Source organism: Mesocricetus auratus, unplaced genomic scaffold (assembly GCF_017639785.1).
Source record: "Mesocricetus auratus isolate SY011 unplaced genomic scaffold, BCM_Maur_2.0 Super-Scaffold_100003, whole genome shotgun sequence".
NCBI lineage: Eukaryota > Metazoa > Chordata > Mammalia > Rodentia > Cricetidae > Mesocricetus > Mesocricetus auratus.
The window spans coordinates 71,529,438-71,601,526 of NW_024429188.1; the positions used below are offsets into that span (position 1 = coordinate 71,529,438).

At 40.4% G+C, this 72,089-nt stretch overlaps 1 protein-coding gene across 2 annotated transcripts; it reads right to left on the reverse strand.

Annotated features, from left to right (window-relative positions):
* Positions 1–2,774: 2,774 nt before the first annotated feature.
* On the reverse strand, positions 2,775–50,425 carry Sytl4 (synaptotagmin like 4). Of its 2 annotated transcripts, XM_005072502.4 has the most exons (17): positions 50,293–50,425; positions 24,927–25,115; positions 24,483–24,698; positions 24,239–24,348; positions 23,894–23,996; positions 19,121–19,222; positions 18,584–18,659; positions 18,177–18,255; positions 17,961–18,064; positions 17,136–17,231; positions 15,896–16,074; positions 15,564–15,666; positions 14,419–14,580; positions 9,917–10,025; positions 7,485–7,584; positions 6,565–6,773; positions 2,775–4,420 (listed from the first exon to the last, which is right to left on the reverse strand). In XM_005072502.4, exons 2-17 carry the CDS (start codon positions 25,034–25,036, stop codon positions 4,272–4,274), a joined length of 2,007 nt encoding a protein of 668 aa, XP_005072559.1. In that variant the 5' UTR covers positions 25,037–25,115; positions 50,293–50,425; the 3' UTR covers positions 2,775–4,271. The 2 variants fall into 2 exon arrangements, with proteins under 2 accessions (XP_005072559.1, XP_012970627.1); XM_013115173.3 differs by lacking the exons at positions 6,565–6,773; positions 7,485–7,584; positions 9,917–10,025.
* Between the last annotated feature and the right edge of the window lie 21,664 nt (positions 50,426–72,089).

Sequence of the window (72,089 nt, forward strand, 5' to 3'; positions counted from 1 at the left end):
GGCTGAGAGAGCATCCCTCTATTTGGAATGGGCTCCCAAAGATAATTCATAAAGCATGGTAAACACTGATCTACTACCCAAGGCCCCAGTGATTTCTATGGCCTCCTCACTGTCACTACATTCATGGAGTATGGATCAGTTCCCTGTTGGCCTCTTAGCCATCAGTCTGGGATTCAAGAGCTCCCCCTTATCTGATCAGCTGTCTTTGTGGGTTTCACCATCATGGTCTTGACCCCTTTGCTCATCACTCCTCCATCTCTGTCACTAGGTTCCAGGAGTTCAGTTCAGTGTTTAGCTGTGGGTATCTGTCTCTGCTTCCATCAGTCACTGGATGAAGGTTCTAGGATGGCATGTAAGGTAGTCATCAACCTTACCATCAAGGAGGGGCTATTAATGTAGTCTCTCCACTGTTGCTTAGTTTGCCAGTTGGTGTTATCCTTGTAGATCTCTGGAGATCTCACAAGTGTCAGCTATCTCCTCAAGCCTATAATGACTCAGTCTATTATGGTATCTCTCATCCTGCTCTCCTCTATTCTTAGCTCAACTCAACCTTCCTGCTCCCCCATACCTTCTTCTCCCCTCCTCTTATCCCCCTCTCTTTTTCCTGGTTCACTCTCCCCTCCCCAGATGTTCCCAATCTGCTCAGGAGATCTTGACTCATTCTACTTCTCTGGAGTATCACGCATCTCTCTTGGGAGCCTCCCTGTTTCCCAGACTCACTGGCACTGGGATTGTAGGCTGAGACTCCCCTGATCCATATCTAAAATCTATATATGAGTGAGTACATACCATGTTTGTCTTTTTGTGTCTGGGTGACCTCACTCAGGATGGTTTCCTCTAGTGCAATCCATTTACCTGCAAATTTCAAGATTCCATTGTCTTTTTCCGCTGAGTAGTACTCCATTGTGTAAATGTACCACATTTTCTCCATCCACTCTTCAGTTGTGGGGCATCTAGGTTGCTTCCAGGATCTAGCTATTACATATAATGCTTCTATGAACATAGGGGAACGGACATCCTTGTTGTGTGAATCGGCGTCTTTTGGGTATATGCCTAAGAGTGGAATTGCTGGGTCTTGTGGTAGACTGAGTCCCATTTTCCTGAGGAATCTCCATACTGGGAAATCTCACTTTTAAAAGGCAAAACAAGAAGTGAGGCAGTTACTTGGTGGAGTGGAATATGGGAAAAATGGTCAAACTGGGAGGGGGAAAATTCATTTCTTCATCTTACCCTAGAGAGAAATACTGGAGCTTTGAAAAGCTAAAGGCAAATCATAGATCGGAAGAAGGTGAAATACAATGAGCTCATGTAGGAACATTCTGGTCAGAGCAAGGTTTGTGATTCCAAAAGCAAAGACAACACATTGGGAAGGATAATGCTCTCATTTTCTTCATACTTCAAGCGGCAAGCCAAGACATGCTAGCAGGTCAATAGCCTAGACGACAACACAGGGCCCTACTACCTCCTGCATAAAGTTCCCAGCTGGGCCTGACCCTTGCATGTAAATGGTCCAAGGAACTGAGACTTAGAACATCTTTAGGGGTTTTCTTTTATTTCATTTGGAATAGCCAACTCAATCTTGTCTTCTTTTGGTAACGTTTTACTATAACCTCCTTTGTAGTCCTTTATAGACTATGACTTAAGAAATCCAAGTAGGGCCGGGTGGTGGTGGCACACGCCTTTGACCCCAGCACTCAGGAGGCAGAGGCAGGTGAACCTCTGTGAGTTCAGAACTATTACACAGAGAATCCCTGTCTCTGGGAAAAAAAGAAAGAAATCCAGGTAGGGGAAAGAGACAGAAGCACCCGGGGCCACAGCCAGTCAGAATGGGACTGGCATGACAAAAGTCATTTAATTCCTGACTATGCAGTTCCCTTTCCACTTCCCCTCTCCTCCTGTTCTCTTCTCTGTCCCTCTTTCCCTTTTTGTCACTCTTCTCCCCTCCTTCCTCCCTTCTACTCCCCCCCATCTCTTCTCATACACAGTGTTGTCACTGTGCTGGCTTAGTAATATCCAAAGCATTCTTATTGTCCTCCTTTGCAAGTTAATCTTAGTTATCTAAGGTATTTTTGGAGAGACGAGCATCATTTTGTTTGATGCTTTGCCCTTAACAGATATCATTCTCATAGAAGACAATATGGTAGAGTCAGGCCTGGATTCAAATTCCAATTCTGTCACATAACAAGGAGTTCATGTTTAATCTCCTTCATAAGGTGTTGGAGAGAGTCAGATAATATCATGCAAAACCTTGTATACAGGATGTATTTGATTTTTGCAAATATGCTTTTGCACAGAAGCCAAGAATCACTTGAACTGTAGCTAGAAAAATCAGAGCTCTATTTCAAAGGTGAGTTGTACAGCATCTTTGATTTAGCTCCTGAATCCAAACAATGGGGTAACTGAGGAAAAAAATCCCGACCTCTCAGAGAAACTGAGTAATCTAGAAAGAAATGCTGGTAGCCTGGAAGGTGTTGCCTCATGTCTGTGTGAACATCTCTCTTCTTCTTCTAGCAAAGGACAGTCTACAAAACCAAGGGCCAACTTCTATTGGCATCTGAGAGGGAAAAGAGTAATGCTACTTTTAGATTTCAAACATATAGGACAAGGAATAAGGACTCAACAAAGATATCAGACAGCAGTGTGGGAAAAGGCAGATTTTCTTCCAGTATAGTGAGGTGCATTTATTATTCTGGTTCTGACCTTCAAGCTATGAATGGAAGTGGCAATAATAGTTCAAGGCATCAGAGACTAAAGCATCTGCTGAACTCAAAGTATAAACACTCAAGTGAGAAAGCTTTATTGAAACACACATGCATGTTGGGGAGGAATGCCAAAGAACAAGTATAAGCCAGGACTCTTGAGTTAGGCTTCCATTACAGTATCAATCCATGTTGAAGGGATCTTTGAAAAACATTCTATCCAATTGACACATATGATCTTAACTACCCCAGCTGCCTGTAATCCAGGGACCTTACAGGAAAAGTCAATTCACAGCTGACTTCATTAACAGGCATTTCTTCTCTGGCACAGACACCTTCCACACACACCTCTGTATAGATAGACCACTATGAATGAAAAGTCCAGTTTAGAATAGTGAGTAGCAGAAAATGAAAGCTTGTTAGATCTCTCTTTTAAGTCTCAACACACTATTCCCCTGTTACCCGTAGGTCAAATTTAGGCAACAACCAAAAAAACGGGAACTGAAAATATGTTAGATCAAAAGTCAGAATAGTTGGGCGATTCCATCCATGTTTTCATAGGGTGGTATTAATCCCCAGCCTAGGCGAGCACTGTATGGTTTAGACAGTCTTTGGCCCTTCTGGCTGAAACAGAGGTATACAGACTATGTTCTATGTAGCAGCACACCCTAGACACAAACTTAAAGAAAGCTATAGTACATGAGAGTGAAGATGTCTCATCTTCCTTTAGGGAAATAAGGAAATCCCTCTTCAACAAGTGCGGTAACAGTTGAAAAGAGAGAACTCAGAATGGACTGTGAAAACTTTATTCAGAGTCACTCAGAATGGACTGTGAAAAACTTTATTCAGTGTCACTTAGACCTTCTGGGATCAGCTAGTAGGTCTCACATGGCATGTTAATGTCTCAGTGAAAAGGCCATTGCCTAATTAAAGTGATTTTTCTAAAGTGACTCCATTATAAGGGATCCCCAAAGGTCTGAGAAGGAGCTGGGGAATTTTCACTGCATTTCAACGCAAGGTGGAAATTGCCTAAAAACAAGAAAAGCTAAAAAGCAAGTTCTAAAAATATATCAAGATAGATGATGAGATAAAAAAACAAACTGGAGGGGAAGGACTGGCTATAAATTCCTCTCCCACAGTGTACTGTCTTTAACAAACAAACCTTTCTTCCAAGAGCCTTGGCCTTTGATCTAGAACCACAAACTAGAACTACTGCCAAAAGCAGCCATACTTCCAGGGAAAGTAGGAGCAATGATAGCAAGATAGAAGGTAGAGAGTTTCTGTAAAGGGTTTTTAAACTTAATTAAACAACAGAAAGGTAGAGGCAACTATGTACTCTGAAAATGCACTAGACTATACATAAATAAAAACCATTTGAAAAGACCCTTATTCTTGGGCTGCTTTAAAGGGAGGAACACATCTGTGCCGCACTATCTAGCAAATTAAGATCTGCAGAATACATGTTTATATAAATACATGCACACACATTAAATTAGCAATCTCTCCCTGTGGTTGCTTAGCTTCCTTTGGCTTGGACTGACCAGGCTTGCACCTGAAAATAAAGATAGCGACTCAGACACCCAGGTTCTGTTTGACCATTGAAGAACGTAGCTGCAGAGTTCCTTCTGCCCAAGACCCTGGGTACTGTTGCATCTTCTGCCACAGGCTCACTTCTTCACCAGTCGAATCCATCCAGTCCACCACTTCGCCATTACTGATCCCTGAGGAGAAACACCAGAGGAGGCTGAACACAGTCCTACCACTAGCCCATCAGGGAGAATGGGTTATATAGCAAAGAAGGACAACCCAAAAGCAACAATGTGCAGTGAAGACAGACTGCTGGGGACAGCAAGCTGAGTTTACAAATACTTGTGCCCCAGAGATAATCAGGAGATTGCAGGTTGATGAAATGGGACTTGCAATGGCACAATGTCAATAGGGGATTGTTTTTAGTGGCTTTTTCAGAGCTCTGGTATCTGACAACCCATACCAGAACTGCTACCCTTCTGTCATTAGCAATTTTACTTAAATTTTTTAAAGAATAGTTTATTGCATACACAGTAAAAAGGCAATGGGCTGTTTAATAACTAGAGTACACATAGGCCCTTAACATATTTAAAAATTTCAAACCTTCTCTCTCTCTGGAATCCTGGCTGACCTTGAACTTGTGGCAATCTTCCTGTCTCTGCCTGCCAAGTGCTGAGCTCAGAGGCATGCATAACCATTCCCAAGCTCTGAATACCCTTCTCTATAGCTGTAAATTCTGGGCCCAAAGTTAGCATTATGTGATCTTCCTCCTCAATTTTTTGTATAGTAATTCATTCATTCAATGAACATTTCCTAAGTGCCTACTCTATGCTAGTTTGTGGATGCAGTGTGAACACAACAAAAATGTCCCTGACCTTAGGCAGCTTACATAAGAATAGGAAAGATAATCATTATAAAGTTCCAATGTAGGAAGTAACTTGGCATATTTGGAGAGCAAAGTAAAAGCTATGGTGATTGAAACACAATGAGTGAGCGAGAAAATGATACAGGAAGGATAAGAAAGGAAGAGTCCAGATTATGTGGGGTCTGCAGACTTAAGAATTTCTGAGATGGGAGAAAGTCACCAAAGGATTTTACACAGGGACATGAAGTAGCTTACATGTGTAAATATATTATAGATGCTTTCTGCTAGTTATTCATACACGATTAGTAGTTGAGGCCATAAGAATGAATCTAGCAGATATGTTCAAGCAGAGCTGCATGGAGCTAAGGAAAGCTATGAATTTGGCCCAACACAAAAATCATAACTAATTAAAACAACGAAGTTCTTTTTACTTTGTGTGATTACTTGATAACCAGATTGCACAGCTCCTGAGTGTAAATACTGTACTTGAAAATTTCATGATATCACAATGTCAAAAGGTTGGATGGGCCTGATCAAGACTATAAAAAGAGAAAAAAAGAGCATCTAAACCCAAGCCCAGAGATCAGCATCATTTAAAGTTTGAATACAAAAGTACAGAACAAAGAATCCATGAAGGAAATTGAGAAATGGTGTGATGGAGTCACAGGGAGTCAAGAAGTGGTAAGAATTTCAAGAAAATGGGAGTAATCTGCTCTATTACGTAGTTCTTGGGAATCCTAGAGAGATAATAACCTCAGTTTGGCAGGAATAATGACTCAGAAGAGTAGAAGTATAGCTGCCATATCACAATGGACTGAGAATTGAAGGAAAGGTCAGGAAACTCTTTTTAGAGTGGAGGGAGAGTGTGGCCAATGGAAGATTTACTGTTTAAACAAAATTAGGCTGAGCATGTTGGTGCATGTGCACTATCTGAGTACTTGAGTGACAGAAGTAACAAGTATCAGAAGTTCGAAGCCAATCTGGACTCTATGATTCCCTGTCTCAAAACAAAGAAAGAAACAAAGAAGTAGGTATCACCAAAGCATGTGTGTGTTCCCCTTCAATAGCCAAATCAAATGAAATCGATCATACAGAAGAAGCATAGACTACAGACAAAGAACCACTGAGAAGCGAGGAGTAAGTCAGAATCCTTGGAGAGTAAGGATTTGCTGACAAAGGACCCTTCTCAGTACACCAAGATAGAAGACAGGAATCACAAGTCAGGTATTTACGTAGCTTTTTGATCTTCTTTTGTGGGAAGATGATGATGTTCTTGACTTTCAGGATCACCTTTCTGTACATAGGCCTATCAAGTAGCAGGAACTCAGTAAGTACTTGTTGGATGTTTTCATAAAGGAAGAAAATTTCTGTCAGAAAAGATCTTTATATATCATGGAGGGCAAGAGGTAGGAAGCGTAAGATAGACAAAAGGCCTTTGAGAAAAGGTGATGATCGGATTGAAGGGAGTCTCACCAGTGCCAACACCCAGCCTGACCCCTCCCAGGAAGTCATTGCTGGCCAGGGGCTCCCGGTCCCATACAGTCAGTTCCAGGCACATGTGTTGTAGATCTTCCAGCCTCACACCATTGTAGACAAATGTATGGTTGTAGTGGGGATTCAGGGTCTTCTTCATCACAGGAGTTTTACGCTTACTGGCCTTGTTCCTCATGGGAAGGAGGTATCTGGCAGAGGGTGGGGAGTTATCAACACCTACTCAATCCGGCGATATGCCTACATTCCCCTTGCCCCTACCACAGGCCTAGCCCAGGATGGCAAGCCAGCACCCAGGTCCCAGTGTGCACAAGCCCTCCTTTGAATGTGCTGATGCAGATTTCCCACTACTTCCACTAGATTATCCACTCCTTTAACCTGGAGAGAAAATGAATATGTTAGCCATGCTCTGGCCTATGTTCCACCAAGGATGGCTTTAAACATGTGGTTCCACTTCTCTCATACAAGGTAAATGAAACAATTACTAATATGAATTAGCTTAGTCAACCATGACTTCTCAGGGAGTTTAAGTCGGTAAATCACCCCCCACTATAGACGAAGCTTATACTACTTAAAAATTATGAACAACAGAGCCTTGAACCCTGAATCCAGTCAGGGACCATGGACTGTCCATCTAGGATTCAGGAAGAGGACTAGTCTGAGAAAGTCAGGCCCTATCTGTCTATCGCCCTCCTCTTTGAAAACTAGCACCACTGTTGAGACCAAACTGATCTCAGACCAGTGCAAAGGTAGGGGTGGAGGTTTCACCATGACCTAATTTCAGAAACAAAGCTGAGGCTGGTAGGACAAGGGCAGGATCTACAGAGGGAAATTCAATTGAGTTCCCCGCTAACTTGCTTGTCCTGTGTTATAGATGGTTAGGTGCTGGTCCAGGGACTCACCCCTTGACAAAGCTGTCTGAAGTCCCTCCTGATTTGGCAGCAGTCAGGTTCTTGGCTTCTTTGATCCACACCTGGAGTTCTCCCCCTTCCCCACCTTTACCTGTAAGGGATGTCAGCCATTGCAAGTGAGCCACCACACCACCACGTGTGCCCTGCGCTTTAACCGTATAGCACGTCCTTTCCTTGCTTTGGAATACCGCAAACTCCTTAACTGAATCGTTCCTGTGTCCTGTGTTCCTAGCACAGTGCCCGGCATCAGCAGTAAGACCTCAATTAATAATCCCAACAGCAACAAGTGCTCATTGCAAACTTGCCGAGAACTACCTTAAGCATTTAATGCCCCCAAGTAGTCCTATAAGATACACACTATGATTGTCCTCATATTATACATGAGTCAACTGAAGCTCCAAGAGGCAAAGCTGCCTGGCATTTGCTAAGCAATTACAGCAGGAAGGAACTCCTCTGCTGAGTTCTTGACCTCAACCCTCACCACACAGGCCTCACCAGAGCACCATCAAGTTCTACCCTCACTTACCACCTTAAATATCCCTTTCCCTGGACTGATGCCTTGCCCTCTGTCTGAATACAGGCTAATCTTACTGTTTCTTTAAAAAAATATCTACTTGCAAAGAAACCTCCCTTCTGGATCCTGTTCTCTGCCTTTTTCTCCTCTCACCATGACCAATTCCCCTGACTGACAATGACCATGCTCATCATGCTCATCACCTCTGCTTCTCCATCTCCTTCACTCAGCCTAGTCTCTTGTGAAATCAGAGTTCACTAATGTCTTCCAGCCCAATCTTAACAAGCTGTGTCTTCTCAGGCATCATGTGGCCTGGCTGCCTGTAGTGTTGAGAGAAGCTGAGAGTTCCTGGCCACCTCTTCTTCAAACTCTTGCTGGCTTTTTAACATCCCGATAACCCTCTCCTTCACTGACATTTTCCATCTCTTCATCCTTTAAAATATTGCTGTTCCCACAGGTTTGTTCCTTGCTTCTTTTCTAGTCATTTCTGCACACCCTCCTTGGGACCTATTGATCCCTCAAATTTTCTACATTAAACTTTGCTAAAGGCATTTTGTTTTTGGAAAAAAAGAGCTTTGGTTTGCCATTGCCAGCAGACCAAGTTTAACTTTTCACTCAAGGTCTTTTTCTTTTTCACTTGGCTCCAGACTCATCTCCAATCCCAGCTATACTCATACACATACACATTCACACCATAACTCTAGCTCTACTATAACTGGGAACATACTCCTGATAGCTGACCTAAAACTACATTTACCAGGCATATAGAGAATGGGCTTTTTTTGGACACAGGGTCTCATGTAGCCCAGGCTGGTCTCAAATTCACTACTTAGCTGGCCTGATGATAACCTTCAATTCCTGACCCTCCTGACTACCTCCGAAGTATCAGTTTATGCAACGTTCCCTGCATACAACAGAGGCCCTTATACATGCTATGCAAGCACGTTATAAACTGAACTGTATCCCCCGCCTATACTTTTTATATAGTTTTGCTTTTCTTTTTGTTTTACATTCTCATTTTTTTTATGGGGCCTCACTTTATAGCCAAGTCTGGCCTATTATTTAGTATATGACCTATCCAGCCTGAAATTTCATGGCAATCCTCCTGACTTAACCTCCAAAGTGCTGGGACAATAGCCATGTACCATCTCATCCAGCTACCAAGCTCTTTAAGAACCTATGCTAGTCCTGTTCCTTCTTCCAGAACTGCTCCTCTCTTTCACCTTCCCTTCTTTTGTACCTGGTAAAAATCTCAAAGCTCACACCGGGCAGTGGTGGCACGTCTTTAATCCCAGCACTCGGGAGGCAGAGGCAGGCGGATCTCTGTGAGTTCAAGGCCGGGCTGGACTCCAAAACAATATAGAGAAACCCTATCTCGTTAAACCAAAAAAAATCTCAAAGTCCAGTCTCAATATTACTTCCTCAAACAAAGCTCTCTCCATCTCCCTCATAGATGGGTGGTTGGGGCACATGATTACCTTTCTGAATAAATAAAACAAAACATGTCCTCAAAGGACAAGTACCATATCTCTCTCATCTATGTATCCCCAGTCATCAGCACCATGCTGGCTATGTTAGTGACTCAGCCCTGCACTCCCCATAGTTTACCATGCCTTCCAAGCATCTTTCTCAGTCACAAAGCCCCGGTTCTCTTCTGCCTTCTTAGTAGCTTGACACAGATGGAACAAGACCAAATCACACTAACAGCTTAAAAGTCATCTACAAGGAATGTCAGCACCAAGGCATTTCCTTCCAGTTGAGAGAGGTTAAAGGCTTCCTTAGGAAGTGACTCCTGCCTAGAAGATCCAGGAAATATCCCAGCCTGCCTTAGCAAACGAGCCCATACCAATCTTTCATGGACCCTGTACAGAAGCTAAGAATTGAATTCAGGGACGCAAAGAAAACTCACTCTTTTTCCGGTCACCTCCAACAGGGAGTTTGGAGGCTGGGATGTATTTCAATGAAACCACCAACTCGCCTTTGTGTGCTGGCAAGCCAGGTGAGGACTCAGCACTGATCTGAAACATAGGGAAACCCAACAAGTGAAATCAGGTCCCCAGGAAACACTGGGCCTCCTCCTGAGAGGGTTACAGAGTTGTTCCCATAGGTGGCTGTAGTGGTACACCTCTATAATCCCAGCCCTGGGCAGGCTGAAGCGAAAGGATCACACGTTTGATGGCAGTCTAGAATACATAGGTAGCCAGACACTATCTCAAAAATAAGGAAGAAAATAAAGAAATAAAATGAACCCAAGAACAGGCTCTTGGCCTGAGATGGTCCCTCTTTAATGGCTATAATTCTACAGCAGCTCAGTATCATGTATTCTGGGGATATGGCCACTAGATTCCACAGGTATGCCAACAAGGTGGCCACACAAACTTTCAAAAGAATGAATGACATATCATTAAGAATCTTGCTACCAGCATTGTTAGTAGGGGCCAAAAAGTGGAAGCAATCTTAGTATCAGTGAACATAAGCAGGGTTAAGAGTGATTTTAACATCTTCATGTGACATGGGGCATGAGGTTATCAGAAAGAACACAAGCTATCTCTGATAGCCCAAGTGCAAGTTAAGAAAGGTCAATGCGAAAAAGAAAGCAGTCTCCATTCCTCTCCTCAATCATAGCTTGAACATGGGCTTCCTCTTACAATTTAGCCAGTTAAAATGGAACCAATGAGACACACAGGGGAGGGCCTAAGTCCTGCTCCAAATGATATGACAGACTTTGAAGATCCCCCATGGAAGGCCTCACCCTCCCAGGGGAGTAGAAAGGGGATGGGATAGGAGGTCAGTGGGGGTCAGGGGAGGAGGAGAGGGAGAGGGGACTGGAATTGCCATGTAAAATAAGCTTGTTTCTAATTTAAATTTAAAAAGTCACCAAAAAAATGGAGCCAATGATTCCAGTCATGCTACCTATCCTTGCTATGTGTCAATTGTTCCTAGAAGTGTTGCTGTTTTTTAATTTCAAATCCTGGTTGAATATAACACATATTAGTTATATGCCTAGAAAATATCCACCTTATAAATGTTGGGTAAAATAATTCTAAATCTATGATTTCATTTATATCCTAAAATAAGACTATACTGAATTTATACTTTCTGAAAAGGGAAAATATAAAAGGTATATTTACTGTTAAGTGAACAAAACAAGAAGTAAAAAATCTATCTTATATTAAACATAAACAGAAAATGTATTAAAACTATACATGTGAACTATACTGTGTAATGTATTTACTACTATCTGTAACATAGCTCTTACTATTTGCCAGAGAGTGTTGTTAGTAGGATAAACATATCATTTATTTAATACTTAGAGTAATAACTATGAAATTATTTTATGGGCTACTGAATAAAGAAACAGAGAGGTTAAGTCATTTTCCCACAGATGTACATCTAATAATTAGCAGACCTACGATTCAGATTCAGACACACTGGTTCCAGAGCCCATGCTTTTTACCACTAGACTGGACAAAAAAAATCCAAAAAGTGAAGAACAATCTAACAGCAGGGAGAACAGACTGGGGAAAGACAAAAGACCTTTCCTACTTACCCTATCATCACCAATAGTGTCCTGTTTGTGAAAAAGAGACACATCTGATTTTTAAACGCAAAAAGTACTTTAAAGGGTGGTGGGAGTTGTACAGATTTGGAGGTTAGGTACTAGTCTGCTACACAGGTTTTAATATTTCACAGTTTGCTTGTTTGCTTCAGTGTTGAGTGCCAAGCCCAGGGCCTCACCCGCTAAGCATATACACTACCACTGAGATATATCCTCAGCTCCTGACTTACATATTCTTAGTTAAGAACCATCACTAGAACCAGTGTGCCAGAATCTTATTTCTGTTCATCCTAGAAAGGCCAATACAGAGCATAGTACCTAGTTTACACAGGCATCCCATGTTGACTGGATGAATATAACAATGAATGAACATATGTCAGGGACAGAAAGCAAGTAACTCTGGGAGTCAGAACAACTTCACTCTCTTGGCTCACGTGGTGTCACTTCCTTTATGCTCCAGTTTTCCCAGCACAAACTGGCACAATCTAGAGACGCCCTTTCACCTGCCCATGTTCCTTGAGGTTGGGCTAAGCTAGGTTCTCACCACTGAGCAAACTGATACTGGTAGGTATAATCTCCTATGTTTCAATAGACTTACTGCAGATCCAGAATATATAAGCTTAACCTATGGGGAAGATAAACAAGAAGTGGGAGGGGATTGTTAGCAAGAGAAAACAAAATAACAGCACATGGATTGTTGGAGAATAAAAAAAAACCTTCCAGAAACGTTAAATATAGATTGCTGAAGTTAAAAAGAAACACATAATTTTTAATTAAAAATTTTGTTTTAAAAACCTGACTTTATGATAGCAATATAGCTTCCATATTAAATAACACTATGGTAGAATAATCTGATAGAGTTTTAAATATAAGATATAAAGGGAAATTTCAAGTTACTAAAATCTTTTAAAGGAGACAAGATGGCATTTTACTATGTAACTATCTACACAATTTATTACTTCCTAGGTTGTTGACTTCGGTGAGCTCTTAAAATTCAGAGTTTAGTATTGAGTAGATGGCAGGTTTGTTCCCACAGCACACTTTCATTTTGTTGAAAATATTTCCAAAGAGCAAATACCCCCATTTTGATGTAAGACATTGTTTTCATGGCAATTCAAGGTGGTTTAGAGTGACATTTTCAATATAATTACATAAAATCCAGGTCACTGGGAAAATGATTTTCATAGCAAATGCTAAGGTTCTAATAGCATGTTTTACTTTGATAGTAATTGCTTTCCTGTTTTTATGACAATTTATTAAAGGGGGAAAATGTAATGTCACTAAATTTTCTGGAAGGCAACAGCCCTCAAATTACTAGCTGTACAGCCCTCTGACTCAGCTGTTTCACCACTAGGGCTTTCTTTGACAATTACATTCCCCAAAGGAGGAAAAGACAGGGGATGGGGTGGGTCAGAGTCATAGCACGTGTTTAGCATATGTGAAGCTCTTGGTTGGACCACCAGTAGTGAACAAAAGATATACAATAGCATAGTTTTAAAAAATAAACAATTTAAGTACCCAATGGTAGGAGACTGGCAAGTAAATGTATAATACAGAAATGTGAGAGAACATTATGTAGCAAGTAAAATAATAGATCTGTAAGTAATGGCATATAAGGATGCCTATGATAAATTGTTAAAATCAAGATCTATATCTATATATAAATACATATATATGAAAAACAAGAAATATGAATTCACTTGAGTCAAAAAGAATACAGTATATATGCATATGTATAAATGGATAGATAGATAATATATATAGAAAGACGATAGATAGATAGATAGATAGATAGATATGCTGCTTAACATAAAAATTCTAGAAGGATACTTAAATACTTGTTAAGAATGGCTATAAGTAATGAAATTTACTTTATTTTCACATACGTTTTATTGTTTTAATTTGGAACTCTATATATAGATCATTTTATACTTTATATTCTTAGCAAGGTAAAAGTTCAAAAATGTAAAACAAAACTAAAAGACAAGAATGAAATGGAACAGATAAAAATAAATCTCTTCCACATCAGGCTCACTTCCTAGAGGCAGCTCCATTCTAAGTTGCTAGACTAACTTTCCACAGATATTCTATGTGCTGTTCATTGTTTGAAACATTGAAAATACTGCTATAACTTGAAAAGAAGTTTGTCTTTGATTCATTATAATAAATAGGAAATTGCAGTTAAAGTTCTCTGATGTAGCTCTTTTATCGTAACCAGAATTTCAGTAAGCTATGAAATAGCTGTCATGTGTTACATATTCAAGAATGCCTTGCATTCAGTCCTGCAACAGGGAGTCACACTGTTACACCATTTTGTAGAAGACTAAACTGTGGCTCGCAGAAGGTAAGTGGATTCCCAGTAAGATTCTAATCCTGACACACACTAAGCTACCAACCACTATGATGCCACCTTACTACACTAAGATCTGAGGTGCCCTTGCTAAAGTAAAATTCTCCTGGCCTGTGCACATAACCAAGAGGACAGCCATTGCAGATCCACAAATGGTCTTGCTTCTCACTTCTAAAGCAGGATGTTTAGCTTGGAAAGGGGTGCAGATTAGGATACGCTCCAAAGGTTAGATTTGAGAGGAGGTGCAAGTTAGGATGTCAGGATTCCTTCAGGTTCTGCACAGTTAGCAGGAAAAAGCTTAGCATGCAGTAGCTTCCTGAAATTGCTCCTAATTGCCTTGCAAGAGCCTCTGAAATTACTGCCAAACTCAGAAAGGCCAGCAGGGTGTGGTAGAACTCTACAGAATACCACATGAAAAGCTACTTCCAACCCAGACCAGCAGAGGCCACTGCAGACAATCCACCTGGGAACCAAGCTGGGGAAGACCTCTAAGGCAGACTACCTTTCCATGTAAAGGGAGGCAATGATCCAGCTTCTTATCCAGCTTCCACGAGTCCATGTGGACCTCCGCCTCTCCAAGGAAAGTGTTTCTGCCAAAACGACCATGATGCCAAACAGAAAATTGCAAAGTCCGCTGAGCCAGAAGAGATTCTGAAATCTCATACTGTGAAGGGAAAGAAGCAGCCCAAGGCGGCCAGTTAGGAGCAGCTCCTCAAAAAGTAATTCTTCCAAACCCTAAGCAATCTGTCCCTGTGGTCTGTCAAATGGTTTCAGTTCCTAAGCACTCTGAATTGCTCCACTCAAAGCTTTGACTTCTCCTCTTTCACTAACCCCAACTTAGGAAGCCAGGGGAAATTTGATTTTTCTCGAGGCTATCCGCAAACAATTGCCAAGGGGGCCTTCCTTTTATCTTCAATTACTTCTAATTTTTATTACATATTGTGTGTGTGTGTGTGTGTGTGTGTGTGTTTTCTGTGTGTGTGTATGCAAGCACACACACATATGTGGGTACATGAATGTTATGTTTATATGTGTGCGCACGAGCATGCCATGGTGTGAGTGTGGAGATCGGAGGACAGATTGTGGGAGTCAAGCTGTCTCTTTCTACCATGTAGATCTGAAGAACAGAGCTCAGATTTTCAGACTTTACCTGCTAAATCATCTTGCTGGCCCTCAAGATATAATCTTTCTAAAAAGATTATATATTTATTTTGTTTTATGTGACTGTGTGCCTGGGTATATTTATGTGCATTGCATGCATGTAGATGCCCACCAAGGCCAAAATATGACATTAGATCTCTTAGAAGTGGAGTTACAGGCAGTTGTGAGCCACCACATGGGTGCTAGGACTTGAACTCAGATTCTCTGCAAGAGCAGCAAGAGCTTTTAGCTGATGAATCATCTCTCCAGGTCCTCAAATGACTTTTTAAAAGGAGCTATGTGATCATGTGAATTAACAACCTCACAACAACCCAAGGAAGCCAAACTCACATTTGTTCTCTTCCCCCAAGAGATCAGAATATGAATAGGTACCCACAGTTAATCGTCAGGCACAGACATGGTCATCTACCCATGTTGTAGAGACACAGTCACACCACAAAGGCACAAAAACAAAACAAAACCTCCCCTCTAGGTTCAGAAACATACCCTAAAGGTCTCATCATATAGTGGATTGATGGTGTCCCGCTTGATGCTGGTTTTTCTTTTTCCTTGGCGGGACTTGTCAGGCAGAAGGTAAGTCTTTACGTATCTAGAAACCAAAGACAACCAAAATCACTTCTTTACTGCCCTGCGAACATACGTTGAAACATTATGTAAACAACTTCTTTCTTGGTCTTCCCAAGTCCTAAGCCCTTTAGTATATCATATTTCACTACTCTATAAGCAGAGAAGTGATAATTTTGGTTCAAGATTACCCAGACAGATTCTAAGGTCTACTTTTCCCTGTCAAAGTAATACTCAGGAACCCAAGCACTCACGGGTTAGAACGCTTCTTTGCTTCATCAGCATAGGCTAGCTGGTGGCACTCCTTTACATGGATTATCAGTGTCTGTGTTTTCTGCTCAAACCTCAGAGAAAAGACGATCTTGCCAGTTACAGAGATGTTCCCAAAATCACCAGCTTCACTATAGATACTCATCATGCTGCCAATGGTGCTCTGACGGGAAAGCAATAACAGAGGTCTAAGGAAGATGCACTCCACATCCCCAATTGCTCCCGTCTTCCCTCATGATGAAGCCAAAAGTCTCAGAAGGGCCTGCAAGGAGCCAGTACTGCCAATAGTCTTTTACCCAGAGGGCAAGTCAGTGCCAATGGCACATCCAAAATTGTTTGGGTCAGTAATTCATCTCCTGGCACACACAGACTCGTAGTGTCTCTTTCCCCCTCATTTTACACAATCTATTGATGATTTTCCCCATCTGTAGAATTGTGAAAAGGAGTAAGGAGGTAAGGTACAGCTAAGCCCATCTGTGGTGTGTGTTATGTATGTTGCAACATTGGCTAGAAGGTGTTAGCTACCAGTTTAAAATGGGGCCTTAGCTATCTACCTTCTATGTAGCAATATATAGAGAGGAAAGAGATTGGGCAAGAACAGAGAGCAGCAGGAGAGCCACCACTGGAAATATAAAGGCAGCCACCTCTCTGGTAGCAGTCAGGTATATGAGGTGAGCTCTACATTTTCTTCCAGTGTGAAGGTGAAAATTAAATTACTCCTCTTCCCAAATCTGTTCGCCTAAATAGAAATCTTTTTTACTTGTGATAGATATAGGCCCTGATTGGCAAAAGTCCCAAAAATGTTCATGAGGCTGCTTCATATTGTACCCTATCCAGACCTTGGTGGCAATCTGGCAAAGGTCTTTTCTGTGCCACCTACACGTGTTTAGTGTAAGAACAGGGGACAGCTTAAGATAATGTGGTCTTGTTTACTTCATGGCCTGGTTATCCTTTCAGAGGAGTTACAGATACTTTTCACAAGCCATGGTAAAAGAGTGGCCAGAGTCTTCCGTCCTTCTTGGAGAACCTCCAGATCAGAGGTTCAGGAAGTCATCTAGAAGTTACACTGAGCACCTAAGCTCTCAAGTGAGGATAGGGAACAAAGAAACACAAGCCCCTTACCTAGGAAGAGTGACTAGGTCCTGAGTCTGCTCTAGGCAGGCTGGCTCTTCTTTCCTCCCTGGTACCCCAGGGTGAAAAGGAGCAAAAGCACATAGAACATACCATGGAGGAGCCACTTTGCATGCTGCCTCTGGCCAGCTTCTGGCGATGCAACTTCACCAGATGGTCAATATCCTCTTCTTCCTCCTCTTCTTCTTCCTGGAACAACAGAGACTTGAGAGTTAATAAAAGCAAGGTTCAAAAACCAATGCCTTTCCTTCAGTAAGGACCAAAATTGGTTGCAAAATCTCTGAGGTTTCATGTGAATATATATATACATATCCTTGTTTTTGATATATCCACATATCTCAAAAGAATATAAGTATTTGATAATTTAATAGGAGATTACTAAGTATCACATTTGAAAACCCCTCTAGCCATCTTTTTGTATACTTTTAATTTTATTATTATTATTAGTAGTAGTAGTATGTATATTCTGTCATTATCATCATCATCATTATCATGTGTATGTATTCAGCCATGCATTCATGGCACACATATGGAGGTTTTTCTCCTTCCATCTTAATGTGGGCTCCAGGGATCAAACTCAGGATTCCAGGTTTTCACAGAAAGTGCTGTTGTCCTGTCGAGTCATCTCACTGGTCTTCTCTTTCTATTTTAGCAAAAGGAGGTATTAATTTGAGTAGCCAACCATATACCCAAAATGTGACAAACAGTAAGAGATAACAAAGACAGTTCTTTAAGCAAATCAAGAAGCGGTACTACTTCAGAAATTGGGAGAAATGTGGGTCATTTCACCTTTCCTAAAGAATTAAACAATTTAGAGTACTGAAGCCAACTCTATATTTAAAATTTAATATAGTGACCAAAGGAAATGTAAGAGTACCCACCATATCTGCACACAAAGGGAAATGTAAGAGTACTCACCATATCTGCACTGAGACCTGGTACAGATTTGCTCCTGTCTCCCATGATGCCACTTTCTTGTGCCGCATCCTCTGGGCGAAGGTCTATTACAGACTTAGTGTATTCTGGGTGAAAGACCAAACATTTACATCAAAAGAAGCCTTCAGTACTCCATACCAAGAGCCCAGCAAAAGCACTCAAAACATGAGCCTCATCTAGCCATGAAGGGAAGGCTACCTGAAGGTCTCAGGGGTTTTCTGGTGTTCTTCTTGAATATCATGTCACCCTCGTCATTTTGGCTCCCTGGCTGAACTTCCTAAAAAGGAACAAGGACAAGGATATAACAAAAGACCAGCAGGTATACCAAAAAAAAAAGAATAGAGGATACCTCACAAACAGCGTATGGGTCAGATTTTAACCCAACTATGACAAACTTAAAGATTAATATAAAATCTATGTTCACACACATTTCAGCCAAGACCTTTGAAATATTTCCAAATGAACCTGAGGTAAAACTTTTAGTTGAATTCCTGATTTAAATTCTGACTTGAGATAAGAAGACAGTTGTGGAGGAAGGAGGGAGGGGAGGTGGGAAACAGGAGGGAGGAAGGAAAGAGAAGTAAAACCAAAAGCCTTCAACTTACCTTTTCAACATGAGATTTGGGAGCAGTCATCTTCTTCCATTCTGGGAAGAGTCCAGATTTGTCGATAGAATCTCTCCTAGAAGTATCAGAAGTTAGAACTAAGTCATGTCTTCCCCTTCCTCTTCTATCCAGGCCCCAAAGCACTAGCAAGGAAGGTGAGTCACTGTCATATTAACTATAGCAACCAAACTGAGACGTCACGTTTCACATCCGAGTCAGCTGGAAGGAGTGCAGAAGATCAGGCAAGCAACTCTGCACACACACAAATGTGCACACCACCTTTCCTAAGGGACCATAGCGGAATCCTCCACAGGGCAGCATCCAGGGGCAGTTAGTTCACTCCAGGAAGCTGTGCTCTGAGCCATAGCGGTGGAAGTACTAAAGAGTGACTCCTGGTGACATCGGAGGAAAGAGTCACTCAAAAACCCAAGGACAGAAACCAGGAACACTCAAGGCAGAGGAAACCTGCACCCTGACGCTAGAGAACAAAATGAGCGCTCAGCATGGGCAGAGGTGAGACAGATGGGGAGACTCCACCTGGAGGTGCTATCCGAGTCAGCCGTGTGGCTATCCAGACTCTCGCTCTCAGCCTCCAGAGCGCTTGTTCCACTTCTCGGCTTTGGCACTTCAAACAGCACACTAGAATAAAACCAAGACCTGGCGTTTACACTAGAATTTTAAAAATCTGCGTTTTACGGGAAGTGAACTCTCCCGCCTCTGGATAGGTATCTTTCCCTCTGTTCCATAGTAGTAACGTGAATGATTTTTGAACATAAATGCGAGTCGATTGTACAATGATTGGGCTCCCACCTGGGGTCTCACATGTGCTAAACAAATGTTCTCCCACTAAGCTGCATTCCCCAATGATGTGAGGAGACTTTGCAAACACTTAAGTCATTCCCCATTCCTGCAGAAACTGACTTCTGGCGCCTCAGCATAACATGAAACTTCTAATGACCTGCCCCTTCTAATGTCTCCAGGTTCATATCTCACCCTTCACTCTTCTTCATACTCTACATTCCAGAAGACTAAGACCTCCTACTTTCTAATTTATCTCAACCCTGTCCTTCTTTCTATGGAGACCAGGCTGGTCTCAAACTCACAGCGATCCACCTGCCTTTGCCTCCAGAATGCTAGGAATACAGGCCTGAAGCACCACACCTGGAAGTAATATTACAGCCCCTTTCCCTGATTTCTTTGGGATGTATTCATTAATTCATTTATTTTATATATATATGAATGTTCTGCCTGTATGTATGTCTGTGTGCCATGTTCATGCTTGGTGCCCACAGAGGGCAGTAACAGGGCATGGGATCACCTGGACCAGGAGTTACAAATGGTTGTGAATCACCAAGTGTTTGCTGGGACCCAAGCCCAGGTCCTCTGCAAGAGGATCAAGTTCTCTTACAGCTGAGCCATCTCTCCAGGCTCACATAGCATTGTTCTTAATACTTGAAAGGTAGAAAGAGTCTAAATGTTCATCTACAGGTGAAGAGATAGCCAAAATTTATACAGCAATACAAACGAATAGTGTTCATTCGTAAAAGAACATAAAACTCTAGTATCTACAGCAGCACGAATGAATATTGAAAACTTTTATGCTAACTGAAAGAAACCAACCAGAATGTCCACAGTTTGTATGACTTCATTCACATGGTAAATCCAGGGTATTCAAATTAAGGGCTGGAAGAAGTAGCAGGGCTAGTTAATGTATAAGGGCTTTGGAGTGATAGCAATGTCCTGACAATCAATAGCTGGGATGGTTGCACAACATCCCAAAATTCCCAATATTCATGGATTGAACTTTACAAAATCGAAAATTATGGTTTAATGTTATATGAATTTTACCTCAATTTGTAAACAAAGAAACATAAAGAAGCAATAAAATCATAACATTGGTCCTGGCATCCTCTCTCTCAAATTATAGTCTTTACAGCTGTCAGTGAAGTCTTACATAACTGGCTTCCCATCCATTTCTGTGTTTATTTCCGTGTACCTACAACCCCCACAACTCAACTCCAGATTAGACATGTGTCAAACTCGTTCTGAGTTCTTTAGACCTACTGAGTTTTCTGTCTACAATGCTTCTACTCTCCAAATACTCTCCATGTTTGCCCCTACAGTTTTTTCAAATGTCACCTGACTATTTAGACTTGCCCTAACTATCCTGAGGAAAACAGCATATGTACACACATGTGTTCCTAGCACTCCACATCCCTTCACTCCAGCTCATTTTCTCCATCACACTTGTCAACATCTGACAGACTATGTATTTGATTATTTGCTTTATGTGCTCCCTACTCCCAAATCTACAATCTACAAACAGGGACTTATTTGTGTACACCATGGGATCCCAGTGCCTAAAACAATATCTGGCACATGGTAGTCTTTCGCATACATTTAGCAAGTACATGAACAAAAACAAGGCTACCAAATCTATACTATCTCAATGTCTCAGCCAGTGGAGAATAAACTTTCCAACTTGTCAGGTGATGTTTGAGATAGGTCTGTGCAAACAAACAGAAGGAGCCGAGCTGAAATCTTAGCATATACAGGAGGTGAAACAGAGGTCATTCTCAAGAAATGTACCAGCTTTATCAAATGAGACACAGCAAGGTGCTTGGTTTTCTTTTCTTTACTCTAAAATCATTCTTTTGTCCTCACTCGCTGCAAAGTGAAAAGGAACTTCAAACAATCATTCCTCTAGAGACACTATTCAACAATGGCCCATGGAGTGTTTGGTGCTTGTATTTCTTTTCGTTTTTTCCTCCCTAAAGATGAATACGTTCTGATCCTGAACTGATGTAAACAACCGTAGGGCAAAAAAGCAATTATTTGACATCTGTGCAGTAAAAATAAACTCAGAGATAGGAGTCCTGGTCTTTATCTGTATGATCTCAGGTAAACCATTTATCCTGCTTTCTTTTCTATAAAAATAAAAGGGTTGGATTCAATTATCTCTGAGGCTCCATAATTTTATGTAAAAATCACTTATGCTCACTCAATCTGTTTTCATGTTTATAATAAATAAGAGGCTTCTCAATCCAATGAGACAAGAGGTCGCAGACAGCCAGAAGCAGTAGATTTCAGAAATTGCATTCTGACCAGTGATGTCAGATGCTTTAATCAAGTTCAGCAAATAAAAGCCATTTTTAACCTTAACTACAAAGGAATAAGGGGGCCTCATCACCTGGAACAGATGACTCATGCACCCAAGGCTATCTGATAAAATCACAGTACATATATACAGTCAAACAGCACACAAGCAGAAAAACGAATGAAGAGCTCTGGTGTTGGAAAAGTGCCTGTGTTGCAGTTTTCTGCTGTTTTTAACTAATTGGCACAAATCAGCTGTACGTGCCTAATTACGCACGCTGATGATTTCTGGCAATAGATATGCACTTCAAAAGCTACTGCTACAATTAGTTAAGGAACATATTAATCACTCTCCAAAGTGCCTTCATGCCCCTTAGCAACCCCTCCTTTCCCTTCTAGGCCCTGGCTCCAGGCAAATGTTGATCTAGTTCTGTTGCTAAAAATTAGTTTGTACTTTCTGAAAATTTATATAGCAAAATCATACAGACTCATAAAGGGAGTACTCTTTTTTGTTTGGTTCGGTTTTTGTTTGTTTTAAAGTGTGGCCTCGCTGTGTAGCTCTGGCTGGCGTGGAATTTGCTATGTAGACCATGCCAGCCTTCAACTCAGTGACCCACCTGCCTCTGCACCATCTCCTAACTGATGGAACCAAAGGTCTACATCACCATACTCACCATACTCAGAACATAGCTACTTTTTTGTTTAGTGCTTTTCACTCATTTGTATTTTGAGATCCAGTCATGATATTGTATATATCAATAGTTCATTCCTTTTGTTAACAGATTAGTACTCTGTGGCTAGTTTATCCATTCAGCTTCTGGTGGGTTCTTGAATTGTTTCCAGGTTTTAGCTATCATGATTGAAGCTATTGTATACATAATAAACCCTAAAGACACCACCAGAAAACTTTTGAAACTGATAACCACCTTCAGCAAAGTGGCAAGATATAAAATTAATACACAAAATCACTAGTCTCTCTATACACAAATGAGAAGCATATTGAAAAGGAAAACAGTTCCAGTCATAATAGCCTAAAAATACATTGGAATAAACCCAACCAAAGATATGAAAGACTTCTACAATAATCTTGAAACACTGAAGGAATTAACTGAGAAATATACTAGATGACGGAAAAATCTCCCAGGTTCATCAGTTGAAAAAAAATCAATATATGAAAAATCAAATTGTGAAAATGACTATTTTACTCAAAGCAATTACAGAGTCAGACAATCCCTACAACAGTTGTAGGCTTTTCCCTAGGGCCTCTCTCTGTCCCGCTGAGCCTTGGGCTTACGATCAGGTTCACAATACCAGGCCTGAATTCTTTCTGTGGAGCAGTTAGTTAGTTATCCTCATAAACTTCATGCCCCTGTTGCACCAGTGGGTGCATTTTGCCTGGCAGGTCAAGTAGGCAAGCAGGGTTGGCTTTATGGATACTTTATTGCCTTGAAACAGGGTCATCTACCAAGCCTAGAGCTAGGCTGATTGCCAAGTCTCGGTGGTCCTTTCCCTCGTTCCACACAAAGCAATGGGTTCAGGCACATAGTAATAGCTGGATTTTACATGGGATGTAGGGATTGAAAGTCAGGTCCTCATGCTTGCAAAGCATTCTGACTCACTGGCCCATCTCCGCAGCCCCCAGATCTTTTGTTTTCTTAACCATAGGGTTTTATTTTAGATTTCTGATTTGTGGTCCTACACTTTACCCTATTTGTTGCTGGTGTATTTTAGGCATATGTGTTGTGAAGAGTTTTTCTTTACTTTTATCACAACCAAAGAGAGATTAGGAAGGCATGGAAGAAAGCTGATGGCGACTGAGAGATGTGCTTATTGCTCTGGCAGAAGACCCAAGTTCAGTTCCCAGTACTCTTGTCAAGTGCCTCAAAACTGCACAGGAGTCCAACTCCAGAGTATCTAACACCCCTCCAGCCTCTGAAAGCATCTGTACCATGTGAACATACCTGTATACAGACACATAACTTTTTAAGTAAATTGTTAAAATAGTTTTCTTTCTCACAGCACCGTGCAGCATAAGAACAAAGTAAATTTACCTAAATGTTGATCTCTACATGGAGCTAATAAGATCAAGATGGATTTTTCCCCTTCTTTGATTTTATCTGTACTTTCCAATCTCTCTCTAATAATGCCTAGTATTTTAGAAAACGAAGTAAAAGTAATAAAAGCAATGAACAACAAAAATTCCTTGGCTCTTACCTGGATTCCTTCTGTTGTTCCTGAATGATCTTTCTTCCTGGCCAGATATCAGCCATCTGTGTCTGCTGAAGGAGGGACTGTCCCATTGTCTCTCTTTTATTTGCTTCAAAACAAAAGCATGGCAGGATAGTAACCAGAGCCAGGAAGGAGACAACTTTCAAAGCATCTCCCCCAAAACCACACTTGCAGATGGGACAGACACATTAATGTATGCTCCCCCAAACTGCCCGAGACCCTGGAGTTAAATGACCACTGACCAGACTAAAGCTGGATTCTACACAAGCCTAGTTTAGTTATCCCTGAAGCTGGGGCCTTCAGGGAATAGCCTCTAGTCGGGTTCAATACCTGCAGGCTTCCTGCGCAGAGACATCCTGATTATCTCACTGCCTGTTCGGTAAGCGAAGCGGTTTACTTTCTGATCATAAAACCAATCTCCAGTTGCTTTCTTCAGTTCTCTGGGAGAAAAGAGAAGGTCAGATGTACAAATAATGACCTTTGCAATTCACCTAACCAAGTTAATGAGAAAAAATTCACACTACAGCCTGACTCATCTCCCCTCCTTACTATGCTGTTGTTAAGTGACACTCACATTTCCTTGGCGCACACCTTGCACCGCCAGGAACCATTACTTTCCAGAATGCGGCATTCTCGACACACTAAGTGATTACAACCCACACAAGTGTTGTTCTTGGGAATCAAACGACCCAGGCCCTCCTGGCACCGGGCACAGGTCCGATCACTGTAGTGTTGGCTGCCTCTTTTGGCACCTTTCCGTTTTATCTCCAGTAGCTCATTCTTCAGTCGCCTGCCAAGACCCAAAAGAGAAGCACAAATGGGTTCAGGATCTTCACAAGTTGAGGTACTGACAGTAAGACTACCCGGTTGTGTAAAAGGAAGAATCTCGGAGCCCAGCTTGACCCACTGAGCTGTAAAATCGTATGTATAATTCCGATAGTGAGTGAAGAGGCAATGGGAAAGCCTGGGTATCCTTGGTTAGAAGTCTGGAAGTGCATACCATTTCTGGGCCTCTCACCTAATCCTTTTCTCATCTGCTTTTCTGAGTTCCTCATCTCTCTGCAGAACACTGAGGATCAAATCTCGTTCCATATCAGACAGAAAAGAGAGGTCTAGTATCTCCGACATGATGTATTTCGTATTCTACTCTTTATCTTCTACTCTTCTTTCTTCAAAGCAATTGGGCAAGGAGAGTGACCAGAGTTGTCTGAAATAACAAACAATTAGCTTCACAAAAATGAAGTTCATATTAAGGCCAGAGTAACTGAACAGCCCTAGAACCTTTCCCTGGGATACCTCCTCCTTGAGTCAAGCTAAAGGGATAAATTAGAAGAATCTTATCTACTCCCTGTTTCCACTTCCACCCTTGAACCATGCCCTACATGATTTTTTTGAGAAATTACTCGTGACTCTGGGAAATGTCTGGGTCATTCAGAATAAGCACCTTCGGAAAGTTCATAAAAACAGCTGAGTCAAAGTCTCCCACCACAAAGTAGGTCCTTGGCATCCAACTTTATTATTCTGTGTTCTCAAGTCCCAAGTCTATTAACCCTATTTAATCTATGAAAACTTATAGAAGTATCTAATTACATAGACATGGAGGGGGAGATAGAAAGAGACAAAGAGAACACTATTTACTTGTAAGGGTTTTTACAGAGGAAGTAGTTTTTACCTTATTAAAATGGGTGCTTTTTAAGGTGTGTGTGTGTGTGTGTGTGTGTGTGTGTGTGTGTGTGTGTGTGTGTGTGTGTGTGTGATGTGCATGCAGGTGCAAAGGTATACCAGAAGAGGGCATCAGATCTCATGGAGGTAGAGTTATTGGCAGTTATGAGCCACTCCACACGGGTGCTGAGAATATAACTAGAATCCTCTGGAAGAGTATTAGCATTCTTATCCACTGAACCATCTATCTAGCCCTATGAGTACTTCTGTTGATAAAGGAGAATGGAGGGAAAGATGGGTTAGAGCTGACTTAATATGCCTCCTGAGTATTCTTGATAATGAAGAATTTTATACGACATTACACGCACAGTAGAGATCCATCAGGCATCTTTGGTAATGTCTTTTGATGACAGAACATCATATGATTACAGTTGGCATTGTAGCTCAATTGACAGAGTGCTTTCCTAGTATTCAAGAAGCTCTGGGTTCAAGCCCCAGTACCTTATCAAAGGTTTGATAACTCACACCTGTAACCCCAGCACTCAGGAGGCACAGATAGAAAGATCAGAAAGTTCAGGGCTGGGCGTTGGTGGTGCACGCCTTTTTTTTTTTTTTTTTTTTTTTTTTTGGTTTTACGAGACAGGGTTTCTCTGTATTGTTTTGGAGGCTGTCAGTCCAGCTCAGCCTTGAACTCACAGAGATCCGCCTGCCTCTGCCTCCCGGAGTGCTGGGATTAAAGGCATGAGCCACCACCGCCCGGCAGTGCATGCCTTTAATCCCAGCACTTGGGAGGCAGAGGCAGGTGGATATCTGTGAGTTCGAGGCCAGCCTGATCTATAAGAGCTAGTTCTAAGAAAGCCTCCAAAACAATACAGAGACACCCTGTCTCGAAAAACAAAAAGAAAAAAGAGAAAAAAAGAAAGTTTAAGGTATCCTTTGCTACTAGCGTGTTTGAGACCAGCCTAGTTTACATGAGAGCCTCTTTCAAAAAATTAAATATATAAACAAGTTGAACAGTACAAGAAACTTGATTTAAATGGAATATATCCAATTGGAGGCATACTTCTCAAGCACACTTGGAATGTTTACACCAAGAGGTAATAATGTACTAGGCTGTAATATAAGTCTCAGTAAATGAAAAAAATGTATTTTTCACACAAACCACAATATTTGACTTCAAGGAAATTAAATACGAAGTTAATTTTAAAAGATAACTCTAATCTCAATACTGTCTGAAAATTTACCAGACACTTCTAATTCACTCATAGGTCAAAGAAGAACTCATAATGGACTAAATTTGTCTTTAATATCTTAGCAAATAAAACTGCCTTTTACCTCACCTCCACCACCATAGCTGTTTGCATACTATGGGATAGAATATATTCTCTAGGAATTCAAAAGGGAATGTCCTGAATAAAGGATAAATTTCCTTTTCAATTAATTGATATCATTTTAGGGCAAACGATAATATCATATTTTGAAAACCAGAATTAAGAAAACCAACAGAGGCACAAACACAGTTAAAGTTAGCAAGCCAGACAAACACAAAATTATAGAAAAAGTTATAGCCATTCAGACACTCAACTTATGGACACTAGAACTTAATAATAGTGAAGTCAAGGCCTAAGAAAACTTGCTATGCTACTTCACTTCCATTCAGGCATAAATGTATAGTCACATGGGCCAAGTCATGGCTAAGATCACCTGTCAAAACTTGAGCTCCTCTGGTGGACAATTTGTTCATTCTGTGTAATCATATAGTGTCAAATTTCATTGAAGAAGCATTTTGGTAGGGCCTAGGCCCAGAATAAGGTATTCTGGAATAGGCAGCTTCTTTAGTTAGCAATTGCAAGTATTTATTGCTAAAGAAGAGGACAATATTCCAAAACAAGGGGAAACTATAGATTTATCCACCAGAACAGAATGTTGACGTATGTCTCAATTAATAATAGTGCTAGCAGAAAAAATAGGAAATATATAGGCAAACTGAACAATGAGTTTGGTTTAATGAACATGTTTATAATTCTAAATAATCTGTACCCTGATCTTATAGATTAAGAAATAATTGCGTATAACTATTAATACTAACTCCAACAAAGCTAGGTCTTGAGAAGAGAAGGAATAATTTTTTCTGTTTTCTTTATTCCTCTCTCATATATTACATCCCAACCACAGATTCCCCTCCCTCCACTCCTCCCTGCACCCCCACCTCTCCTCTCCTCGTGATCCACTCCTCCTCCATTTCCCTTCAGAAAAGAGCAGACCTTCCAGAGATATCAACGGAACACTGCATAACAAGTTACAATAAGACTAGGCACATACACACATATGAAGGAACAATCTTAAAGTATCTTAAATTCCAAAGATAGCTTTTAAAATGAAAATAAAAGAAATCATGGATAATGAAAATAGTGGCATCAGACAGAGTTGGATGCAAACTCTGAATCTTTATTAGCTATATGACCTTTGGAAATACTCTAGAAAGTCATTCAGAAAAATGCATTTCCTAAATAGCACTCAGATTAAAAATCACTATTGGTGTTCAAAAAATGAAAAGTGATGCAAATTAGAAAACACCACTTGCAGGAGAAAGAAAATCCTATAGATTTTATTCTGCATTACATTTGTTGAACGCACAAATACCCTCCCTCTCTCTCAAACATGGAGGGCATTTATAAATATGAAAACATTAATATTTGCATTCAAACTAGATACTTCAGCCCAATGTAATTTCCTTAAAAGAAATTCTTGAATATGGATTCAAGAACAGCATCTGACATAACAGTATGATTTCAGTGAACCAATGATTTCAATGAGTGTCTTCACTCAGAGATCTATTTGAGTGTTTTGATTTAGATCCCCCAAAACTAAAAAGAGGTTATGGAGCTGAGAGAAGACAAAACAGTGGTGCTGGTCTGAAACACTTGAACTGTGGAGCCACAATGAATTTGAATTTTAACTCTATCATTCACTATGTGATTTTGTGTAAACTGCTGTACCTCCTCCTCAGGACCTTCTTTATTTGTAAAATGTAACTGGATTTACACACCTGAGCTTGTTTTGTATAGGTTAAATGAGTTTTAAAATACATGAAGTTATGTGAACATGGAGATGCTGTGTAGTAGCTTTGAAAAAGAAAAAAAGCCTCACTCATTATAAGGAACAACTGTTCCACTGAGCTACACCAGCATGGGTCATCACTTCATAGATGTAAATTTAGATCTTCTGCTTCTACTGAATCTTGGAAAAAATGTTCATTTGGTTTTAAAGAATATGGGTCGATCATGAATTAAACTCTAGCTAGACAGTGTGTGATGCATTTAGCCTTTTTAAAATAAGAAATCACACTGATAGCCTTACATATAACAAAAGGATTTCTGAAACCTGACCCATGCTCAAGGGCTAAAAGGCTGAAGTGATAGTAAATATTTTTCTAAACTTACAAATGCTAATTATGTAAGTTTTACATGTCAACTCTAATGGATTAACAGTCATTTCCCACCAAAGAACAATGAACAATTTTGGTAAAAATTAGTATCTTACTAAGTCTTATTAAACATAAAGGATGTTAGTTTACCCCTGAAGTCCTACATTAAACTACTCTTGCTAAGTCAATGTATGGTATACACAGACACTGTTTTGTTTTAACTTTCTTTTTATTTCTTCTCTGTGTCTTTTGCATCATGGATCTCAATCCCAATCATCTACCCATTCCATTATATCTGCCCTTGCAACACCCCTCCCCAAATAAAATAAAATAAAATTTGAGAGAGAAAAAGAAATTTCTGGTAATGGAAGCTGTTGTGTGACACAGTGAGTCACTCAGTATATGCTTTAGTCCATATTCTTTATTTGCCAGTGGTTATTGCAAAGAGTCATTAGTGTGATTCGAGGACTCTGGTTTTTGCTACACTATTGGTACTGCGCTCTCACTGGGACTCCAATCAAATATCCTGCTATTGCCCTGGGTTGTGGAGATCTTGCAGCTTTGAATATGCAGGATCTGCTCCAGCAGATCACAGATGGGGTGGATGTTGGGGTGGGCCAACTCATAGTTACAGGGTCGATCAGCAGGCCAGGTCTCCCCCATCCTCACCACCAGGGCACAAGCTCTCCAGTGTTGCCCTGACTAATCCACCTTATGCAGAGAGGAACAAGGGGTTGGACCAGTCTCCTGTTTTCATACCCTCAGGGTCATCACACCCATACCTACACCACCAGTGCTAGCTGTACTGCAGACACTCTGCTTGTTATGAGAGGTTTACATTACTGGATGCTAGATTCTGCGTGCATTTGAACATAGTTATTTAAAGGTGATTTTGCAATGTCCAACAAGTAATGCTATTGTGCCTACATGTTTGAAAGATGACAACTGAAATTGAGCAACCAACTTGTCATAATCATTGAGAGTTGCCAAAGGTTACTGATGTTCAAGATGAAGTAACAAAGAATGTGTATCTTCTGTGCCTGAAATAACAATAAACTGCCAAAACACATGCAACACTGGTGTTTCATGTGTTTTGAATATGAGGCAATGTAGGCTGTGATCTATATGAGATGGGGTGAGAATTGTCATTTTCTAGTAAACTGTCTTGAGTGAGTTTTCCAACCAAATTGTAGAGGAAGAAGTCAGGAAAAACTTGCTAAGCTTCCCAGATTGAGAAGGCTAAGAACCTAAGCAAGCCTTAGGTGACCAGAGATCTCAAGACAGAGTATGCCTACACGAAGCCTCCTCCAAGCATTTAGCAAAGGACCAACCAATACAAGTCATCCCTGTGATGAAATTACTCTAGGTCAGGGAGTGACCCACCAGAAAGGATTCAAAAGCACTGTGCCTATCATTCAAGTAATACCAGAAACAGTGTCTATTTCCACAGCCAGACTATAAAACCTCATGATTCACAGACCACTGGCTCCAGAACTAAGTCTTATTACCTCAGTAGTAGGAAACAATTAGGCCTACATTATTAATTTCTCTGATCCTGTCCACCAAATCTAACCAGAAAAACCTGAAAGGATTGATCTATTTTCAAGTAACTTAAGTGCTTCCAAACAGCTTCTGTGAGTCCGCAAATGGAGCTCAAGAATGTTTAAGGTACAAAAATACACAACAGCTAACGAAGGAAAATTCATCCATATCTAGTACCATTAAAAGTTAAAAGACCTGCCAAAAATCAGGAAAATTCAGTGCATAATATAGAACAAGATCAATTAAAAATGTACAACAATTTCCAATATTGGAATTAATTAAATCATTAAGACTGGTTACTATGGCTGTATTCCATGTTATTGAAAACTAAAGTAGGGATATGGAAGCTATAAAATAAAAGACTAAAGTCAAACCTTGAAATATAAAACTACAGTGTTGGAGGTCAAACATACACAACACGACATTACCAACAGATTAGATATCATTGTTGAAAGATAATTAGCATGAAGACATGATAAATGATGCATAGTAGGAAAAAAAGTATGAAAGAAAAGAAATGAAATTAGTTGCAGGACAACTCCAAACTGTCTGGTATACATGTAAATACTCTAAATAAAGTAATGAATGAAAGTAGGAACACTAAAAAGTTCATAAATATAATGAATAAAATTTGAAAAGTACTGTTAAGTTCACAGATCCAAGAAACTTAATGAACTTCAAGAATAATATGCTAACAAAGTAATGACATGTAGCATTCCATAGTCAAAGCACATAAAATCAGAAATAATTAAGAAAAGTTAGAGTAGGGGACAAAGGTACATTGCATACTAATACACAGAGATAATGAGGAAATCACATTAATTATTGAAGTTAATTATTGTAAACAACCATGAGAACAGTGGAACAATATCTCTAAGATAGTAAAAGGAAAATACAATCTATTAAAAGAAAAATCTACATCTCAGGAAATATCGTTCAAACAGGTGGGTGGCTAGAAGGATGGCTGGTTGTTAAGAGGGCTTACTGCTCCTACAGAGGACTGGATTTTAATTCCTACCACCCATGGCAGTGGATCACAACTGTGTGGAATGCCAGCTCCAGGTGATCCAATGCCTTTGGCGTCTTCAAGCACTTGCACTCATGAGCACATGCCCTACTTACACACATAATTAAAAATAAAATCAATCATTTAAAACTGGGGGTGAACTGAAAACCTTTTTCAAACATGAAAAAGTCAGAAGAATGAGTGGTGGAGAGATTGTTCAGTGGTTAAGGGCACCAGCTGCTGCTCTTCTTGGGCATCCCGGTTAGTTTACCAGCACTCATATGTTGGCTCATACCATCCATAACTACAAGTTCTCTTCTGACCTTCATGGAACTGTACCCACATGGTACACAGATATATGTGCAGGCAAAACATTCATACACATGAAAATAAAAACTATTTTTGAAAAAGAAGTGCAATGGTGATAGGGGACCCAGGGCCTCATGCATACTGAGCCACACCCCAACTCTTGTAGATACAACTCAATGAAGGATTTTTATGTATTTACTTATTCAAGCAAAAATTACAATGGAGTACAAAGAAAATTTTATATCTCACTCAGTTTTGTGCTGCTATGACAAAATACCACAGACTGGATAATATATATATATTTAATATAAAGAAAATTATATTTGACTCAGGGTTCTGGAGCTGGGAACTTTAACGTTGAGGTATGACATCTAGTCTTTTTTTTTAATTTAGGAACTTAAAATATTATTTCCCTTTGTAAATTATTTTATTGATTGATTTTATTGATTTATTTGTGATGATAAGGGACCCAGGGCCTCACATATACTGAGCCATACTCTTGTGGATATAACTTAATGAAGGATGTCTAAATTTTAATTATTCAAGATGATGAGCTTCAATAAATTTTCATATAAATATGTGTTGGCTAGTTTTCTGCAAATTTGGCAGGAGCTAGACTCTTTTTGGAAGAAATAACCTGGATTGAGAAAATGTCCCCAATAGAACGGCTTGTTCTCAAGTCTGTGGTACATTTTCTTAACTGATGATTGATGTGGGAGAATCCAACTCACTGTGGGTGATGCCATCCCTGGGCTGGTGGTCCTGGGTTCTATATAAAGCAGGCTGAGTAAGCCATGAGGAACAAGCCAGTAAGCAGAATTCCTCCATGGCCTCTGCATCAGTTCCTGCCTCCAGGTTCCTGCCTTGAGTTCCTGCCCTGATTTCCCTTCATGATAGACAACATACTATAAGATAAAATAAACCTTTTCCTCCCAACTTGCTTTGGGTCATGGTGTTTATCACGCAATAGAAAGTAAATTAGAACAGTGTAGATAATGTATTTTGCTCATATTCACTGTGCATTGCCCTCTTTACCTCACCACCACATTTATAAACTTCCTGTTCCAAAACAGCTCCCCTTATATGTATATATATATATATATATTTAAATACAGATTGTGAATACGAAAAATGCAACATTTGACTTTGAATCTGACTCATTTTACTTCCCAAATCTTAGAAGATCCTTTTGTTCAATCTTCCCATGGCAGAAGGTTTAGAATGGCAACAAAGTACATGCACAAAATAGAAAGGAAGGGGTATGGAAAGAGAAATCTCAACTACGATTAAAACAAACACATTTGACAATAATGTCATAAGTCCATTCCTAAGGGTAGAGAACTCATAATCAAAACATCTCCTATTAGTCCCCACATCCCAACACTGTTACATGTGACTGTTGGAGAACACATTTAGACTACAACAGGAAGCAGAAGCAATGGATACTCACTCATATATGGATTTTAGACATGGATCAGGATAGTGCCAGTCTGCACTTCCACAGATAGAGAGTCTGGGAAACTGGAAAGAACCTAAAAGATATGCATATATGCATAGTACCCAAGAGAAGAGGATGGAGACAAGATCCTCTGAATGGATGGGGGACACGGCGAGGGGTGGGGGGGAGTGGGACTTGGGAAGAAGAGAGGGGGTGAAGAGGAAGGGAGTTGGTCATGGGGGAACAGGAAGTTGAGGGGCTGGGGGTAGAATAGGGGGAAGAGGGAATCATAGGTTCGAAGACAGATCAGGCACCAGAGTGACCTCGAGTGATCTAAAGGGATAACACCAATTGGCAAGCTAAGCAATAGTGGAGGGACCACCTCGAATGCCCATCCCTGATAATGAACTTGATGTCTATAACCATCCGGGAGCCTTCATCCAGTGACTGATGGAAGCAGAGGCAAACACACAATTAATCACTGAACTGAACCCGAGGAACCCAGTGACAGAGAGAGAGGAGTGATGAGCAAATTGGCAAAGAATGGGCTGGCAAAACCAGCAGAGACAGCTGATCTGAACAGGGGAGAGCTCTTGGATCCCGACAGTGGGGAGGCCAACATGGGACTGATCTGGACCCCCAAATGTGAGTGTCAGCGAGAAGGCCTGGGCAACCTATGGGGCCCTGAGCTGTGGATCAGTGTCTATCCCTGGTATACAAACTGTCTTCGTGTGCCTATAGCACAAAGAGGGATGCTCTCTCAGCCTGGACTCTTAGGGGAGTGCCTGGACCCTACCAAGAGTAAAATGACAGACTCTAGATATCCCCTATGGGGAAGGATTTGGCAATAGGGTGGGAGGGAGGGGGGAAGGGGAGTGCGGGAGGAGGGGAGGGAGAGGGAACTGGGATTGACATGTAAAACAAGCTATTTAAAATTAAAATAAAAAATGATTAAAAACCTATATAAAATGAGCATTAGTTAGAATCAGATTTTCAAGAAGCCACATCATTAACCAAATTTTTGTTTAAAATCATTGCTCTTGGAGCTGGTGAGATGGCTCCCTAGGTACAGTCACTCACCACACCAGCCTGATTATATGACTTGGATCCCCAGAGCCCATGTAAAAAGCCAGATACTGTGGTACATATCTGTCATTCCTATGGCAAGATGGCAGGCAGAGACTAGGGAACTGCCCAGAAGCACACAGACCCAGTTAGCCTAGAGTAAGAAGTGTGTAGCACAGAAGAAACACCAAAAAAGGGACAAGGTAGATGGAGAGAACCAACTCCCAAAGGTTGCTCACACACACACACACACACACACACACACACACACACACACACACATACACGCACGCACGCACACACGCATGCACGCGCCATAATACTTGCATACCCACACTCATATAAACCTCTCTTCCCCCTCCCTTCCTCTTTCCTCCCTCTCTCTCCCCCACCATCATCATAATATAGCGAAAGCATTTCATATCACTGCTCTCTCCAAAATGAGTATAAAATTTTTTTGTTTTTTGTTTTTGTTTTTGTTTTTGTTTTTGTTTTTGTTTTTCGAGACAGGGTTTCTCTGTGGTTTTGGAGGCTGTCCTGGAACTCGCTTGGTAGTCCAGGCTGGTCTCGAACTCACAGAGATCCACCTGCCTCTGCCTCCCGAGTGCTGGGATTAAAGGCGTGTGCCACCAACGCCCGGCGAGTATAAAAATTTTTACTTTTAATAAATGTTAGTCTTCTTCACAGTATCTACTTTTCATTCTTCCTTATTTATACTATTCTACATGCTTCATAATATGCTCTTTGTACAGCACTAAATAAATGTACATATTTGATGGGCTAAAATTGAAATAATAAGGGTAAGTAACCAAAAATCTTTAAAAGTTGCTTACAGGAGAATTGAGGGAAACCATTCTTATAAACTCCCTACCCTATGTTTTCTGAATCTGCTTGTATATGGACATTCAAGGCAATGTTAACTGGGAAACAATAATTCATTATGTTGACTGCAATGCAGTTGTCCTGGAGCACACAATTAGCATAGACATCTGTGCAGTCGTAAAGCAAATATCAAAGTGGACTCTATTATCTGTCACCAAGAAAATGGCAGTATTTGAACAAGACTGTTGTAAAGCACTCACAATTAATATCTGCTATATGTATGAGATTCCAAAACATGGGTGAAGGATAGCCCTTAAGGCTTTGAAAATCCAGTGCCCATGTGGGTTTATTTATGTGGGTTTATTTATTTGATAATCTAAAAGGAAGAGATTTGATTTTTAGACTGTGGTAAAGTAAAACAAAAAAGTCAAGAGGATGTGGTCAATCTCTAGAACTTCAAACAAACAAAACCATGCCACATAGAAAAGAAAGCTTTCAATCAACACTTACAAGACTGAAAGAAGAAACACAACTTAGGATAACCTCAGGTATATAGCAAGACTGTGTCTCAAAAAAAAAACAGTAGGGCAAGGAAAGAAGGGGGAGATGAGTGAAGGAAAGGAGAGCGGGGAAGAGAAAAGAAGAGGGATGGAAAGGGAAAGAGGAAGGAGAAATGTGATAATATAAAAAGGAGGCAGGGAGAAAACAACTAAGCTAGCCTCTAGGGATTCAGTACTTGCAGAAATCCTGTCTGGATGCTGCTACACACAAAGGAACAAGCAGCAACACAATGTCCACATTGGAATACTGTGTTGTTTGTTGTATTAACTGCACCTTTCCATTTTAGGGCGATGTCCCTTCTAGAAGTGTTTAATAAATACACTCATGGAAATCAGTATGTCTTAACTATCTAGTCTACACTACTGAAATTTAACACAGATTCAAATGGTAAAAATGTTAGATTTGACATCTCAAAAGTTTAAGAGTTCTTTTTGATGCATTCCAGAGTGAACTCCATTAACTGTCACCAGGGCAATAGCAATATCTGAAGGAGATCAGCTATCACAATTATTATCTATGAATATTCAACCCCCTTGTGCCTCCTGGATTTGTAATTATAAATTTATCTAGCCCCATAGATTTTTCCATGAGACTACCCTCTATTGTCCTAGTAATTACCTTTGAATATTTTCATGGTTTCCACTTCTTTTCCAGGCTTGGAGTTCTGAATTCTGCACTGTGTATAAAACATTCACTGACTGAGTGGACCAACTATGTTCTAAGCACCATGCAAGCTAACTAAGGATAAAGGAATAAAGCATAGTCCATGCCCACAAAGATCACACACTCAGAGAAACAGACACTTGAACAGGCAATCATGAAAAAATAAAGAAATAAATATAACCATAGTGGGTACATAATGCTGTTCTTAGAGGCCATGTATTTTTAAATGAAATTCCAGGGCCAAATGCAGGATAACTTCCCATGAATTGTTGTTCAAGGAGCCCCCAGAAGTTCTCCCAAATGTTGTCATTGCTCTTGGTTACTCAGCAGAATCAGATAAGACACTGTTGGTGAAGAGACTATGCACTCAGATAATTAAGCTGTACTAAATCGGAAGCTTCCTTGACACAAGCTAGCATTAATGGTGCTGGCAGGTGCTAAGCAGGCTGCTGGGTGATAAAAATCATCAATGGTCTTACCCAGCTGTGATCTCTGTATGATTCAATAATGACTTGCCAGGTAAGTGCAACAGTGGCATGGCTATTTAGGGCAGAACCAACCACTTTCTAGGTAGAGTTGAGGCCTGCTCTATGGTAAGAAATACATGCCTATTTCTGTAAACCTAATCAAAAGCCTCTAAATAGAGAGGCCACGGGCTTTAGTGTAGTGAGGAATGTAATACTGCTCTTTTGTTCAATGTAACCAAACAACCTCCTTATTATTTATGTTTATACCCATAGATTAGTGCTACTCTCATGCCAAATCAGAGAAGTTCCTTGTTGCATTTGGTGATGTGATGCAGAGACTCATATGCTTCCAACGTGCTGAGAAGTGAGTGTTGAGTGCCCCGCCCTAAAAGGGACAATTCTGCCACTGCCTCTGAGGCCTGCTAGAAGGGGTATCAAGGTTGAAAGAGACAGAGAATTGGAAAGAATTTTATGAAGACTATGGCATACACATTGTCATTGTTTACACACAGTAGCTGTGGCTACTGTCATAAGACATAATAATAACAATAATAAATGAAAGTAAGAGAGGAGCCAGTATGGGAAAGAAGGAAGTCGGGCCTGGCGGTGGAGGCGCACGCCTTTAATCCCAGCACTCGGGAGGCAGAGGCAGGCGGATCTCTGTGAGTTCGAGGCCGGGCTGGACCGACAGCCTCTAAAACAATACAGAGAAACCCTGTCTCGTAAAACCAAAAAAAAAAAAAAAAAAAAAGAAGGAAGTCGGCAGGAGTGGGAGAGGGACAACAGACAAGAATTGGGTACATATCACAATACATTGTACACACAGATAAAATTATCAACAATTTAAAAATTAATAAAGTTTCTAAAGTCTAAAAACTGATTATACACACATGCATGCACACGTACATATGGTAGCATGAGAATATTAAGTTGGAGCCTCTAACTCAGCTGGGGAGAAAAGCGTACTAGGAAGAGAATGATCAGCAGGAGCACATGAACTGAATGCAAGTTTAATGGGTAGCAGCTGGTTCACCAGGAGAACAAGGGCTTTCCATCAAGAGGAAAAAGCATGGAGGCATAAAACAACATGCTATAACCAGCATTGTAGTGATAATGCCTGACAAATTATAAAGGGAGGGTGTTAAAGGGGTAGAAGGGTGTGGGGAGCATGCTATGTTATGCACAGAAGCTTGATTAGTTAGCTTTTGACAACAGGATGCACTGAAGTGTCTCAGGTAAGGCAAAGGCATTTTAGAGCACTCAAACAGTTGTGAAAAATATCGATTTGAAGAGTGTGTATCATAAATCCTGGGAGAACATTACAAGAAACAAGTTCAGGGCACAGAAGTAGAGAGAGAAAGGAGACAATTGTGAAGGTAACACAGAGGTAGGATCTGCAGGACCAGCAAATGTTCTATAACACAGAAATAGCCTCTCCTATGAGGACTTGGAGTTCTGATGGACTAGATTTCTAATTAAGGACAATATAACAAAGAACTATGCTTAAAAGCACTGGATCTGAAGCCTGGCTGCCTACGTTCAAATTGTATCTTCAGTATCTTCCTGACATTTTATGTTGATGAACTTTGCAAAAGTTGTTTGACCGTTCAGAGTCTGTTTTCCCACTTGCAAGAATGGCAATAAGAAGAACTCTTGCCAGGGGCTGTGGGGATTCAAATATGCATCATGAGTAAAAGGCACAGCATAGTGTCTGGCCTGGAATAAAAGCCCAATATTGTTAGCTGCTTAGTTTTAATTATTATTAACCATATGCTTTGGAAAATATATGAGCATATGGTTGTTTTGACATCTTTCTATGAAATTTGAGAAATCTAATCAGTATTCTTGCCCAGATGGAAAATTGCCCGTACCTCTCTGCATGGATGTAGGCTAGTAAGCATAAATATTAAGCAAATGTTAGTAATTAGATATGATCGGTTTTAAAGATATTTATTTATACACTGTTCCAGACAGGATTTAAAGTGACTTATAAAGATACATAAAACATAGAAAACTATCATACATTTTTAAAGGAGGATCAAAAAAGCCAGAAAAACAGGAATGCAAACAAAGTAAAAGCCTCAAAGCCATGGCTCCAAAGTCAAAGAGCAAGTGAGGCTTCTCAGTATCTGGTGTCAGCTGCAGTCCACCTCCCACCAGGACACCCATGGAGCACAACCTCCTCTCACACATGTCCCAGGCCTTGACCTCTCTCGGCCCGCTGTCAACAGCTTTAGAGTGGCAAAGCTGTCTCTGTTGACCCTTAATGGTGAGAAATTGACAACTAGCTCACAGTTCTACATGAAGGGTTAGTATCTCAAATACCTCTTCTCCAAGTGAGTTCTACAAAAGGGGTTTTCATGTGCTGTGATGGTTTGCAGTTTTTTAAGATATGTACCAACTAGAGTGAAGACCATGTGGAAGGTGATAGCAGCTAACACTTCCATGTTTGCCCTGTACCAGGCACTTTTCTGCACATTTTCTACACAAGGAATTATTTGGTCATTCGAATCATACCACGAGGCAGGTTCTGAAACGTTGTGTACATTTTACAAAGGAGGAAAGTGAGACACAGACTGAGCAAATAACTTGCCCAAAGTTATATACCCTGGAAGAGACAGTCTAGTTTTCTGAATAGGCAGTCTGCTTCCAGAGTCCAAGGTCTCAGCCATTAGGTTGTACCATCTCTTTATAGTCTAGAAGTTGTGTTGTGCACAGTGATATTGGGAAAGGGGGCCATCTTATGCTGTGGAACTTTAGTTAGGTTTTTAAAGTCATTACCTACTAATGGATCAGTGTTCAAGAGGTCCTCAGTCTGGCTCATTTTCTCATTCCACTGACTTCTCTACAGATGGGGAAAGACCCACTCTCCCACATCGCTTCTAATGGACAGTGGTAGCATACTTTGGGGAGCAATGTAACCAATATGAAATTTTCTTAGTTAACTCTTATAATCCTATGTCCGGACAATTTTCACCAGATGGTATCTACACAGTTAACTTTCAAAATTGTCAAATATTGTTCACAAGGGGACTGAGGAAAATTTCACTTCACATACTATGTGCAACTCTGCAGCAAGTCCTGAAAGGAAGCACCATATCCCACTTTACACATTGTTCTTACAGAGCATGAACTTGTGGATGTGGCCTTATTTCCATGATTTCACATTTAAAAAACCCTACTTCTCAGGACTTAAATCCACCACAAATCCTAGAAGCAGTTCTCCATACAGGTGGTTCACAGAAATGTTAAATACCATAAAAAAAACGAGATTGTGGGTCAAAAATGAGACCATGGATCCAAATGCCCCACCTGGCAATAGGAGAAATAGCTATTAAGAAAAACCTATTTAATTCTCTAAATTTCAAAATCTTCACTAAAAAATTTTCCTCTCATGTAAGCCAGGCAGACTCCATAAGGGTCTATAAGGCCGAATGGTGGAAGATTGACCAGTTTACCGCCTTCTGTATTAAAATCTATTTTCTTAAGAGCCTAAGAGTTGGCTGGGCTGTGGTGGTGCACACCTTTAATCCCAGCATTTGAGAGGCAGAGACAAGAGGATCTTTGTGAGTTGGAGGCCAGCCTGATCTACAGAGCAAGTATCAAGATAGGCTCCAAAACTACACAGAGAAACCCTATCTGAAAACAAACAAACAAAGAGCCCAAGAGTCTTCAAAAATTAAAACTGTCCAGCATGGTGGTACACACCTGAAATCCCAGCAAGCAGGAAGCCAGGGTAACAAGACTGAGTTTAAAGTCAGCCTGGCTATGTAAGGAAATCCTGTCTCAAAAATCCAAGAACTGGGGGACTATTTCAGTGGAACAGCATTGACTAGCCATTCACAAAGCCCTGGATTTGGTTTTACCCAGCTCATCCTATCCCTATACCCCAAAATGAAGGAATATTATGAAATTAATTCATTTATACTCATTTTAAGTGTGGTCAGGCTGTAATTTTTCAATAAAGTTTATCACCTTGTAACTTCATTATCATCCCCTACACAATAAGCTTTGATAAAGCGGAACCCCACAGGGAAGACCCTGTTCTTTTGACAGGGTCACAGATGGTGGAGATTTCTAAACTGAACTCTAACTGGCATCTGTTTCTTGCAGGCCACGTCACCTAAAAAGCACCCACGCCATCCTCTTAGATGAGAAATCATGATGGCTCATGACTAATCCAGCCCATGTTCACACCTAGCTGTGATTTCATGCATTTGGCTTCTTTTTAATTTTAGGGATACTGTGATCTAGCTATGTCCATAGAAACCTTAAATACAAGCAAATAACCTGTATTTGAACTTTAACTGAGCTTCACATGTGGCAGATCATTTTAAAGTGTAAATTTCTTTCAAGTAAAATGTTACTAAATACACATGTGAGTGTGTGTGTACACAAAAGTTGGGGAAAATACAAAATATAAAATAAATGTAACATATTAGCTTACTGCAAGTCTTCCTTGCCTCCCAAACTGTTTAACCATAATTACTTGACACGTTACTTCAAATCCCCAGTGCAAGATTAGTACATGCATTCTCAACATCTGGTGTACTGCAGAAGCAATGTTCTAACAGTTAAAAAACAAAGGATAAAGAGTTACAACCACTTTGTACAAAGTAGATTTGTGCATTTCTTTATTTTCAATACTGACAATATACATGAAAGTGCCTTTAAAAGTTCTAATGGGGGAGAAAAATGATTTCTCATAATGAAGTAAGTAGAATTTAAGAGAAGAAAAGCACTCAAAATATCTGGATGTCCTTTCTTTGCCACACATATGTAAATATTTGCTCTTGTATTATTATTTGTTCTATGGGGAATTACACATAGAGGAATCTGCTTAGCAATGAAGATATCCTCTTCTTTTATAAATGTCACATTTTAAATATATACAAGCTCCTTTACTGGATCATAAACTGTATGAGAAAATGGACTTTGTTGTAGATTATGGAGAGGGAATGCAGTGGAACTTTATTTTGTTCATCTCTGTACCTTCAGTGTCTAGAGTGCTGCTTGACCTACAATATACACTCAATCAATATTTGTTGAATGAATGGGTTGGCAACAAAAATACCACTTATCATTCAACCACACCCAGGAGTTTATTGCCCAGAACTTCTCCACCTTTGATATCATTGATTCAATATTCCTCTGAATTTAACACCTTATCCTTCTATCTTGTTCACTTGGTGATCTCTCATATGCCATTCCTACTCCCAGACCTCACTGGACAGTCTTCTACAAACCCTCTCTCATCTGGTCAGCTCCTTCCTGTCTTCGCTTTCTTTCCTAGACAGTTTGGACTCTATTATCCCAAATGCACTCTTGTCAGTGTCCTCATTAACTCCTAATTTCATTACTGATATCTGATTTTTTTAAAAAGCCTAACCCATCTAAACTCACTTGTGTGCTTTTAAGCCTTCATGAGAGTTCCTGGGATCCAGTGAAGAAAAGAATCACCCTGGTAGATTATTATCCACCTGAATTCTTCATCACCAAGCTCACCTTGACACTGCTTGGCACCACAAATATGCTTCTCTGGACCTAGCTTGCCCTCCTGGTCTCCACAATACCTATCGCTCGAGTGACTCTAATGCTCAACCCAAACCTTGTCCACCTCAACTCCTGCTCCAAGAGGCTGCTCTTATATCTTCTCTTATCATAGGGAAATATAAATGCCAACTAACAACCTCCTGCTGCCAAATCTAGAAAATTATGCTCATTTGTGTCCACTCATGGTAAACTTCCACCTAATTCCAGATCCCCCCATGAGGCATAAGGACCTTGCTGTATCAATTATACCACCCTTCTTCTCATCATCCTTCAGAGATACTAAATGAAAATTGACTTCCATATATCCTAATACCTTTCCTGATTTACCCTTTCTCTACTCATCAAAGACAAATTTCTCTAAAGAATTATCCACAGTCAGTACCTCCAATTCCTCTCTCCCCAATTATTTCTCAACATGTCAGTCTAGCTTTCCACCTCATATTGCCCTAAAATTGCTTCTACTATGGAAAGAGCCAGGAACTCCCCAAATGTAATAGAGAATTCTTAGTCCTTCTCTTCCTAGAATTCTTTTAGTCCTTACCACAACTGATTATTTTTAATATAACAGAAATAACCATTTTAATAGAGTTATTACATCTGGTAAAACCATTGAGATGACATTCAAGATGTGATAGACAGACAGAGAAAGAGAGGGGGGATTGATTCAGGGATGAACAATGTCTGAAGCATCAGAAAAATTTCCACCAATAGGGAACTGATAATTGTGATACATATAATGGTAAACTGTGTAGCTGTTTAAAAACTCAGTTCTATGTACTGACATTGAAAGTTTACTGCGAAATGATAAATAAAAATGTAAATATTGCCGGGTATTGGTGGCGCACACCTTTAATCCCAGCATTTAGGAGGCAGAGGCAGGCAGATCTCTGTGAGTTCGAGGCCAGCCTGGTCTACAGTGCAAAGTTCCAGGACAGCCTCCAAGACAATACAGAGAAACCCTGTCTCGAAAAACCAAAACATTAGATATTATGAGTTCATTTGTATTTTTTAACCTGTAAATATACAGGGATGGAATGGATGGGTGGATATATGGGAATATCTTACATAGGCATACAATGTCTGGAGAAAAAAATAAACAAGAAATTACCTCTAGGAACTAAGATAAGCAGAGTCAATAAAACTTTATTTAACTCTTACTGGGTCAAGAAATAAAAATACCCTCATATCCCTCTGCACACTAAGCTATATAAAAAGAAGTTGAAATGAAGTAATGACCATAACTATTGAGAGAAGATGCTGTGGGCTCTTCACATCTTAAGGAGGGAAAGGAGTGTGGCTAGTGGTATCAAACAAGAGAGAAACATAGCCAATAGTCAGGGAATACAAGCAGATAATCCTTAAGGGAGGAAAATCAAATGGTCAAGATATATAAAGTCCACTCACTGGCAAGAAATGTTTTTTAAATTGTTTGGTTGTCAATTCAACAAAATTGCAGAAAGACAATGTTGATCTTCTTTTTAAATATTTATTTTATTTATGTGTATTTGTGGATGTATGGCTCATGTGTACTCTGCCTGATGTAGGTGCTGGGAACCAGATTAGAGTCCTCTGGAAGAGCAGCAAGCTTTCCTAACCACTGAGCCATCTCTCCAGCTGCAATGTTCAACTTTTAAAAAGAAAGATATAAAAGGTACTCTCATACCTTCTTGATAAATGTAAAGTGGTAAAATCTGTTAAAACAAGCTGACTTTTCAAAAGGTAAACTTCACAGAACTTTTCCCAGTTGCAATGAATTTTGTGATACATTGTTTAACACGTCTTTCCTGCTGGAATGCTCTGCAGGAAAAAAAGACTAGTGTCTGTCTCCACTCTATCTCAAGTGTATGGGTAGCCAGACTCAATGCACAGCTCCTACTACGTTGCAAGTCCTCATAGCTACCACACAGTGTGTTCTCCATAGATAAAACAATGCTTTCTGATATGTCACTGGAAATAATTTAAAGACACAGTCGCCAAGGCACTCCTGGTACCTAAGCTGAAAAGAACTACAAACACAAAACAGTGCAGATACCATATGAGTTTCCTATCTCTTTAAAATACCTGGAGTTCAAGGTAGTTTTAGATGGTCATGGACATGTGATTGTCTATGGCCTATCATTTCAACTGTTCATTTGCTGGCACTGTCTAATCTCTGACCTTGTCATTTTCTGACACAGCCATCTAGACAAATCTCTCAAAGTAGATTGTTCACAATGATTCCAGACTTGTGGATGGTGATTGATGTTGGAAAGTAATGAAACCAGCCTCTGTGATTTGAGAAACAAGCTACAATAATAATTTTTGCAGCTTTAAGGAGGTATAATTTACAAAAGTTGTGCATATTTGCAGGAAATGGGAGCTGTGAAACACATATGCATAATCTTGATGCTGTACCCATCTTTTCATCCTGCTCAGATGCCACTGGAGCCCATCACCACTCTTGTCAGGAGCACTACCCTCAGCATCTCAGCCCTCGGCAGCATCACTGGTTTTGCCCCCTCTTGTCTCAACAAAAGAACTATTTCCACTTCTCTACGTTCCAGTATTTTCTCCACTTTCATTCTGCTCAATCGCCACCCCCAGCTTCCTCTCAGACCCTATATCATCTAACTCTGTGTGATCTACTCATAAACAAGCTTCTCTCCATCCTGGATTTAAAGCAACACAAAATTAATATCCTGATCTCCCATAAGCCTTGTCTCCTTCCAATCAAGGCCAAGCTTCTTCAATGCAAATTCCACATTGTCCCATATTGGGGGTGTAGCTGACTGGTAGACTACCTGCCTAGTATGCATAAGACTATGGGTTTGAGCTCTACCATGGAAAACATGAAAGAGATACTTTTAAAAAGATCACCCATCCTTAATAAGGGCATAAGTAAAAAAGAAAATACTCCTGATAGTAAATGTGTAAATGCTCTGAGATGACAACTGGATCTTGTCTACTCAATTTTTAATGTGTGTGTGTGTGTGTGTGTGTGTGTGTGTGAAATTTGTATTCCATTGATAGTAATTGTATGTATTTAAGGGATGGAATGAATTTTGGTCTATGTATACATTATATAAAGATTCAGACTATTCTTTTTTAAAAAATATACAGTTCATTATCAGCAGTCAGCTTGCAGTATACTAAATAACTAAAACTTATATCTCCAGTTGAAGTGAAACTATTCATCCATCGATCAATACCTCCTTTACCTAGAAGATCACTTCCTAGAATCATTTTCCAGGGACTGGGGAACTGATTCAGGGGTAAGAATTCTAATGATGATCTGAGTGTGATCCCCAGAACCCATGTAAAAAGCCTGGCATAGACAAGGAGGGTGGAGCCAAGAAGACAGGGGTTCACTAGCTGCCAGCCCGACCAAAGCATGGCGAGTCCCAAATTCAGTGAGAAACTGTTTCAAGGGAAAAAGGCAGCACATATGGAGCTGGACACTTAAAGTCCTACTCGGGCCTCTGTGTCCACAACCACAAGCATATGTGTACACACACAGACACATCACACGCTCATAAAAAAAGCTATTCAACTGAAACATTTATATGTACTTGACCATTGTGTAAGGATGTTCAGTAGAAGTGGGCGGTGGTGGTACACACCTTTAATCCCAGCACCAGGGAGGCAGAGGCAGGCGGATCTCTGTGAGTTTGAGGCCAGCCTGGTCTACAGAGCTAGTTCCAGGTCAGCCAGTGCTACACAAAGAAACCCTATCTCCAGGGGAGGGGAAAATATTCAGTGAAACTTCATGGTGGCTTAGACAAGGGTGGCAGGCAGAGGACATGGAGGCATACGGAAAAATGCATGATACAGTTTGAGGCTGAGATCAACAAGAGTTCAAATCCTGTATGTGGTAGGCTAAAAAAAGACAGAAATCAAGGGTGAACCAACATTTCTTGGTTCAACAAACTAAATGGATAATGGTACCCTTTTTCTTAGTCATGGGAAACTGAAGGGAAGGATTAAAGATGTTAGGGCAATCAATAATCCTCATTTGACCACATTACCCTTGAGGCATCTATTGGATGACACATAGAAATGTCAAGTAGGTCACTAAGAACATGAGGTGTCAGCACAGAAGACCCAGAACAGAAATGAATGAGTACCAGAGAGATGTGACAGCCATGGTGCTAGATGAACTTCTGAGAAGGTTTTGGGTCGAGAAAAGTCTGCAGGCTGAGACACTCCAATGTTCGATGTTTGGGGACAGAAGTTTTAAAGAGCCTAGGCAATTATTTGTGCAAATTTCAAACAAGTTAACACAATAAAAGGTGAGATGTACACATTCACTACCTTCCCCAGGACCTAGCCCCTTCCAAGTCCACAATGCAATCAAATGCATTCTGGAAGTTTTTCTGACTGGATCCTGCAAACTGCATTTAAACAAAATAGCACTTTTGTTTTGCTACACAGCTGTTGCCTCATCCTATAGAGAATCATTATACAACTAGGCAGGTGCTGTAAAAGCAGCACTCAGCTGGAACTTCTCCTATAGTCCGTCCCCCAATATCCACCTCCCACTTTAAAAAGGCAATGAGACTAGAAACCTAATTTGTGGCATCTTTTATTCCTTTGAGTTCTTCACTTCCCTGTTGCATAGTCACCTTCTGTACACTCTCACTGACTTTGCCAAATGCCCAAAAGGCATTTCCTAATGGTGGCTGAATTCACAGTTCCCTTCCCAGTTCAGCCACCTTTATGAAAATGAACCCACGAGAGGAATATCTTCACATTAACACCCACAGATCTGAACTTAAACATAAAGAGGAGGCTCTAGGCAGGCATGCTTGTTCACATCGTCAGTCCTGGTATTCAGGAGACAGAGGCAGGAGAATCATCATGGGTTTGACACCAGAATTCTAGGCCAGCCTAGGATACATTCTGAGACTCTATCTCCAACAAATTAGAAATTAAAAAGAGGAAATATGTATAGCTAGGTCAACATTGTTATGAGGAATAGAATCTCAAAGGGAAAACAAAAACAACAGAAAGAAAGTTGTGTGAGAACTGGGCCTTGGGCATCCTTGCATGTGTAAGGAAGTAAACTGAGAGAGTTTGATCATAGGCTCAGGAAAGTACAAAAGAGTCCCAATCCCTGGAATGGTAATGCCATTCATGCATTCACTCAACAAACATCAGTATGACCCCCATGATGCGCTCAGAACTCTGGTTCCTTTGACAGTCACTGAATATAAAAGACAGCAATTCTTATCACATGGTCTTTGTGTTATGGGGTGGAGATGACATAGTCAATAAGCAAGACGAATGTAGGAAAGAGGTAGGAAGAATGTTTAGGGAAGGAGTTGCAAATTTAAGTGGGTTTGTCAGTGACAGTCTCCCAACAGAGGGACAACACTTCCGTACAAACCCCTCCTGTGGATCCCAAGTAGCTCAGGATGATTTCTTCTTATTTCAGTCGCACCACCACCATATCTCAATCCCTTGGAGACATAGCATCCCCAATCCCTGGCACAAATATCTGTGCTTCAAAACCCAGTTACTGCCCTTACAAAGATTACTAGCTTCCAGATGGAAAAACAGAGTGGTATTCAGACTTCTGTTGAAGTGTAAACAAAGTCCTTAAACATAGTATAACTAGTCATTCTGCTGGGGGGTGTATTCAATGAGGTTGTCTCAAAGGCAGTCACTTTAGGCTAAATCCTGAGAAGTGACTATGAATTAACGAGAAGGAGGGATATGAGTGGCAGGTTTCCCAGAGGTAAAAACAAGAGTTTAAGTTCCACAGGTGGGGTTGAGGAAGACATATTCTCCTGACTATCTCTACCTAAACTACAAATAAAAAGGGCAAAAGTATCACTCTGCCTGATGTGGTTTTTGTCACAGACACATATTTCTGTTAAATACTTGTCAGCTGCTACCCCTTTGTCTATTCCTGGCCACCAGGAAAGGAAGAGATTGAATCAAAGTGCCCATCCCTGGAATCCAGGCACACACCTCGAAAATCCAGGATTGTTCTCTCCTAATTTCAAGACAACTACCGTGGAGTGGAGAGCCTTGGAGGTTACCTTCATCTAGGCACATTCAGGGGTACGGACTTAACAACAGCAACATGCAACTGGTCCTGTGCTTGAAAGATATCTGGCTAAGATATGAAGAAGGTGATTCAGCTCCTCCACAGTGCATCTAAGATGGACCCAAACTTACAGCACCCCCACAAGCTCTGTCCCGCCGTCAGAATGGAGTTTAGGGCACTACGCTTAATCCCTCAGGCTTCTTTTCACTATATCAGGGTTGTAACTGCAGCACCCATCAAATCGAATTAGTATGCAGCTTGTCTGAGACAATACGAGGACTTACCGCCGTGCCTGACTTTATCCGTTCATTCTACCATCATTATAGCACTTCCAACCTTGAAGGTAAAGTGCTCAGAGAACACCAAGCAGAATGCTTCATAGTCTCACAGATCAATAATCCCAGAACAGACTTGCAAGCTCAGCTTCACCACTCTGACCTAAGGTGTAGCATCTGAAATCATGTTACCAATGTTCATCCGCTACCCAAATGGAGCCTCACAAACCATCTTTGTGGGTTTTTTTTTCTACTAGGATTTCCAGCAAGTCACACACACACACACACACACACACACACACACACACACACACACACACCAAGAAAAAATTGCCAGTTATCTCCATTAAACATTGTTTTCACTACTTCAGGGTAAATTTACTCTTTAGTTCATTAACCCCTTAATGGCAACATATTTATGAATAGCAGGGATATGAAGCTGAAAGAACAGCATAGTATTCAGTTAAAAAATAAGAAGCGCAGGACAGATGGCATACCTGTAATGGCAGCACTTTGGGAGGTAGAGGCAGGAGGACTGCCTGCTGGTGTGAGTCCAGCCTGGTCTACATAATGAATTCCAGACCAACCTGAGCCACAGTGAGAACCTGTCTCAAAGCAACAAAAACAGAAAGGGGGGAAAGTGGAGTGAGGGGATCCAGGGATGTAGTGGAACTAGTTTTTCCCACAGACATACAAGGCTTAGTGTCGATCCTGCTACAAGCAGTATTCTAGAATGCTAGGTCCTCTGGTCCCGAAGCTGCAGCACAGTAGGGGGAGAAAGGGTTGGTTAAAGCAAAACCCATCACGTTTTCAAGCAACCAGAATTTTAACCAAATTATTTTGCCATAAAGTTCTCCTCCGACCCCATGTTCTCCAATGCTACAGGCTGAAGGCACACTGGTACCCTGCCAGAAGCAAAGCCCCAGCTTGCTCGAAGTGGTCATGATCAAGGAGTTCAACTCTAAAGTACACAGCTGGGTCTCCAGCTCCAAACCCATAGGGAGCCCACTGAGGCAACACTCACAGTCAACTGGGGAAGCTAGGAACAAACAGAGATCAGGAGGTCTCAGAAACAGCAAGGGGCCATAGAAGGAGCTGGATCGGCAAGCCCTGCGAGAAGCAGTCACAAAAAGGTGACTAGCCGCCCAGTCCGAGGTCACAGCTCACAGCTCTGCTGGAAGCCCGTCCCAGCCCGCACCCGGTCAGCTCTCCAGAGGTGCCAAGGCTGGCGGGAAAAAGCCTGGGTGCGCTGGGTCAGCGATACCTGTGCAGAGACAGCACCCAGAAACACGGTCCAAGAGAACCAGGCAGGAGCAGCCCAAGAGAAGGAAAAGTGGCAGGGAGGGACCGCCTGGAGCAGACGGGAGGCACCGTGTGGGGCTGCGGTCCCAAGACGCGGACACGACAGAGGTGCCCCTGTGGCAGCTGGGAACAGAGGACAGGGACACACAGGGTATAGCAGGACACACGCCCCTCCCGGGAGGGGGATCAAGACACGGGGCAGGGGGTCCGCAAAGTCTTAGACAGATGGCAAGGGGCACTCACGCACTAGCTGCCACCTACCTGTCACCTGCAACAGGTGCTACTAGGTGACCAAGGTCTGGGTGCTGAACGGTAAGGTGGGTCTCTAGGTCCGAGGAGACTGAGACCACAACCCGGGCGGCGGGCCCTACTCACCCTCCCAGGAGGCGGAAAAAGCTGCAACTTTCCCTGGAGCGGGGAGGAGCTGGACTCTTAAAGGGGCCGCGCCGAGCGCAGGGATATTTTAGCAGAGGGCCAACTAGCAAAGAAGAGTTCTGGGAGCCAAAGCTAAGGCGCTGGAGGAATTTCCTCCCGAGTTCGCAGACTTTGAGGACCTACTGGATGTACCTCCTCTGCCATTCACGTCTATCCTTGCTCACACTCTTAGATGATGGGGGAGGGGGCTCACTTACTTTTTTGTTCAGGAGCCAAAAGTTGTTCAACTGTGAAGTGCTTCTAAGAAAACAAGACTCTCACTGGGGGAGGGAAAGAGATCTTCTTCAGTGGCTTAGGCATTGGTAAGGAGCCCATGCTGCTGTAAATAATCACCCAGGACCCTGGTAGCAATTTTGATGAAATGGAATTGACTCTTCAAAAGTAAATAACTTAGATAAATTTTTAAAAAGAATGAAAAGGTGACTAGATCGATAAAAAAAGAAAAAGGAGGTCAGAGGGAGTGGAGGGGAACAGGAGAGGGTAAAGATTGGGAGATAAAAATGAAAAAGGAGTCTGATTTTTGTTTGGGGAATATTAATATATGTGCCATTCAGGCTGACTTTCTGTTTTTCAAGGCAAATAAACGTATCCTTTAGGCAAAGGATATAGATTAAAGTCACACATTCACATTCAAAGACACAACTGCTTAAAATATTCAACTCATTAGAAACTAGAGAACAAATTAGAACAATAATGAGATTCTTTTGCAAACAGTTTTTTGGGCGGAGGTTGTAAAAAGCATTTAATGAAGACTAAGTAATCACCAAATAAGCTCTTTTGTAACTACTAGCAGGAATGTATGCTGCTTAGAGACCCTCTTGGAAAGCATTGGCCAATGTCTATCAATACACACTAAAATGTTTATATATCTCCACTTTCCTCTCTGTCCCTCTTGGCTCCACATCAGCCATGAAAAGCTGGCAGATCTCTCCCATCTATTCCCACCAATTAAACATGCTCAAATTTCTACCATCTTAAAAGAAAATTTATGTCTTACCCATATGCAAGATCTCGCTACCACCTTTAAGGGTCAATTTATTGCAATATACTTTACAGGTGAGACATGCCTACAATTTCTCACTCCTTTCTGATTCATTTCTCAACTCTTAGCAATCTAGCTTCCTTCCTCCATTGGAACTGAGCTAAACAAGATACCCAACCAATGATCTCTGTGTCAATAAATTCCTTGATAAACAAACAAATAAAGCATTGCCGGTTCTTATCTTGCCTAATCTCTTCCCTACATTTAGCCCCATCGAACATTTCCTTCTCCCTGACATGATTTCTGTGGTATCTGTGACATCACACCATTTTGTTTGTCCTCCTAGTATTCTGTTTTCTTCTCCATTTCCTTGTATGGTTCATGTCATGTCTGATCTCTGAAAGTGAAGATAAATTCTCTCTCTCTCTCTCTCTCTCTCTCTCTCTCTCTCTCTCTCTCTCTGGTATCTTTCATCTATATGACCACTAATGTAATTCTATAATTCTTCTCAGAAGGCTACGTTGAGCTCTGTTTCTTTAGCATCTCCAATCAGATACTCTGCAAGCACCTCAAATTCAACACAACCAAGATGAACCGACTAGCTTTTCTCTTAAATTTGTTCTTTCTTCCAGGGTTTCTTTTTTTTTTCATTAAAAAAAAATTAAATTAGAAACAAGTTTCTTTTACATCACAATCCCAGTTCTCTCTCCCTCCCCTCATCCCTTGACCCCACTGGCTTCCTATCCCTTTCTCTTTCTGCTCCCCAGGGAGGGTGAGGCCTTCCATGGGGGATCTTCAAAGTCTATCTTATCATTTAGAGCAGGACCTGGATCCTTCCCCTTGTATCTAGGCTGACAGAGTATCCCTCTGTGTGGATTGGGCTCCCAAAGTCCATTTGTGTACTAGGGATAAATACTGATCCACTACCAGAGGCCCCATAGATTAACCAGACCTCCAAACTGACATCCACGTTTAGGGGGTCTGAAACAGTCCTAGGCTGGTTTCCCAGCTATCAATCTGGGGTCCATGAGCTCCCCCTTGTTCAGGTTAGCTTTTTCTGTGGGTTTCTCCAGTCTGGTCTTAACCTCTTTGCTCATCACTCCTCCCTCTCTGCAACTGGATTCCAGAGTTCAGCTCAGTGTTTAGCTGTGGGTGTCTGCTTCTGCTTCCATCAGCTACTGGATGAAAGCTCTAGGATGGCATACAAGGTAGTCATCAATCTCATTATCAGAGAAGGGCATTTAAGGTAGATCTCTGGACATTTCCTTAGTGCCAGATTTCTCTTTAAACCTATAATGACTTCCTCTATTATGGTATCTCTTGTCTTGCTCGCCTCTGTTCTTCTCCTGACTCAATCTTCCTGCTCTCTCCTGTCCTCCTCTCCCCTTCTCTTTCTTCTAACTTCCTCTCCCCTCCCCCATGCTCCCAGTTAGCTCAGAATATCTTGTCCCTTTCCCCTTCTCCAGGGAATCATGTATATTTAGGGTCCTCCTTGCTTCCTAGCTTATCTGGCTGTGTGTATTGTAGGCTGGTAATCCTTTGCTCTAGGTCTAAAATCCATATATGAGTGAGTGCATACCATTTTTGTCTTTTGTGACTGGGGTTCTTAATAAAAGACAACATACTACTTGAGGTAAGCCCTGAGTAATAATTATATTATGGGTGAATTAAATAATGGATCCTATGGAAATAGAGATGGATGTAAAGTTTTTTGTTCAACCATGCTAATTTCATTATAAACTAAAATAAGAAAAAAACAGATAAAGATAGATCAGTAATTAAGTAAAATACTATATAGTCCTACAAATGGAATATTGTTATAGTCAATTAAGCTGATAGTACTCAGTTTATAACAAAGAAATGTTTATAGTATGCATAATATAGTATATATGTTATTATTTGAAATATATATTATTTTATAATATATAACATTATTTGAAAGTAGGATACAACATATAATGGAGAATATGATTATAATAATGGAAACAGACTATATTTGGAAATATGCAAAATAATAATAATGAATATTTGTTAGTAAACAGACTGATGGATTTTTTGTTTTCTTCTCATTTTTCTTTATCTTTCAACTTCCTTATGTATATACATGGTTTTGATAATACCAAAAATCTATATCTTATTATTTTTTATTAAATTTTATAACCTGCATGTATGTGTGTACACCACAAGGATGCAGTGTGCATGGAGGCCAGAAGACAGCATCAGATCCACTGAAACTGATTGGTGTGAGCTACCGTGTAGGTTCTGGGAACTGAACCCATGTATTCCAGAGGAGCAAGCAGTGCTCTGCAATGCAGAGCCATCTCTTCAGCCCCAGTACCAGATGTCTTGATAAAGGGAACCATTATGGGGTTAGGGGAAAAGTTGGTGCTAGAGAAATTCTCAGGAATCCACAAGGATGACCCCAGCTAAGACTCCTACCAATAGTGGAGAGGGTGTCTGAACAGGCCTTCCCCTTTAATCCGATTAGTGACTACCCTAATTGTCATCAAAGAATCTACATCCAGTAACTGATAGAAGCAGATGCAGCGACCCACAGCCAAGCACTAGACTGAGCTCCTGGAGTTTGGTTGAAGAGAGGAAGGAGGGATCATATGAACAAGAGGGGTCAAGAACATGATGGGGAAAACCACAGAGACAGCTGACCCAAGGTAGTGAGAGCTCACAGACTATGGAATGACAGCTGGGGAACCTGTATGGGACTGAACTAGATGACCTGAATGTGGCTGACAGTTATGTGGCTTTAACTATTTAGGGGGGCTGACAGTGGCACCAGTACCTATCCCAAGGTAATGAACTGACTTTCTGGAGCCCATTCCCTATGGTGGGATGCCTGCTCAGGCTTAATACATGGGGGAATGGCTTGGTCCTGCCTCAACTTGATGTGTCAGATTTTGTTGACTCCCCAAGGAAGACCTTACCCCCTATAAAGAGTGGATGGGAGTGGGAAGGGGAAGGTGGATGGCATGAAAAGGTGAGGGAGGGGGAACTGGGGTCGGTATGTAAAATGAAAAACTATTTTTTTAAAGAAAAATTGATATGAACTCCCAACTGTTCCGGCTGCTATACCTTCACTATGCCATCATGAGTTCTAGCCCTCTGGAACCATAAGCCCAATTGAATGTTTTCCTTTATAAGTTGCCTTAGTCATGGTGTTTCATCACAGAAATAGAAAACAACTAATACGGTATCCCTGGAAAAAGTTAGGTCCCTTGAATATTAAATGGTAAGTAGGAATTAGATCAAGAAGTTTGAAAGATGTTACAGGAGAAAAATAGCATACAGCAATGTAAAAGGGCCATAAACACTAGGTAATATACAATGGAACTACAGAGAAGTTAGTATTGTTGCAGTGTAAAGTGTCAGAAAAAATTTATAGTGGATGAGGATAAAAGAATAGTGTGTTGGCAATAGGACTGACACACATACGAATTTACAGATAATGTGAAATCACACATTAAGACCTGCAGAGGTTTAAGCCAGACAAAATCCCATGGAGACCAGTAAGTGAACAAAAAATTCACCTCTAACCAAGAAGGTATCTACAGTTAAATCATACTGGGAAAGGCAGAATGAATTTTCTCGAATGGAGTGTCACTTTGTATCTCAACCACACTCCAGTTGCATGCCCATGCCAATACAAAATGCACTCAGAGAGAGAGAGCGTTTGTTTCATTTTGATATTTTCGATCTTATTGGTTGTTGTGTTTTAATTTGCGGCATTTTTAAAGAGAGAAAAACCATGAAGTTGGGTGAGTAGGGAGGTGGAGATGATGTGAAATGAGTCAGGGGAGGGTAAAATATGATCAAAATACATTTCAAGAAAAACATTGAGTAGAAAATAGGGGAAAATGGTGTCTTGGATTGGAGTGCTGCCATAACTAAATACCACAAACTGAGTGGTTTGGGCAACAGAAACTTGTCTAATAGTTCCAAAACTTGAAGTCTGAGACCAAGCTGTCTGCAAAGTTAACTCTTTCTGAGTAATGTAAGAAAAATTGGTAGCTAGTGATTTCTTGGCTTGTAGAAAGATTTCCTTTATCTCTACCTTCAACCTCATGTGGTGTTCTCCCTGTGTGTATCTGTGTCCCACTCAATTTTCCCTTAAAATATGGTTTGAGAACTTTGTACTGTATCTACATCACGCCTTCCCCATCCAACTCTTCCCATGCCAATTAATGATCTTCTGAAATATATATTTCATAGACGTGTGTCCAGGGCTGACCACTTGGGATTGGACATATTATGCAGGAGTTCAGCCCTGTAAGAAACTGATTCCCCCTCTCTCAGCAGGCATTGACTCCCATAGCTCATTATCTAGGAGTGAGATAATGTGGAATTTTCAGTCTAAGTTATCATGTCAACTGCTTTTGTCACTATGCCAATCTCATCCAGGCAACCATATTGTTGCAAGTTCATGTGTACATTTTTCCTGTCACGTACAGGGAACAATATCTGAAAGCAGATGCCCTGGGCCTCTGGCTCTTACAATCTTTCTGCCTCCTCTTCTGTGTTTTTCCCTTAGCCTTGGGTGTATTGGTTGCATTGCAGATATATCATTTATAGTTAGGCACTCCATTATCCCATATTCTCTGCATTTTGGCCCGTTATGTATCTCTCTAACAATCTCATCTGTTGCAAAAAGAAGCTTCCTTATGAGGGATGAGAGCTACTAATAAAGGCATCAATCATAATAGGTTAGGGTTCATCCTAATTAATTTATCTTACCTAATTACATCTGCAATGATCCAATTTAGAACACATTTGAGGTGCTGGAGGTTAGGACTTCAACATGAATTTTAAGATACAAAATTCAACTCACAACATAAGGGTAGAAGTTAGAACTTCAGAAGCCTTTAGCAATTTGAGGATTTTAGTGACAGCACTAGTTTAACTGGTCTTCATCTCTTTTTCTAGGTCAATAATACTCTTTTTACAGATAAACACACTTTGTTTATATATTCAGAAGATGGTAACATTTTAATTGTCTCCAATTTTGACCCTTAAGAATAATTCTCACCTATACAATCATATAAGAAGGTTTAATGAGTATTTGTTCTCAAAGCAGTGTGTGTGTGTCTGTGTGTGTGTGTGTGTGTGTGTGTGTAGAATAGTTAGTTCTTGATGAAACTTAGTTCAGTCTTTTAAGTGATTCCAATTTTGCTTTCCAAAGTGGCTTCCCCATTTTACTTTCTCAAGGGCAAAGTGTGAGGACTCTAATTTATATAGATCTTTGATAGCACCCACTTATATCAGTCTCTTTATTATAGACATCCCAATGAGAAGTGGTGTCTTTTGTGGGTTTCATTTACATTTCCCCGAAAACTAATAATGCTGAATATCTTTTCATGCACTTATTAGCCATTAGTATTTTCTTCTCTAAAAAACATACCTATTCACATCATTTTTCACTTTTAATTGAATTGTCTTTTTGCTATTGAGATATAAGAGTTTTGTGTGGTGTAATTATAGTTTTAAAAGTAGGTAAGAGGAAGGGAGAAAGACACTCTTCGGAGGGAGAGTGTCTTAAAGACATAAACAGCAGGCTTTGTTGTTTGTTTCCAGAGGAGCATCCAGGTCAGAGAAACCTGCACTGAATTGTGTTTAGGATGAGTACTTTATGGTTCTGGCAAAGACTAGGTAAGTGCTGGATTGATTTGTTCTCTGGCAGTTGGTAATTGAGGATGAAAACTTTCATGATGTTTTCAAAGATGTGTTCTGAGTGGTCATTCATTTTCATAAAAGTATCTTTCTAGAAAAGAAAAGCAGTATGTACCCAAATATGAAAGGAAAACACAGAGGTTCTCTGTTATCAGATATACTTTAATTTTCCTTTGACTCTCAACCAATGTTTGACATTGTTCCCCGATGATTCCTCACTAAGGCCTCCTCTCTTATGGCTTTTGAAACAATGCCATGGCCTCCAGGTTCATCTACCTCTTCAGCTTGTGCTTCTTAATATTCTCAGATCCTGCTCTTTCTGCTCCTACTTTAATATTAAAAGCATAAATGTCAAGTTTGTTTATTCATAGGAATTCTGCCTGTTATATGCAATTTTTGGGAGCTGGAAACCTGGCAATAAATAGCAACACAGATCCTGCCTACATGGATCATACATTGTTACCTTAAGAAAAAGAAGCAACACTAATAGTTAGCACGCATAATATTTACTACTATTATACACACTGTTCTAAGGTATTAAACTACAATACACATGCATTACACCTAATACTCGAAAATTCCATGACGCAGATACTATTATTATCCTTATGGATAAGGGAACTGGTGCATAGAGGATTAAATGGTTAACTCAGGGTATGAAGTGAAATACAGCTCCACACTCCATATTCTTAACTGTGTTTCCATCCAGGAATAAGTAAATATGTCCTGTGTTGATAGGTACACAGAGATGCACAAATAATATATATTTGTATACACACATATGGGTCGGATGCTACAAATATAAGTAAAATGATGCCCAATGGTAGTGGCTTTTTCTTTCTACAAATTTTGAATAAGGCCTCAATATAGACAACATGCATTTAAAGAATAAGACTCCATCCTAAAGAAGGAAGGATGCTGGGCAGATTCTCATAGAACATGAAATAGCCAAACTAGTACCTTCATTAGTAATCACAATTAACTGGAAGAACAAAGAGGATCTTTGAGGGGAGTAGGAAGCAGCTATGTTTCTCTGCTCAAGCCAAGTAAAAATAAATAGATAAGTAGGTAAATAAATAAAAATAAATAAATACTCAATTAAATCTTTCAAAAGAGGAGACTGGCATCTTATTTCCAGGATGGAATTATAGAATGGAAGGTTGTTATGCTAAATCAATTTTAGGCCTACGTGTATTAGTATTGAAGCAAGGAGCATTCCAGGAAGAACCTTACATGTATCATTCAGGGTTTAGATAGAAGTAAAAATGTGTACTTGACTTTTATCTGAAGACTCCTGGAGCAGAATACTAGTTGAAGGAACTCACAAACGTGAGGCAAACAGAGGGAGGTAGAGTTATAATGTTCCAATAACTATGCTTTCTAGGGGGCAGACATGTTCTGTTTGTTTTTGTTTTTGTTTTCTGTGCATATCTGGGAGCTATAACATAAAATGGGAATCCCAGGAGAAGACAGCAATGTGGTTAAGAGCTGAAAGGGAAAACTGTCAATTCATACATTGTTTTATAAAAAGGAATGGCACAGAGAAAAGACGCTCAATACGGTGATGAGGGGTGGAGAAGGGTTTTCTGAACAAACTATGAAAACAGGACCCAAAAAGGTAGTAGTTTTTGAGTGCTTATGTCACACAATGAATTGGGATGTTAATTATACCACTACCATTCAACTGAGTTTTTCACTGTTGTGGCTTAGATTTGGAATACATACCCAGAAGGCTCATGTATTGAACACTTCATCTGAAACTGGTAGCACTCTGTTAAAAGGTCAATGGGACTACAAGACCCAGAAATTCCATTCTTAGGCGTGTACCCAAAAGATACACATTCATACAACAAGGACATCTGTTCCTCTGTATTCATAGCAGCATTATTTGTAATAGCCAGAAACTGGAAGCAATCTAGATGCCCCTCAACTGAAGAGTGGATAGAGAAAATGTGGTATATTTACACAATGAAGTACTACTCAGCTGAAAAAAAAACAATGGAATCTTGAAATTTGCAGGCAAATGGATGGCACTAAAAGAAACCATCCTGAGTGAGGTAACCCAGTCACAAAAAGACAAACACGGTATTACTCACTCATATATGGATTTTACACATGGATCAGGGGAGTGCCAGCCTACAATCCCACTGCCAGAGAGTCTGGGAAACAGGGAGGACCCTAAGAGAGATATGCATGGTACCCCAGAGAAGGAGAATGAGGCAAGATCTCCTGAGCAGATTGAGAGCATAGGAGGAAGGGAGAGGGAGCTGTGGGAAGAGAGGGGGAGAAGAGGAGGGGAGGGGAAGACATGGGGGAGCAGGAAGGTTGAGTCAGGGAAAGAATAGAGGCGAGCAGGACGAGAGATACCACAATAGAGGGAGTCATTATAGGTTTGAGGAGAAATCTGGCACTAGTGATATTTCCAGAGATCTACAAGGATGACACCAACTGGCAAACTAAGCAATAGTAGAGAGACGATCTTAAATGCCCCTCCCTGATATTGAGTTCGACTACTTCCTTATATGCCATCTTAGAACCTTCATCCAATGACTGATGGAAGCAGAAACAGACACATACAGCTGAATACCAAATTGAATTCCTGGAACTCAGTGACAGGGTGAACTGACGAGCAAATGGGTCAAGACTAGGCTGGTTTAACACACAGAAACTGCTGACCTGAACAAGGGGGAGCTCTTGGACCCCAGACTGATGGCTAGGAGGCCAGCATGGGACTGATCCAGACCTCCTGAGTGGGTGTCAGTGAGGAGGCATAGGCAATTTATGGGGCCTTGGGTAGTAGATCAGTATTTATCCCTGGCATACAAATGGACTTTGGGTGCCCATTCCACAATGAGGGATGCTCTCTCTGCCTGGACTCTTGGGAGGAGTGCCTAGGCCCTGCCCTAAATGAAATGACAGACTCTGGATATCCTCCATGGAGGCATGGATGGCCTTATCCTCCCTGGGGAATGGAGTGGGAATTGGTAGGGAGTGTAGGAGGAGGCAAGGGAGAAGGAGCTGGGATAGACATGTGAAGCAACTTTGTTTCTAATCTAAATAAAAAAATCTAAAAAAGCTCATTAGATCTGGAGAACACCAATCCACTGAAAGGTTCATAACTGAATGGGTTATTCGGAGGTGGCCTAGTTATAGGAAATAAGTCACTGGGGTGTGCCTTTCAATAGTGTATCTGGTCCCTGGCTGCTTCCTGCTTTTTTCTCCTTGCTTCCGGGCCACCATGAGGTGAACCACTTTTTCAGTCACCATTCTGCCTTACCACACATGGGCTCATTGAAAAAAACATCCAAGTGAGTGTCGACTAAAATATCTGACACCATGAGCCAAAAGAAATCTGCCAGCCTTTTAGTTGTTTTTCCCAGTTATTGTGATGCAACCATGAAAAGTTACTGCCCACACTCACTACTCCCTACCTACAACTGGGAAGTTTTCAGAAGCATTTAGTTCGAACAGAGAAGTAAGAGAAGCAAAGAAAACAAGAGAAAAGACCAGCTCATTTTTCTTCTCTGGAGGGTATGTGGTATCGCTCAGTAAGCTGCAATGAAGGGTAGGAGCTGGAGGTTTGAATTGGATATGATATATAATTCTTAAATTGGAATGCTTGAGTTTTTAATATCTACAAAGTTTACTATTACAAATTGTGTCAGTAACCAAGAGATAATGGGTTATAGAAATAAAATAATGTAGATTGTAATGTTTTGTAAAAATACATTAATATTGATAAGGAATTTTTATATATTCTATATATATTAATCAGTTTTCCCATTGCTGCAATGAAGTATCTGAGGCTGGGTTCTTTTCCCAAGGAAAATGAACTATTTAACTTCACAGACTCAAGGACATTTTGCTAACATTTGCTCAGCTTTTATATTGACTTCATGGTAGATAATATCACAATAGCAAGAGCATGAGGAGACAGGGAAAGAGAGTAAGGGAGGGAGGGAGGGAGGGAGGGGAAGGGAAATGGAGTGCTCAACCAAGAGACTAGAGTGATGAGGCTGGATATTTGGCTCAGTAGTTAGAAGCACTTGTTTCTCTTGTAGAGGGCCCTAGTTCAGTTCCCAGCATCAATGTGTTCACTCACAACTATCTGTAACTCCATTTTCAGGGAATTTGACACCCTCATCTGGTCTCTGCTAGCATACATATGGTACACAGACATATGTGGAGGCAAAGCATCCATATACATAAAATAAAATTAATTTTAAAAAGGAAGAAGCCAGAGTGAGGGGAGAATCCAAGTTTATGCTTTTTCAGAAATCTGCCATGGAACTAAGCCATAGTCCCCAGACAACTGCCTTAACCCACATTAAGGGTACTATCCCCCATGACCTCACTACCTTCTGCCAGGTCTCATCTCCTAAAGGCTCTACCACCCTGAAAACCTAGTTCCTAACACAGAAAGTTTTGGAAGATACACTCAAACAGTATCCAACATTCAGCAGTGAATTAAGGAATTCTATTCAGAGTTAACACAAATGGAGAAGCCGTTAAGAACAGCTTTTCTGTGGTTCCAGACACCTGACCCTTGCACAAGGCTCACATATCAGATATCCTGCTTATCAAATATTTAGATTATGATTCCTAACAGCTGCAAATTTATAGTTATGAAGTATCATTGAAAATAAATATATGGTTGGGGTCACCATAATATGAGGAGCTGTATTAAAGAATCACAGCATTAGGAAGGTTGAGAACCACTGCCATAAGAATTTTTTTCAACCTGGTATCCTTGTATTGTAAATGATTTGCCTTGGATGGTATCCTTTCTTACAGCTTCACTTTCGCCTGGTAACTCTCAATCTTGTATCTCGCCCCCAGATTATGTTCCACTCTTCAAATATATATTTAATGACTACCTAGCCTCATTTCAAGGATCACAACTATGTACAACTATGAAGCTTGAGCTTCATTTTTATTTCAACTTTATTTTTGACCTCAGTGTTCTTCATCCCAATGGGCAGTACTATTATCTCCCCAATAGCATAAGCCAGAAATTATTCTCACACCTAAGTAGTCTTCTAGATCTTGGTGTTCTTATACCTAAATGGAACCTGAATTCATTTGTAACATTACTAATCTAACTCAGACTATACTAATTTCTCATCTAGACTATATCAGCCTTAAAAATGTTACTTTGTTTTCATAATAACTCTTAGAACTCATTCTATTGTTTTCATGGATTGGAGTGGCCCCTAACTATCTTGCATGTCTTCTACTAGTCCTTGTTCTTGACCATTTGGCTTCTAGCCAAACTAAATGATTTGTACTTCCTCCCAAGCACTAAATTCTTTCAGTGCTGTCTGCCATTATTTATTCTTCTCTAGGCTAATTACCTTCTCTGTCTTCAACTCAGATGTGACCTTCTATGGAAAGCCTTCCCTAAATTCCTTCTAGTATCTTGTTATCCCATAATGTCGTTTATTGCATACACTTTTTTTCTTAATGGATTTTCTTATTATGGTGGTATTTCTGGGGGAAGAACCCAGCACTGTGCATTGAACTACATATCCATCACCTCAACTTTCTATTTGACTTTTCAATCACTACCCGAATTTTACTTAGTCTACTTCTACTTTCTGTACCAAACTGCTCACTGATAAGTTTCTCCAGGGACTAGTTCTCAACCAGGGATAATGCTGCCTCCATTCCCAGGGGGTCATTTTATGTTTTCTAGAGACATTTATAATTGTCACACTCCTGGGAGAAGTGTTACTTGTAACTCATAGATAGAGACCAGGGGTGGTGCTCTATATAACCCACAACAGCAAAGAAGTTTTCCAACCCGAAACGTCTGCAGTACTGAAGCTAAGAAACCCTATCCGACTGCAAGCAAAACCCCACAACTCCTATGTGCTTTGGAGCTTTGTTTTTTCTTGTTTTAAATTATATAGCTGCCCGAGAAAGTTAGTGCTGTCTTCTGGAGTATAAGATAATGAGGAGGAGGAAAAGGAAGTCATAAAGATAGTTTTGTGGGCTAGGGTTTCAATTGGTCTCGTCAGAGGAGCAAAATACATTTGAATGTATGTAAAACCCTTATTTGAGGAAACACTCACAGAGATACGGACCATTTAAAAATACCCCAAATGGCTTTAAAAAATTTAGAGTCACCATTCTTGGCTTAAACTAACACTAGAGCAAGTTCTACACAAGTAGAGAAAAAAGCTACGTGCCCAGCCGGATATAAGGAGTTTTACATGCTCACTGTAGCACTAGACAACAGTATTGTAAAACTATGACTCATAGAAGTTCATATCACATTAATGCTAAATGAAGAAATAGGAGCTTGAATTCAGTGTCTATTACACCAGGCTAGGGTGAGTCAATTTTTTATTATATATTTTATTTAACTTAGAAATAAATAATCTTATTTTACATATCAATCCCAGTTCCCTCTCCCTCTCATCCTCCCATGCCCCCCACTGAACCCCCATCCCACCCCCCCATTTTTAAGGAATGTTTTAAAGATTTTTAAAAGATTTTTAAAGGAATTTTTAAAGATTTATTATGTATACATTAGTGTTCTGTCTATATGTATGTCTGCAGGTCGGAATAGGGCATCAGATCTCACTACAGGTGGTTGTGAGCCACCATGTAGTTGCTAGGAATTGAACTCAGGACCACTGGGAGGGTAGCCAGTGCCTTTAAACACTGAGCTATCTCTCCAGCCCGGTGACTCAGTTTTAAAAACATCAAACTCAAGTTTTCAAAACAAGAAAAACACCTTAATACTTTCAGTGTTTGCCAAACTTAGACAAGAAAAACTAGGGGCTAGGTAATATGCCTGATTAACATATATGAAGACCTGGGTTTAATTCCCAGCGTGGGAAACAAACAAACAAACAAACAAAAAACAGGTTGTCATGCACTCTGAGTCCCACTAATGTTTTGTTTGGTTTTTCAAAATTGAATGAGACTCATCTTCATTTGATATATTTCCATTTGGGAAAACTCTATGCCAATAATATCATGCCTGGTTTGGGAATCAAAAGATATGAGCTCACTGAATAAATCATGTGAACTTAAAAATAAGACTATGTCAACTATCTCATTAGTCTTTGGTTTCTCATTTGCAAAATAATATGGTTTGATTATAATAACCATAGAATATAATAAATGTTATTTATTCTATCTATATGCCTTTCTAATGTGTAACTTCAAGGTCACCTTTTAAGTCCAGATCTACTCCTTAACCCAAAATGTCCCTAGGAAACTGAATGTGATTCCAGAACTCAGAGGCCAAGAGGATCAGAAGGTTAAGACCATCTCCCATCCTCAGCTGCATGGTGAGTTTGAGGTAAACCTAGATAACATGAGACTCTGTCTCAGGGGTAGAGGAAGTAAAAATAATAAATTTCTGGCACTATGTCATCTTCTCTTTCTTTTCAAAACTTTTACTATCATCTCTACCCCCTTAGAGTTCTCCTTAATCCTTTCCCACTACGTTCTGCATTGTGGGACACTATCAATTCTTCAAAACACAATCACAGGGGTCCTTTTTTATGAAATCTGTTACAGCACTACCAACTGTTTCCCTAAAAGGCAGTGATACACAACATGGGTCAGAATCAGAGGAAAACATGAACCATACAACATTTCTACTGGTACTGACAGTGCAATGAAGACTGCTGTCTTGTAACTTGTAGAGTGTCTTACAAATGGTGTCCATTTGTAATAGAATGTGAATGTCTTACAATGCTTCACTTAGTTTTCATTTGGCCCAGTGGAAAAAGCCTTTGTGCTGAAACTAACTGTAGTATATGTTTTGACTATTTCATACCACAACTTGCGTTACTAGAGTTTCCTCTCCTCTTCTTATATCTACTTTTAGTATTCCAAGCTTTGTCTTCAAGGATCAAGTTAACATTCTCTACCTAACTTACTGTTTTCTTTCTGTTTAGGATAAAGCAGCTCAAACTTCATCTTTGAGCTCACGAAGAAAATGTCAACCAACATATCTCTCCTCTTCCTCTCCTCTAAAAATTATATTACTTCAATGTCACTTTCATCTAATATTCCCCTTATGATTAATCCTGAACTCTTGACAAGGCTGAAGTTGTTCTTACTGAACTGCCAAAGGTATGTGAGAAAGAAGTTTGACAAAAAATTCAATTAGATGTGCAAGTGACTGAGTACTGAAGTGCTGCAGTCAATTTGTTGTGGTACAAAGTTTTAGCAAACCAACAAGGGCATTCAGAGTCTACCCTGTCCAGATCCTTTCCATTTGAAGCTTAAGAAACGCATACCTATCTCACTTTAGCATGTTCTTAAAAGGTGCAACATGGCTCGGTGGATAAGGACACTTGCTCACAAAGCTTGGCAATCATAATTTGATCCCCCAAAAAATCATTATGGAGGGGGAGAACCAAATCCCAAAAGTCATCCTCTAACCTCCACACAGGCCGTGTCACGCACCTGTGCATGCACTCAATAAATAAACAAATGTATGGAGAGAATATGTATACAAGATTTCCAACACAAATGTATTTGACTAGCAGAGTTAAAGTGAAAATTTATCTTTCTTTTTTCAAAATACACTGTTGGGGTTCATCTGTGCTCTATGTCCTTTTATTGGTCCAAAACAAAATTTTCACAATGATGTCCCTTTCTTTGGGTCTTTAAAATATCAAATGTATAAGAAAAATCTTTTTCCAGTGAAATAGGGAGCTTAAAGGACAATATAATAATAACACCTGAGAAGACAAAGAAGGATGGCATCACATGTCACCCTTCTGTTGCTATTTCTAACTGTCCCGGAAGAGGGAAGTGCTGGGAAGTGGATGTTTCAGTTGCTCTGAAGCAGTAAGGCAAAAATTCAGGGAAGAGTGTATCCTCTCCCCTCAGGAAATACTTCACTCCCACCAAATCCGCTAGCACAGAACACTTGCCACTCTGTGTATGTCTCTGCATGTACCAAATGTGTCTCTCGACAGTCTATTTTACCAGCTTTATTTATAAACTTAATGACAAAAGGATTGCTTATTTAGGGTCAGCATAACACTGGGCAGCAAAAAAACGAATCCAAAGGACAAAATGTTCCACACATACCTAATAGTGCCATTTCTTTTGAGAGACACAGTAATCAAATAGCAGGGTTTTTTTTTTTCTCTTCGGATTCTGAGGGAAAACAAAATGACCTTGGCATCTACCAAATAAGCTCCAGTTCCAAAGATTGAAGTTATTACCCACAATAAGATTAGTTTCTTCCCTGTGGGAACACATTTGTGTTCAGCAGTCAATTTGGGATTAACCTTTTCAGGGCTGCTGGAGAATTAATTGGTTCTTAACTTCTCTCTCTGGGCTGCCTTAGGCTCTAGAGGTTTCCATGTGTTCCAAAGGAGATTGGTGCAGGGCAGCCAGCTGTGCAACAATGGCTTATTTACCCATGCTTCTGGCATAGATTGCTCTGAGTGTGAGAGCTGTAGAACACAGTCCCTCCCAAAGAGCACACAAGCCCAGCCCAATGAAGCAGGACTCAGTGTGGGTGGGGTCCACCTAGTGCATCAACTATGTCAGTCTATGAAAGGGACTGAACTGTGAAAACACCTAGTTCTGCTTCTTTTCTGTGTTTCTTTTTTCTTCAATTGCTCTCCCAAACATACACACATATTACCATAGATAGGGACAAAAAAGAGGACTACAGACCAAGAATTGAAGATAGCATTTCCTCAGGAATTGTGCGATTAATAATTGGTGTACAACTTAAATATGTGCAGTTTCAGAGAGATACTCGTTAAAATGTAAAATTATGGTTATTTCATGGAGTAGGCTTTTTTATTTTTCTGTTTGTGACTTCCTAAATGTTCTGTAATGGTCATGTGTTGTTTCTGTAGGTTTTTTTAACTTCATTTAAGAAAGCTGATCTTCCTACATAGTTACTTTTATTATCAAAGCACTCTATCTCCAGGCACTGTTAAACAACTGAGAAAGTACAGGAAAATGCCCAAGTGAGGCTGTTTCTCCATCAAGCATTATTGTTGTTTAAAAATAACCACAATGGATGGATACAGGAACAACTTCCATAAACAGTGTCTCAAATGGAAAATTATTCACTACAAATCATCCAGATGAAGAAAGTTTATTAAAATATCACTTATGTGGGTGGTCACTGTTATAGGAAGAAACAAGGAGTAATGATGTTTGAATGGAAAAACATTACCACTGCTGCAGCCAAGAGGTCAGGGAAACAAAAGGATGCAAATGCCAGTGTCCAGTGAGTGCTGACACTATGGATGAGTAGTTGCACAGAGGATCCTCTCATTGTAAAGGAACACAATACTGGCACAGGAGGATGAAAGTAAAATAGAAATCCCTTGACCCCTCTCTTATTCTACCATCTGACCTCCTGTTTCTAATATACTTAGGTAAGTTAGGTTTTCTAGATATACAGAAATATATTTGAGATAGATAGGCAGTCTTCAAACCTTTCAAAGACCTTCAGAAAATGGCATTTAAAATGGTTTAGGGTTTTTCTTGACAATGAGAAATGTCTGCTCCTGGCAGCACCAATTATGTCTGAGTGGAAGATGAGCATTGAAGAGACTCGTTATGGAGTTTGCTTTCAACATGGCAAGATTAGCCATTTGGGCAAGAAACTGCTCTTGCCTAGACTGCTTGACTGTTGCTGTATAAACTGGATATGCAGGACCCATAGGAAAGTGACTGCTGAACTCAGTCTTACAGGGTTCCTGCTTCATGGAAAAGTCTACGAGACTTTCTACAGGACACAGAAAAATCACTGACAGACTGCTGATGCAGATGGACAGTCTGAAATTTCCTGCTTTGCTAAGAAGTCTTCCAGACACACTGTGGCCTATCAGCTCAAGATGGATGCCCCAACGTTACAGTGAAACTTTGGGTGACTGTCCAGGCAGTAAGATATCTCTGTCAATCCTAGTGTTTATGTATTATCCTTCTGTGGTCTTTGATGGAGTTGAAGGCAGATAGTTATAATCATAGTTTTCCTTAGTTATGACAAAAAGATAAGCTACATATAGGACTTTGAACTCACAAGAATGGGATAGATGATATTTTCTTTAAATCTTACTAAATGTTGATAGACAAAATGTTGTAACTGTTCTTACTTGATAGCTGTTCTGTTATATATAATTTGACTATGTTAAAGTTAAGATCTTTCTTTTTCTTTAGACAGAAAAGAGGAGATGATGGGGGAAGTCCTGTGTATATGTCAATAAAACACTGTTGACCAATAGGGAACCAAGAAAGGTGGGACTAGGAGTCCAGGAGGACTCTGGGAAGGAGAAAAACAAGGAGTCAAGATGTAACGCCATGGGGTAGGAAGCCCAGAAACCTCTCCAGTAACAGAAATACTTAGATTAACAATTATTGGATAAATACTTAAGTCAGAACTAGCCAGTAAGAAACAAGCAAGGCCAACAGCTTCATAATTAATATAACCTCCTGTGTGTTATTTGGGACTGATGCGGCTCTGGAATCAGACTGGCAGGAAGGCTTCTCTCAAAAGAAAAAGGCTTCCCTTTACACTGGACTGTGTAAATAAAGAAAGGAAACTAAACACAAGCACATATGCATCTGTTCATTCTTTCTCATCTTGATTATGGATATGACTAGGTTCATCAAGTTCCTGCATTGACTTCCCTACAATAATGGACTGAAACCTGAAATCTTTAGCTAACATAAACTTTTTCTTCTCTAAGTTCTATTTTGTCAGGATATTTTATCTTGGCAAAGGAAATGAAACTATGACAAATAGTAAACCTTGGAGGACCCAGCGAAGAACTAAGAAGAGAAGAAAAATAGATGAGGTTTTGGAACAAAAATTACCCAAATAAGTCTTTCCTTTTTATTATTTATTTTAAGTTTAAATTTAGATTAGAAACAAGATTGCTTCACAAGTCAGTTCCAGGTCCCTCTCCGTTTCCCTCACCTCCCCCGTGCCCTCGCACCAACCCCCCCAATATCCCCTCATTCCCTCCATGGGAGTTGTCCATAGTCTGTCATTTCATCCAGGGCAGGGCCTAGACCCTCCCCCAAGAGTTCAAGGTGAGAGTGCATCTCACATTGTTGGATGGGAGTCCAAAGTCCATGTGTATACTCGGGATGAATACTGATCTACTGCCCAGGGCTCAATAGATTACCCAAGTCTTTCCTTTTATGCTTAGAAACTTTCACTTTATTATGGTATCATGACATATAAAATGATGTATATATTTAACACACACAACTAGATTAGTTTGCTGATAAGTATACACCCATGAAATCTGCACTATAACCTATGTCATATGACTTCTAGGAGCTTCTAAAGAGAAGAACATATACAGGTTACCAAATGTTGCTGTACCCAGAGAGAGCATGATGCTCCATGCCCCTGCCTTGCCTACCCTATACAGTGTCTTCATCGGACTACTCATCTGTATCTTATGCAAAATTATTTAAAATGAACAGGGAAAGTAAGTGTTTCCTGAGTTCTGTGAGCATAATTAACTAAATCTAAATCTAAAGAGGAGGCTTGAGGAGCATTTTTTTCTTTTTCTAGGTTCTGGAAATCAAACCCAGGGCCTCACTTATGCTAATCAAACAATTTACCAGTAAGCTACATCCTAATGCCACATAAGGTTTTTGGCAATCCTGGTTTATAACTAGTTTCTCAGAAGCATAAGTAAAACAACCCCAGGGTTTGAAATTGGCATCTAAAATCAACATAGTCTTAAGGACTGAGCTCCCAGTCTCTGGGATCTGATGCTATCTTCAGGTAGACGGTGTCAGGCTGAAATTGGATTAAAGGATACCCAACTGATAGCTGCTGTTTGATCATTGCTTGGCTTTTGAGAAAAGAATACCCCCACCATATATGGAGACACAGATATACACATGCACACATGTGCTTGCGCCCGCGCACACACACATACACACAAACATACACAGAGAGAGAGAGAGAGAGACACACACATACACACAAACATACAGAGAGAGAGAGAGAGAGAGAGAGAGAGAGAGAGAGAGGAAGAAGAGGAAGAAGAAGAAGAAGAAGAAGAAGAAGAAGAAGAAGAAGAAGAAGAAGAAGAAGAAGAAGAAGAAGAAGAAGAAGAAGAAGAAGAAGAAATTCTGCAGTTCTGCAGCCAGGTTCAAAATTATTTGATTGAGTAGAGGAGGCACCAAGTTTAAATTTATTTGTTTGTTTGTTTACTCATTTGGTATTAGTGAGATTGGATTTTTCTATAATTGTCCTAGCTCACAGAAATATGTTTTTAGAGAAGAAAAAAATGAAGTGGTATAGGATGAAAACTCTTTGATACTTGGTCACACATTCTATGAAAGCACAGCTGCTATGTGTTCAGTTGTAGAAAGTGTACATTACCAGTGGAATTCAGAGATAGTGGAAGACCCAACTATTAAAGAAGTGGCTCTTGGATATGTAAGGAAGTGGAAAAAAAGTGCAATGAGCACACAATTGTTTTTGTTATTGCTATCTGTCATAGGAAGGTGACAGTAGAACAGAGTGCCTGGAACAGAGTGTTTCATCAGGCTTTGAGTTAGTGTATAAGAGTTCAGGCCATGAGCCTCAATGCCATTCAATATAGCAAAGTATGCTGCTACACCAGAAAATACCTCTAAACATTTGGTCACCAAAAAGATCGTTAACTTGGAAGGCCAAGAGTAGAAACCACTGAAAGTAAAGGGCATGGTATGAAAGCATTGCCTCATTTTGTGATTAAGTGTCATTAGCTCCCTGAGCAGACATTACTGAAGTGGACTCTAAAAGCCAATATGAGAACAAAATCTTTTTTTAAGTGGGCGAGTAGAAGAGCAAGTTTGAGCTGATGCAGGATGCCTAGCTCACTGTGGAACAATCACAGATGGTTGTGTACAATACAAACATACCCCTTATTCCGAAGAGACAGCCAGCCTTGTGGACTGTAGGAAAACAACTATAATGTCTGTTTGCCCTGGAGAAAAAAATGACCACCTTCTGCCATCTAGAAGTGCCAAGAGAACACTCTGGATGAAGTGGCTGTACAAGTCATATGGGGCTGGCTTTAAGATGACCAACATATTCCCCCACTGACTATGCCATGGAGTTATGGTAAATACTGTGGTTAAGGAAGCCACTGTAGTCTGCATTCCCCATATGATATTACTGCTGCAAAACAGAAAGTTCAAGAAGCCTTATCTACTTTGTTGTCTCTCCTTCCCCCCCTCACAGTCTTAGGAATGCTAAAAAAAAATCAGGCAGTGCTGACAGGGAAGCTCAGTAGTAGCAGACTTGCCTAGGGATCTAAAGTCACTAAGAAATTAGATAAAGAAAGAATTGTTATGGATGAACCTATGAAAAGACACTCACTGAACTCATCCCAGCAGGATGGACATCTTTAAAGCATTATTAAGAAATGAGATAAGCCAGACAGTGGCGATGCACACCTTTAATCCCAGCACTCAGGAGGCAGAGGCAGGTGGATCTCTATGAGTTCGAGGCCAGCATGGTCTACAGAGTGAGTTTCAGGACAGCTAGGGCTGTTACACAGAGAATCCAAAAGAAGAAAAGGAAGGAAAGAAGGAAGGAATGGAGGGAGGAAAGGAGGGAGGGAGGGAGGGAAGCAAGGAAGGAAGGAAGGAGTAACATGAAAACTGAAGGCAATAAAACAAACATTATAATACAAACTAATGGGAAATTTGGCAGACCAACAGGAGAGCTCATGTGGGTTCCCTGACATTAAAAATCTCAGAATAAGGTAGGGGCATTTACCCTGGTTTAGGGACACCATAAAAGTCAAAAGGCAAAGGTCTGAATGATAAATATGTTCTAAATTTCTTGGGGGCAAAGTGGTGAAGATAAAGATTGACAAAAGGAACAGGGTCATTTGGCTCTGCCCTCTGCTGGTAACCTAAAGCCTTTTGTGAAAGATTATAAAACATTTGAAGTAGAGAAGTTAGTTCCTAAGATTAGAAGACAAACATGTAAAGG

Bases quoted from the DNA above. Each gene is read 5' to 3' on its own strand.
- Sytl4 (XM_005072502.4), bottom strand. From the start codon at position 25,036: ATGTCGGAGATACTAGACCTCTCTTTTCTGTCTGATATGGAACGAGAT. The intron at 24,349-24,482 runs GTGAGTGTCACT...CTTTTCTCCCAG, and splicing joins AAGGTGTGCGCCAAGGAAAT to AGAACTGAAGAAAGCAACTG. The intron at 23,997-24,238 runs GTATTGAACCCG...TTTGTTTTGAAG, and splicing joins TCTGCGCAGGAAGCCTGCAG to CAAATAAAAGAGAGACAATG.